Raw genomic sequence first — 70,282 nt, 5'->3', positions numbered from 1 at the left:
GGTAGTCCCGGCGCAGCAGCAGGCGATGACCGGCGGGGACGCCAGCCAGCCCGAACACGCGGTTCGGTGCGAAGCGCTGAAGCATAAGAAACGTCCGCACCCAAAGAGTACTCTCCACACTCTCTTTTATTTACACGTCGCATGGGTAAAAGAAATGCCAGAGCGGCGCCCCATGGCATTCGTACAGTGAAATACAGAACCGAAACCGAAACACAACAATGAGCTCGTGCAGAGGGCACGGAGTAAGTCAAGTTTAACGCGCAGTCGCATTTTCAGCGCAGCTTAAGAAACTAGTGTCTTTAGAATTTCGTATGTATGCATTTTCTATTAAAGGAACACACCACCTAATACTTGCCTAGTGATGTTGCGCCTCAGATATGCGTAATGTTTGCTTTTTGATCAACAATGTACACAAGTATGAACCTAGTCCGCCGTTCAAGATGGCTGGCCCTGGGGCAAGTGGTTCAACTTTGGCCGGATGGCTGAATCGACGGACGTGCCGACAAACAGAAAGACAGACAGACAGGCAGAAAGACAGACCAAAATTTCTCCGTTTAAGTATCCCAAGAAAGACTATCGTCTTTAAAAAACGAATGTAGATTACGACACGGTTTACGGTCGGTGTCTCTAAGCCCGGTTGTTTCTGAATAGAGCGACGACTTTTTTAACGCCTTCTGTGCTGAGGACGGACTCGACCGGTGTCCCAGCACCCTTTCTTCCATCAAACGGCGATTATCAAGTCTGTCTAACGTACTGGAAATTTCTTTTCTGGGCGTACTGAAACGGCGACACTCGCAGAGAATATGACCAATTGTTTCTTCGCAGCTGCAATTATCGCATGCAGGGTTGTTGGCCATTCAAATCCGAAAAAGGAATTCGTCAAAGCCATGGGCGTGCGCACGGGGGGGGGTGGCAGGGGGGAGCCCCCCCCCCTCTATTCACCTAAGAGGGGGGGGGGCGCGAAGTCAGCCCCACACATTGACATAATAAGGAGGGGGGCGCAATGTCAGCGCCATACATTGACATAGTTAGGAGGGGGGGCGCTGCGACGAACCTTCGACCCCCCCCCCCTGAAGGGGAACCCTGCGCACGCCTATGGTCAAAGCCACGCTAAGCCACAGGCGGCACAGAAGCCTCTCCTCAGGTCGAGATATTCGACGGCAGACCGAGCTGAAGATTGAGATCCAAGCTATGAGGAAGAGCGTTAGTGAATTTCGCCGAGTTCTACTGTGCAAGGTTGAGTTCACGTTCCCGCAAACAAACCCTTGTAGCTGCGCCGGTTCTGGAGAAAGGAATAGCTGTAAAGTGGACACCATTATGTGCAGATCGGGGGGGCGTCATCTGCGTGGTCGTTACGGTATTGTCCCGTGGCCGTGACAGCGAAGAAGACGGCAGTCGGGCTATTAAAGACTTCACTCTTTATCCTGTGCCCGGGAAACAAAAAGTCAAACGGCAAGCAATACGCGCTCTACACTGATAGCGGCGAACAGAGCGTCGGCCATCGATAATCTGATCTGCGGTAAGGCACGTCGGCTTTTATACATGCGGCATCGAACATTCGAGCCTTATCGCTGGTTGCCGCGTTAGTTCCAGAATAAACTCAACTGTTAGCGTTTGCGCGCTCAAGCCTAACGGAAGATTCTAAAATAATCTGGAATGTTCCGAGACATTCGGGCGTGGCTTGCGCAAGGCAGTAATGCACGTGTAGTGGGCCGGTAACATAAAACATAGCAATAAAGAAGTGCGTGCGGCAGGATATACCGCAATGGCCCGGAGTACTCCCGCTCTACACCTTCCTTTTATTTATTTGTCTTTCGCGCCATTGCTTTTCTCTCCGTTTTCTTTTCCATCTTTCTTTTCCTTTCCCCTCCCTTCAGGGTAGGGTAGCAAACCGGATGCTAGAATTCTGGTTGACGTCCCTGCCTTTCTCTCATTTTATTATCTCTCTCTATCCACTGATACGCTATGCTGTGTTTTTTCTCGATTGCATGGTGGTGAAGAAGTCTTATATCAGCAACTATTTGCTCATTAGGTCCCCAAGTAAATAGCAGCATAAGTCATCGAAGAGCTGCCTTGGAGTCGGAGACGCTACGCCATGCTTGCGAAGGTTCTTCAATAATGAACTCTAGAGCAGCGCGGAGGGCGGCGAGTACTATATCCGCCGATGATGCGGAATGTGATGTTATGGATTTTACGGTGACAGACTTAGCGGGAATGATCGTTGCTCCTGCTGGGCTTGCAGAGGAAACTGAGCCGTCCGTATAACCCCTTCATACACGCATGGCATGATTCGGAGGCACTCAGTATTACATTCCAAGAAAGAAAACGAAGGAATGTGTTGTTTTGTGTGAGTTTCAGTAATTAACGTTAAGTAGCGTGTAACTAATTATCTAATTATTCTGCCATCAGTCAGCTTCAATACTTGCATAAAAAGAATCAACTATCAGGCTCGAAAAGCATGCACAGCTTCTCTTTTGGTTGTATTCGTTTAGAGCGGAGAAAAAAATACTCTTGACATTGGTCCTGGAACGCGGCACGTCGAACGATCGTCTAACACGGTAGTGTCTCCAGCAAAGTGGTCCTCTGCAGCAATACGCCGGACAATGAAGTTAAATGACCACTAGTTGTCCAATCAGGAAGCGTGCACGAAAGTGCACACTGAATTTCAGCCCATTTGAAGAAACACGCGGCGTGGGACGCGCCTCCGAACTTCGCGTCACCAAACGAGGACGCCGTGTCGCAAAGGAATAAACCTGAATGCGTCCACTGCGTTTTTCATGCAGGAAATGTAGCGTCGCTTGTTGCAGGGCTAAATATGAAAACTGGGCCGGACTCTGCACCCAGCAGTATTATTGCTCCTCATAGTACAGTTCTACCATCCAAGTTCATGCTTGTGGCAAGACAATCGTTGCCGCTGCGGTGCTTACATCCCCTCGAAGTCATTTTATCCATTCCTGCAATAACAAGAAAACAGAAATAGAATACATTCCACATGGCACACTATGAGTGACAGAGGCTGCTTCTAGAAGTTCTTGGATCTCATGTTAAGGCAGGTAGCGCAAAGAGACACGGACACAAGCGAAGAATAAGTGCACAGGACAAGCGCCAACCTGTGCACTTATTTCGACAGGTGGCGCTTGTCCTGTGCACTTATTCTTCGCTTGTGTCCGTGTCTCTTTGCGCTACCTGCCTTAACATGAGTTCCCACAAACTAGCCCAGTTATCCGTTTTCTTGGATCTTTCATAAAGGGCTTGGCGAGCTTGACATTTAAATCTCTGTGGTTGATTCGACAGCCTCTATATGGCTTTCGTAGAAGACCAAAATACATTCGAGACAGTAGATATACCACTAACCTTCGAAGCCCTGTGCCGCGAAGAAATCATTGAAGCATATGTTAAAAAATTCGTAAGGAGGGTTTGTGTGCTGGAGCCGACGTTTCGACAAGCGGACTTGTCTACCGTTGCAGCCTTGAAGAAGACAAGTCCGATTGTCGAAACGTTAGCAAATGTTTCATCGCATCTTCCATCTTCTCCTGACTCCTGCCTTTTTTTTTACTTGAAGCACATGTGAATGTCTTAGCCAACTTCAGCAAAGACTCTACGCCTATCTGTATAGAAACGGCGTTGGAGGAAGGGGTAAGACAAATAGATACAACCTTTCCCATGGTGCTCTCTGCATACCTAGAAGAACTATTCAAAGAACAGATTTGGGAAGATATGTCCATAAAGAATAACAGGGAATATATCTTAGCAACTTATGGATTTCAAATGACATATTAGGGACGACTAAGCGCACACCGTGTCGCCTGAAAACCATAATCCGCATCTTTCAGCAGTACAGGTGATACCTTTCATATGGCCGGCATCGACTGCGCAGGTCTACACTGACATCATATAGTTTAATATAGCCATAAATAAGTGCCTCACCTACAGACACCACATCGTGCATTCTTTTCACACCCTTAGCTACTATAGATAAACAGCGCCCCGCCACGGTAGTCTAGTGGTTATGGCGCTCGACTGCTGACCCGAAGGTCGCGGGATCGAATCCCGGCCGCGGCGGCTGCATTTTCGGTGGAGGCGAAAATGTTCGAGGCCCGTGTACTTAGATTTAGGTGCACGTTAAAGAACCCCAGATGGTCGAAATTGCCGGAGCCCTCAACTACGGCGTCTTTTATAATTATATAGTGGTTTTGGGACGTTAAACCCCAGATATTATTATAGATAAACAACCTTTGTCGACGGTGGCACGAGAGAAAGCAGGTGTACCTACGAGTACATTGAACAGATATATTTTCAGAGAAGGTCAGAAGGAAGTGTGCAAAGAAGTGTATTGTGTTCTTCTGACTTCCTTAGCGAGAGGCCGTATTAAGAGACACACACATAAATACGTTACGTGGGAATTGCAAGTGAGAACAGCAATGAAAAAAAAGTCACAGTTTCGCCGCAAGGCCGAAGCAATGAATGCGATAGCAAGAAACTAATGCTATATGAAGTGAGGCTCGCCAATGGATACTCTCAGTTTGAACAGCGCTCCTGTTGCAAAGGCGGCCGAAGCAGCGAAGGAAACTAGCGTGCTTCAAGTGTCGAGCTGTGACACTTGATAGTTTGCGCTCATCTTCTGTTTGTTCGTTTAGCGGCGTCCCTTGAGCTGAGTGGCTTTCGTACGCTCCGTAACATGAGCGCGGACATCACGGTGAAAGCGTGAAACATCCCTCTTCCCCTCAGCACAAGAAAACCGCGCGAGCAGACAGCGGAAGGGCAAGGTTCTCCCTGCGCAAGTATAAGAAGATACGAGCGAGCTCGCCGACGACTTTTAAATGCGCCTGTCGCGCTCCTAACGCCATCTCGCTGGTAATGAAGAAACGCTTATAAGCGCAGCCGTCTCTGAGTCCGTCCAGCGGTAAAGGGTGTGATATAACGCTCGCCGTTACCTAGGTGGAGGATCTGCGTTTCGTGGCGTAGTGGCTAACGCCACTCGCTGCGGAGGAAGAGGTCCCTGGTTCGATTCTGCACTTCGGAAACATTTTTCTGAACTATTTTTCTTTGGGGCTTATATATATATATATATACATACTTATACATATACGGTGCATGACGGTGGCGACGGCGACGGCAAAATCCAGCCGAGACTGTCCATAGAATTGCTATCGCAATAATAACGTGAACAAAGAAAACAAACAGAAGTGTAAGCGAAGTGCTGTTCTTTTTTTTCTTTTTTGCCTTACATAGCAGATTGGAAAGCGACCCGCCTCACTTTGTCTCTGTGAGTGCCTCTCAAGGCGTGTGTTCGATGTCATTTGTATTCGTTTAAAATATACCCCTACCATCGCGCACCAGTGATATTTCTGCACTTTTTTTGTCTACACTTGTTTTGCTGAGGTAAGCGTTCCTCAAACGAGCGCAGAGACCCCGACTTTCCCAATGAAAGGGGTGCGGGTGCATTTCACGGCAACCAACATCAGTACCACATGGCACTATAGGGCAACGCACAACGCCGAGCAGATAGTTGTGATCGTCGAGCGCACCAGCAAAATGTGCGCCTGATTACTTCTTCCATGAAGCCCCGCCACGGTGGTCTAGTGGTTATGGCGCTCTACTGCTGACCTGAAGGTCGTGGGATCGAATCCCGGCCGCGGCGGCTGCATTTTTGATGGAGGCGAATATGTTTGAGGCCCGTGCACTTAGATTTAGGTGCACGTTAAAAAAACCCCAGGTGGTCGAAATTTCCGGAGCCCTCCACTACGGCGTCCCTCATGATCATATCGTGGTTTTGGGACATTAAACCCCAGATATTATTATTGCTTCTTCCATGAAACGATATCGGTGTGCGGAAGTTGCTTCTTAGGCAGCGCAACACCGAAGATTCCCCAATAGTTGCCGGAATCAAGAGCGGTAATTAACCGATGTGCACGCTAGGTGAATATGAAGAGATATCGCACGTAACTCTAGGAAGACGCATGCACTCAAGCATAGGTGGGAGCGTGGGCTTCCGAGTATGCGTGCTTCGATGTGCGCGCCCTCTTCTAGGCTGGGTGGGGACAACCTCGTTGTCTGCTACGGCGATACACCATGTCGCGCCGCGCCACTCGCGGCTAAAGTCACTGGAACCTTGCGGCAATCGGCCAGGGAAGAAGAGTGCCGCGTGGCTGGCAGTGGCGCTAGCTGGACAGAACGCTCATGGTGCGCGGCCGAGCTGGACGTCGCTGCTGCCGCCGCTCGGCTTCAACTCTCGCCTTCGTTTGAAGTAAAACAGCGACGACGGCACGGCCCAGTAGGCCGCCGTCGCGTCGCCGCTGTAGAGTCATAGTTGAGCCCACTCCTTCCATCGCGTTTCGCTACCGCGTGTTGCGGCTTGGCAGGCTGGCTCGCAGAAATGGTGTTGATCTCGCCCGGCGCAACCTATGAATAAATATGAAGCACTCGCGATGATAAGGTCAATAAATTAAATGCCTTGCTCTAAGATAGCTAATTGGGCGTAATATGTAGGCTCTTCAAAGTGGTCGAACCCTTGGCACCACTGGTTTACTAACAGACTGACACGTTACGCATCCCCAAAGAGAGAGAGAGAGAGGGGGGGGGGGGCTGCGGTGTGGAATTTCCAACTGTGTTGTAAGTGCGTAGCCCTTTAGGGGCCCGGATTGTCGTCCATCCACTGGCTTATGTCGCATGGTCACGCAGTGGTCAATACAGACCTAAAACAAGGTTAACAATGCTCAAAACTAGTGCAAAATAAGCTAACAACACTGTAAATCACTTTGTACCGTTAAATGGAATTCAAGCAATCAAAAAACCCCATTGCCTAACCAGAATTTCCAAAAATGAGGGTCTAAGGTTGCTTTGCTTTTCGAAATGGCCTTTTGGTTTGCGTAAAGGTTAATGTTTTACTTAAAACACCCTTTAGGAGCTAAGAGTGGCGGCCTCAGTATCCAACGAGCGCGCCATGTTCAAATCGGCCAATGGCGTGGAACCTGACTGTGACGCAATAAGCACCATTTTTTGTCGAGAGAAGAGGAAGCACTTTTTAGCTGACTTTGACAACTTATGGAATATCCCAGGCCGCGTGCTGCGCTATATTGTTTGGCTGGCGTGTTCTTGGGAGCCTCGATTACCGATCGGCAGCGTTTTCTGACCATGCTGAAAAAGTGTTGCAGGCCCCCTTTAAAACTGCTACAAATTTTACCGATGTGACCATGATTTCCGGTGCGGTGGTGGCGTTCTTATGGTGGGTGCCGACAACCAGTGCTGGGCGGTATCGTAGATACATGTATCTTAGATACTATCTTAGATACTGATGTGATTGGGGGTCTGCCCATAGGACCGGGAAGCAGCCAGAACTCAGGGAGAAGCAGAGTTCAGGAGCCGGAGCTGATAACAGGAACGTTTCTTTACATGACGATTTGGTAGCGTGTGGTAGCATCGTAGCGCGGTTGGAGCGTCTCCACGCTCGCGTTATACAGCCTGGGCCTTCCCAGGATTCCCTGATGGAGAAAACGATCAAGTCCAGGGCAGTCCAATCAACACGTTGTCTTCATCTCCACCCACTAAAAGAAAAGACTTGACGGCGAGTGGGGAACACTCTTTTTCTGCCTGTTGGCGTCACGTAGCACGTGAACTTATTACGAGCTGGCAGCTGACCCATAATCCCTCGCATACTACCTGAAAGCATCAAGTCTGCCAGAACGAGACCCTCGCTATGAATGAAGGAAAGAAGTGTTACTTTTTTTTAAGGGCTCGTTTTTCTTTGTTATACACAATATCAATGAGTACTAACAGACAATAATGCCAAGGAAAGTATAGGGGGTGTTATTAGTAGTAAATGTAACGTAAATGTGAAGAAAGAAAAGTGGACGAAAAGATGACTTGCCGCGGGCAGGGACCGAACCTGCGACCTTCGAATAACGCGTCCGATGCTCTACCAACTGAGCTAATGTACATATATACCCTATAAAATGGGCGGGGGGATGGCCGCCGCGGTAGCTCAGTTGGTAGAGCATCGGACGCGTTATTCGAAGGTCGCAGGTTCGGCCGAATGTATCGAAGTATCTTAAGATACAAATCGAATGTATCGTATCGGATACAATCAGTGTTGTGGAATCTTGTATCTGTATCTCAAATAATTTTTGCCTGATTATCTTGTATCGTATCTCGATACAATTTCAAAGTATATTTGCCCAGCCCTGCCGTCAACTCTTGCTTCTCATGTTAGTCCAGTTCTTGCCTGACATCAGCTTGTTTGTGTACGCGTGCTCATTTATTCTGGCGAAGTAATTTATTGTGTCTGCTATAGCTCACCAACTACATCACTGTGCTTCTGTAATCACCTGCACGATGTTGTCGATCAGCTTTTCGTCGGATACCCTAAATCGCCTCTCCCCATTCTCATTGTGTCGGAAGGAGACACGGTTTTTCTAAAGCACAGCTTAGCTGAAAGCCAAGAATTTTTAGCTTGCAGCTTCCTCAGCTTAAGTAAGCTTGTTCACTACTCCTAATGCGTAATCCCCACTTTCGCTGACATTTTAGACTTAATACGACGCCGGTCCTAGTTTTCTCCTTAACACAATTACCAGCAATAAGCGACCACTCTGTAATTCGCTTCACTTTAAGGGCACGAGTTTCTGCCCATACAAAAAAAAAAAAAAAACTGGATTATTCGAAATCGCAGTGATATACAGGATTCCGCTGTCTTGTGGTCGTTGTTATGTCGGTCAAAGTGGCCGGTGCATAAACATGAGGTTGCGCGAGCATCGAGCGGTAGCGCAGGCGCTAGCAGAAGGTGGACACCTTGCGGACCATTGTCGCAGATGCCGCCTCAGCTGAAAGGAACTTTATATGCCACACCAGTCAGTCTGTAAAATTGGCGTGTTTTAAGAAACAAACATCTGTCCTTCTTTTGTCCTTCACCTGCCCATTATTTCTCTGCACGGTGGTGCATATCTTAGCTAACTTATTGGTAGTCGTAAAAACGACATCAAAACCACATCTACTTCCCACTTTCTTTAGCGTGTGCAATAAGGAACTAAGCTAAGGTATGCATACAAAATATATAATGATTGCCGGAGAGGTTTATCAAGAAAGAGTACTTTCGCCTGCACGAGACAAAAATCTGATGTCCAGTTTACGGGCGAACTGGGATAATTAACGAACGTATAACCAATGTCAGGTTTTCAACCACAACTGGCATGCAATGCTTGCACTATAGCAAATGAACGAAGTGGTTTTTCGCAACCGAAATTGTTTCCCGTGTGTCGCGCCCCATTCGCATCTAATATTTCTCACCGGCGTCGTTCGGTTGCACATGCATTCATAGTCTACGTTTGGCTAAGCGAGGTCGCGATGGTGGTAATTGGACGTGCTTCCACGTCACGTAAGTGAAAGTGCTTTTGAAGGCCGCTTTTAAGCCCACGAATGAGCATCACTAGGCCATTAGAGTCGCCCCGCTGGTTTCTGACGAGTGAAGTTATCGTCGACGGAGCGAACGGCGCCGCTTCGATCGTTCCAGCATTTCGGAATATACAGGCTTGACCATAGGGAGGGAAAACAAGAGGCATACTTGCAAATTGTAAAATTTGCGTGAGGCTCACTCACACTTAAACCCACCAGAATTTCACCGAGTCGTGTTTCCTCGGACTGAGACAAACCATAATTCCACTCATCCTGGCTCCCTCGGATTCAAGCTCACCAAAAATTTGTTGAGCTGGGAATCAGACTGCATCTTTGTGAGTGTGAGTGAGTGGATTTAAGAGTGAGTTTTCTGCTTGATAAGATTGACTGGGTGTGGTGTATAATCCCACTAGAAAATGTGGTACGTTGTTAGCTATGATGATCTAGTGGAGGCAAAAAAAGAGCACTTCACGTTTCACGAACTGATATCTCAAAGCAGTTTTCGATTTATTAACGACTTGCGGAATAAAGTGCATTCAGGCAACATGACCGGTCAACATATGCGGGGTAACATGTCTGGTTCTGTGAGAGTAGGCCTAAATCAGTTCACAGGCAAGAGAGGCGCTCATGAAAGAAGGGCCGACTGAATAACAAAGTGAACGTACCATCAAAGAAGGTGACTGGCCAATGGCGACCACAGCAGTTGTGAACTATGTTGTGAAAGTATGAAGTCATCATAAGCAAGATGAACTATAATTCAGTTGTCCGAGTCATTCTCCGACCACTTTGACGTCACGTTATTTACAGGAATATGATATTAGCTGCTGAAAATTTGCCATACATTGCAAATAACTCGCACAAGGGCTAGTCCGTCAGAGTAGAAGGGGCGCATTGAAATTTACATTAAAAAACCTGCGCGATAAGAAGCGATTGATAGGCGCTCAAATTAAGATTTCAGAGGCCATGCGGTGGGTAGGTCACCAACAATAATAGCAGCTATTTAATGGATGTGTAGCGGAAACAAAGTGAATTTCATGAATTTCCCGAAATTCATGACACCGACCTTCCTTTTTTTAACCTTGGGATACGTCAACGTAAAGAGCTTGTCCGATGATGCGTCATCAGAAGAAATGTCCACGTTAGTAAGCTCGTATGCAAGTAGGAATACGGATACCGAGCCATCCAACCCATCTAACATCATATAGCGGAACATTAATTGACATCTGCTGAACGAATGTACACCTCCCCTCCACCCCTCTTACTTTTAGATATACCCGAAGTTTCGGGACCCATTGGGCCTATTCCTCAGGCGTTGACTGCCTCATTTTTGGAAGCGGCATAGTTTCTTCGCCTCTGCCAAGGCCGACAGACCGACCTTCTAAAGAAAAAAATAGGAGGGGGTCGTTTGCAAAGTGTCATGCTCTGAGTGTCCAGCCAGTTACGTAGGTGAACAAGAGCTTCGATGACGGAATACGCCAACACAGAAACGACGTGCGGGGAATGGAAGCGCAGCACAGAGCTAGCTCTTGACGAGCGCTGTGTGTGACCGTGTAACCCATTTTGGCGGTGCTTTTGTATAGACGCTGAAATGAACGCGGGAAGGAGGCTTCTACTCGAGTATTTTCACATTCAGAACAACCCCGGCAAAATTAGTCGGTCGTTGGGAACTTCGCCTTATTTATAAGTATACGGCCTTCGCGACGCCATGGAAGAGAGGATTCGAAATGAGGAGAGATGGAAGCACGCCGCTTCCACAACCGATATAGTTAACCCCTGAGGAAGGAACCGAACGGGTCCCCAAATTTTAGGTCCATCCAGAAACTGTGGCTGACACCATTTTGGCATCTACAATTTTTTTCACCCAGCTGTCAAAATAACTGCATTTAATCCCCCAAATAGTATTGCCGGCATCTGTACAGTCGATATCAGCGGCCACCTTCCTTTATTCTGCTTTATTTTTATTCATATGGTCACCCGAATTACTAACGAGCAGTCATTAGAGTCATTCCTTTCACTTGTATGCAACACGAACTGGGAGTGCCCAATTAATGGCGATGACCCGAATAAGGTCTACGGCGCCTTCTTGAAAACTCTTATGTTGCGCTATGACCAGGTATTTCCACTGAGGCAAGTGCAATGAGAAAACAGAAAACTAATAAAGCCTTGGAATACCAAAACGCTTTTTAAGAGGGTCAGAGAGAAGAATAGCGTTCAGTTTTGAAAATGCGAGCATATTCACTGGACTCAGTCAATTCAGGAATCAGCTGAATGGCAAAATAAGGAGTGCGAAAGTTCGATGTGGTGATGACACCGGGCTATTTCTGGTCTCCCTGTTGTGTCTAAAGTATCCGACATACCAATGAACAATATATTAGAGAAGTTTAATGGCAACCATGCAATAACGTGAGGAAATGAGTATGTCTTTCGAAGGGCGAATGAACGAGGCATGCTTTAGTCAACGTATTACATGATGCTTTATGCAGTTTTCAACTTAGCTCATAAACGCTATTTTGTCAATCTCCGGAAAGCCATTTGATTTTGTTCGTCATAATTCAATACTGACGAAACCAGATAAATGTGGGGTACGTGACGTTGTTCTAAAGTTGTTAAGAAGATATATTAAAAATAGATGTCTATAAGTCCATAAATCATGAAAATAACACAGAGGTACAAGTATAACAGAGATCTAGCCCTATAAGTACTACATACACTGAGTACACAGTCGTTTATACTTTACATAAATGACTTCAAAGATATTACGCAGCCTTCACAATTAGTTATGTATGCGGACGACACCAACATGTCGTTCACAGGTACCACGCTCAAGGTTTACATGCAGTTAATACCAACTCAGAACTGTCGCATTCGTTTTGTTATACAGGGTGTTTCAAGAAATGTGTCCAACCTTCTCAAAAAATCAGGAAAATGCGATATTTGCTCGGGGATTTCAGAATTGCTTTTTCTGTAGCGGCAGGAATCTTAAGGTAGTTAAGGACATCATTTGGGACAGTAATTAGGAAAGTTACATTAATTAACCTTTTAATTAGTGGAGTTAGGTTATTGTGTCAAATGGGAGAATTGAAGTTCATGCGAAGAACCCATCCGAGCTTTGAGATTTCGAAAACGCGTCCTCTAGGAATTGTTGTGGTGCAATGAAATTCCATCAAATGCAACGGCTTTCAATAGCGAAAGCTATCGAATTCGGTTGAATTTCATTACTTCGTAATTATTACTAGAGGCCGCTTTTTCGAAATCTAAATGTTGGGATGGGTTTCTGGCGCGAAGAAATTCAATTCCCCAATTTGACACAGTCACCTAACTCCACTAATTAAAACGTTAATTAATTTAACTTTCTTAATTACTGTCTCAAGTCATGTCTCTAACCATCTTAAGATGTGTAGCGCTACGGAAAAAGTCATTCACTCATTTTGGACGTCTCAGAAGATAATGGCAGTTACGTTCTTTCATGTTTCTGTTTAGGTTTCGCCATTGAATTTGGTTGAACTTCATTAATTCGTAATTATTACTAGATGCAACTTCTTCGAAATCTCAAAGTCGGGTTGGGTTTCTGGCATGAAGAACTTCAATTCTTCCATTTGACACAACCACCTAACTCCTCTAATAAAAAAGTTAATTAATTTAACTTTTTTAATTACAGTCACAAATAATTTCTTTAACCATCTTAAAATCCATGCCACTACAGAAAAACCAATTCTGAAAGCGGCAATCAAATATTGCAATTTCCTGATTTTTTGAGAAGGTTGGACACATTTCTTGAAATACCCTGTATATCAGAAAATTGCAAATTAACGCGAAGAAAACAAAATATGTGGTCGTTGCGAAAAAAAAAATAAACAAAGGAATGAATTTTGACGTACTTACATTTTTTTGCGGAATTACTTTGGGCAAGAGGAAAGAATGAAAACAAACGTTCTCGGGAGCTTAGTTCCAAGAGAAATATCTCGAAATGTGCACATTGACAAGTTTACACAAGATGAAAGCATTGTGGTTGGGTTCTTGCGCAAATTCATTCAAACAGGCACCTTGCAATTAAAAAAAAAGCAATGCTTTATCGCACGCTGTTTTATTTTAGATTATGCTACTCATAGGTCGGCAAGAAAATTGGAACTCACTGACTCATTCAAGAAATATATTTTGCTGTGAGGCCTCACCAACATATTACTGAGCCGGACTCACTCAAATTCAGACTCACGGCTTGACCTGAGTCTGAGTGAGTCGACTCATGAGTCCGTTAGCGTAAAATTAGCCTTTTAGATCATGGTGCCAATGCTTTTCAACGCCAATAACTCACATAATCGGTGCTCTGCGATACGCCTTTTGATCTTGTACCTTCAAATACGTGTTATTAGTGGTTTGAAACCAGTAAGGACATTTTTATGAAATACATGACTTACACGACATCTTTTATCAAGAACTTCCCGCGAAAGAGTTTGCGAGGTGATGTTATTGCAACCCCCCCCCCCGCCCCCACCCTCATCTCACGCCTCTGATCAATTAATATTGAGGTGGCGCATGAACGCTCGTGCGTTGACACATGCGTGAATAGACTTGAGTATAAACGTAAACCGGTATAAGACTGACAATAAGGCTGAAGATCAGTAGATAGGACAATAGGTAGGCAATAGAAGGTGGAGCTCGCTCAGACTCACTCAAGAAATATATTTTGTGCTTAGGGCTAATTCAGACTCAGACTCAAGAATATTTTCTTCAACCGGACTCCCTCGTACTCAGACTCACTAAAATTTTCTTTAGACGGACTCACTCGGACTCAGACCCACGACCCAATCGGGGTCTGAGTGAGTCTGAGTGAGTCGACTCATGAGTGAGTTTGCCGACCCATGATGCTGCTACATTTTAGTTTCGGGAACATATTCACGAAATAAACTATCAAAGGCTAATAAAAACGCAAAATAAAGTCATTTGCATACTTGAAAGATACACACTGGACACCTACAAAATTTACCCCTTATCCCTTTGTACAAGAAATATTAATTTCTTAAAACCAATGAGGCTTGTCGTTTTAATTTATTAGAGAGCACGCAAAGTATAAGCTATATTTTACCTTACTTTCTAGCAAATAAGGTATGTTTATTTTTCTAAGGAGTGTTTGCACCGTAATTTCAACAAGAAACAGCGGCAATCAATAGATCGACTTCAATAAAACCCACAGGGTCCTTCATGCATTCATCTGTGATGACTGGAAAAGTGAAAGCTATCTTCTTTTTTTTTCTTCCCAGTCGAGGTATTGAACATCCCCCGCCCCCCTCCTATTTATTTCTGCACCGAACGTGGTTTACTTACTGCCTCAAGAACAGGTGGCACGGCAAGCTTTCGGCAGCTCAGCTGCCATGACCGGCCCACCTTTGAGCAAGCGAAGATGTCATCTGATGACGTCATTGTGTGACGTCACGTTACGTAACGTCGTAGTGTCGTCACGATGAGGTAAAAAATTTGGGCTATCTGTGATATCATATGCTGACGTCATCACGTGATGATTTTTTGCATCACTCGGACGCCGCGATGTGGGACGCCGCCGGACGCCGCCTACGCCGAAGGTAAATTTTGTCGTTTGATGAGGCATCTATGACTTTCGCCTTAAAAAGAAAAAAGAATACGGAAAAAGTGTCTAGAAGTTGGCTAATTGAAAATAAAAACTGTTGTAGTTGATTATGTTTTGTTGCGTAAATATTTCGTGTTTAGTGTCCTTTGCGCTAAGGTACTAATTTTCGTTACTGCTTGTCATCTTATAGTCATCACAACACCGTCCCTTATTCATTTGCCTCAGACCATTCGAAGCGAAAGTTATCTTCTCTTGCTTCTCAGTCGATTGTATTGATTGTCCCGCCTGCCCCGGAATGCTTTACGCAGGCAACGTGGTTTTACAGTACCTCCGGGATCTGAGCCATTGGAAGCTTTCTGTACCTCACGTGGTTTTGTAGTGCCTCCGGGATCGGCCCACTTTTCATCAAGCGACGATGTCGCAAATTCCTTTTACACGCTTGCAATGCACGACAGGAGTGTGCTACTGAGGCTTAGCAAGCGTGATATTTAAAAGCTAGAGAGGCCCACACTGAGAGTAAGCGTATAAAAAAATATGCGTCACCCGCGCTTGCTAAGCGTGACATTTTATTGAAGTAAAGGATGAAGAGGAGCAGCTGTGTTCGAGTAGCTACTGATACAAGCGTCACATAGCATCGCGCCCAATTTCTTGACCCTCGTAGCTGATCCGACGTCATTCTTCATCTGCACCACGCGCAGCACGACAGAAGTCCAATGAAAGCCTGGAGATGTGCCTGTCCAAGATTATTCGTACTAGGCGAGCTGTCTTACCCCAAAGCTCCATTATATAGCTTTCAGTGGCGTCAGTCATATCACCAAATTTCTCAATAAGTTGTGCGTCTACGTATACTTCTTTAGCAGCACTTTCGGATCAGGGACATAGATGCGGCGTTGTCACGCTTCGACTGTACCAGGCTTTCTTCAACGGGGAAACGCCTTAAATACGCGCTTAACGACAAAAGTGACACGCTTTGCTGCTTCCATTTCTTCTTTACTTCATGAAAAAACCCACGGAGACACGCACGTCAAATAATGACTTGGGAGAACATTATCGACAGCTCAAGCGGCAAGTCACGCAATGTTGCACTTCCCTTGACGCCTTACCGTCGAGGGGCGCAACAAACGTTACGGCACTTGCAAAATATTCATTGCTGCGAGAAGGGGTTCCAGGGATCGCGATCAAGTATAGGCGCACCTCCACAGTCACTCGCCTCTGTTCCTGACCCGATGAAGCACTCGTCCTTAGGATGACTGGTATCGGCAAAGGTCGTTCCTCTCTTTTCTAATCAATCTATATAACATCCTCGCAAAATATCTATCCAAAGCTTTCTTGATAGGTCGTTTCTCACTATTAAGCGAGCTTTAGTGCGCACGAAAGACTCTGACGCTGCTTAAAAGCAGGCGGTCACGACTTCGTGTCGTCTTACGCTTCCCTTTCGGTTTCTGGCAGCCAATGCCTTCTGATCCCTTTAAGTCCAGCTGACCTCTTCATGAATGCCCGCGTACCATTAGTAAAGACAGCGGTAACGGTGAGAAACTAGTGCACTAGAACGCACTTATTGTTCAGCTCGTCGCCATTTGTGGCAAACTTCTGAGTTCGGGAATGTTCCTGAGAAAAGGTTATCGTGCGTCGGTTTCACCAGCGGTCGTTCTGGCCGTGGCAACATCCCTCTGTGGAGTGCAAATGTCGCGCTGCCTCGCGGTAAATGAAGATGGCGTCACCACGGACAAAGCAGTACCGATCCCGCAGAAGAACTTCATGGACCAACTGCGTGAGATGGTTGCCAACGCTTTTGACAGTTCATGGTCGGCTGCTTCGCGGAGACTAGTGCAAGCTGAAGTGTCGCCCACTTGCAGCGCTGGTCTATTGAATATGGCTCGTGGCATGAGAAATTTGGAGCCTTGGGCATTTCGTTGTAAGTATACTGAACTCTTTTACTTTTTTTATTTGTTCTCCTTGTCTCATTTACACACTGCTTAACGAGAAAGTAAGAAACCTGTGCAGCTGCCGCATAGTTTTCTTTCTCTCTCTCTCTCTGCTGTTGCTGCTAAGCTCCAGACTGAGCCAACGTTGAATGCTACGCAAGCCTGAATGCGTGCTTGCAAGCAAAACTTGTTTTCGAAACTTTTAAAGTAGCGGACTTACAGGGATAAACCTTAGCGAAAACCTGTTTTCCCTGCATATCAGTTGTTAAGACATGACCGAGACGCGAACGACACGTTGAGCTTGACATGGCTAATGCGACTTACATGTAGGGGCGCGCACTTCAGACTGACGTTATAAGCCGGACGGCCGGTGACCCCACCCTTGGAGAACATTGACAAGTGCATGAGCGGGACTATTGCTGTAGTCGCGGAGGCGATCGGTTGTCGCGCTTCGGTCGTCTGGGCAGGGCCCCCCCGGTCTTGTTAAGTTGTATCCAGCTAAAGCTAAGAGTTAGGTCTCAGGCTCATTATGCTCCTGTCCTGTTTAGTTAAGACCGCCTACCATGGAATAAAAACAATGAGGCTGCTCTAAATCGTGCTGCTCAAAACTCCATTACTGACTCTTCACGATACTCTAGAGTAACAGAAAGACGTTAGCTAGATAATAATCATAGTAATTACTGTGATCTTACGTGCCAGAACGAGATATGATTCTGAGGCATGCCGTAGTGGGAGACTTTGAATTAAAGTCGACCACCTGGGATTCTTTAACGCGTACCTAAATCCAAGTACACGGGTGTTCAGTGCATTTCGCCCCCACCGAAATGCGGCCGCTTGGGCCAGAAATCGAACCCCCGCCCTCGAGCTTAGCAGGTCGACACTTAACTTGCGAAGCTGCCATGACGGGTATGTGAACTAGAGAACATTTCATAAAGCCGTGCCGGAATCTGTAGCCTATAGTTATTTCATAAATTTTACCATCGCACTTCATGATTAGTGCCTAAAGAAACAGTTGTAGGTAATGTTTTTTTTTGCATGGTTGTACGTACGAAGTAAGGCCTTTTATACGTCAGTTATGCCATTTAGCTTCTCTTTTATTCCACGACGGAAAGGTTGTAGCAGCTGAAGAGAACAAAGTGGCGTCAGACATTGATTAACAGTGGTCCTGGCGATTTCATATCGCTCGTGAAGCAGCTGCAAACCGTAATACTGTTTAAGAGATTTCTTTCCATGCACGATTATTTGCAGGAGAATGGTCATAAGGATTCTTTTTCGAGGCTGGCTGCAGTTTTTTTTTAATTAGGGCTGTCTATTATTTCTGTTCTTTTACCTGAATTAGTAACTGCGGGCCCTGTTGGATAGCGATACCAAACATTTAGGAATGTAGTTTCAAGCTAAGAAGCTTTTAGAGAGGATTTGGAATAAGTAAAAAAAACAATGCCGACCGAGATGGAATGCATACGCACACCTGGTTTCTTTGTTATTCTTGTAACCGTCTTTTCTTTCTACTTTGTGATGCTAGCAATAGACGGCATAACCTAAAGAACGGCGCTGCACTTCGGTCAAGCCCTATGAGGTGTTTCAATGCGTTATGGTCATCACAAGCCTTTCTACAGATATATCAGGACCTGGTCTGTGGACAGGAGGGAGAAAATAGAGATGTAGTTGGACTACGTTCACACGAACACAACAAATTGAGTTGATGACATTCCTGGTTTCTTTTTCAATTATGTCCTGTCTTCAGTAGAGGTTATGACATCTCTAAAATTAATACCGTCTTTAAACAGCGCAGCTGTTCATGCTTGGCGCAGTTTAAACAGCAGCGCCGAGCATAAACAGATGCGCAGTTTAAACAGCTCAGCTGTTTACACTAGGATGATAGCTTAGCGTTCGCAAAAACTATCATGGAATGCAATAACTGAAATGGGCGGGAGAACGAGTACAGAGAGAGAGAGAAATAAAGAGATAGAAAGAAATCGAAAGAGAGAAATAGAGTGAGAGAGAGAAAGACATTAAAAGAAAGAGGAAGCGAGAGAAGGAAGTAAAAAGGAAGAGCAAGGGAACGTGACGTAAAATCACGTAACACTAGTAAGTAACATGTTCCCGCCAAAATCACGTAACACTAGTCGCGTGACATGTTCCCGCCAAAGAAATCACGTAACATTTGTCACGTGACATGTTCCCGGCAAACCAATGTCGTTTAAGCGGAGTAGGGACACGGGCTTGGGAGGGCAGCTTCTTGCTTGGGAGTCCGAACACTAGCTCCGCTGTTGGTTCTAGCCTTGCACCAGTACTGCAAACTGCAGCAACTTTTTTGCTTATGTATTTATTGCGCGCACCTTTGAGTGCAATACATGTAAATAGAGCACAATGACTATACACATAGCCATAGGCTAGCAGAGTGTCTAAACTAAGATATGTAAGTGCAAGAAGAAATCGTGTTTCAGAATGCAAGCATGGTACGGCAGATAAGTTCCGATGAGAAAGACAACGAAACAATATAAGAGAGTGTTAATAATTAAAAAGTAATACATGAAGGTAAAGAACATATTAGTGATTACACAATGATAGAGTACAGCATCTAGCATAATATTACACACACTGCAACTGCCCTACACTAAAAAGCTAATATATAATAGTATGAAATACATGTCAATGATGCCTCTACTGGGCTTATAAGATGTGAAAAGCAAAGGCAGAACAAAGCAAAGAATGTGTGTGAGCGTTTTGTTTAACTGCTTTTTTTATTATTATATAGGGTCCAGGAGACTTCGGCACTATTGTCTAGCGCCGGCTACTCCTTTTCACAGGTTATAGTACACGTGAAAGTCACAGCAACGAAAAGAAAAAAAGATACGCAAAAGATTAGCTAGGCGCAGTTCATATATAGTCCATTCGCATAAAAAGGAAAAAAACACTCACACAAGATACAAGAACCGTCCGTATAAACTTGTATATAACCAGGATACCTGAAGGTTATCTGGTATAATGCCATTTGATGTGCTGCTAGCATAAACATGTCTCGCTGGCGAATGATTCCTTCAATAGAAAGTTCAATATTAGGGGCTACAAATCGGCATGGTGGATAAGACACATCTGAGATCCAAAATTCATGTCGTGGTAAGAGGTTTTTCTGCTCCTCAGTGATCGTATTTATGAAAGCTTGGTTTCTCTCAGTTAGTGCCACTGCTAGGGTGTGGTTTTTATGGTTTACTGGGACACGGAAGTAGTGTCGGCAGAATTCTACTGCTCTCATCACAGCAAACGGGGGGTGTCGTGCCTCTGCAATTACCAAGGCGCTCTAGGTTGCTCGAGGAACTCCTAAGCACAGTCTGAGACTTTCGGCTATTAATCGCTGAAGCCGCTCTTCAGGTGAACGAGAGAGTACATGCATAACTGGTGAGCAATATGCGATATTTTGTTTTATCAGTGCGTTATGTACTCTCAGTAGTGAGGACGCTGACCCAGCCCATGTTGTGCCTGCAACACGTCGAAGAACAGTAATTACTGCGTGTACTTGTTCTTCAAAGGATTTTACATGACCATTCCAAGAGAGTTGTCTGTCGAGAGTAATACCCAGAAACGTGTGTTGCTTTACCATATTCAAAGGTTGTCCCTAAAGATACAGCTGAAAGTCCTTTAGATGTTTTCTATTGAAAGGTAGCACAGCCGTCTTTATTAGGCAGGTATCTTTTAAGCACATTTGAAAACCTTTTTTTTTTTCGTGGTATCTGGTTCCATACTTTCACTTCAGTAAACTGCAGTCGTCGTTAAAAAGAAAAAGTGATGGGTCTAGTTAGGCGCGCCAATAAAAAAAATGCGAATATACAGATGAAATGGTAGTGTTAAACGACCTCGTGTACGGCAACCGGAGTGTTTTATTGTCCTAACATATCAAAAGGTAGTATTTCCATTTAAGAAACAATTTTTTTAGCATTTTCTCTCGTATTAGTTCAGCTCAGTTCAGTTTATCTTCCTTGAAGGCCCCGTTTATAGGGTTGTTACATAAAGGGTGGGGAACATCATGCAATGTGTAATTCAAAATATAAACCACTGTAACTTTAGAAAAAAGGCTGACACACTGTGCGAACAAAAATACGTGTTAACTAAGGAATTTGTAGAAGAAAGGTTCATTAATATGGAAAATTAGAAGAAACAACAGCATGTGTCAACTGAACGCAAGGAAAACTCGGAACAAAAATAAGACTGTACAATTAAATACAACACTAACAAACATTAAATACTGTACAAATAAATACACGCGTTAAGTGATGAGTTTCTGCGATTAATGACAATTATTTGGCAAAACAGAAGACAAATCAGCAATGAACATATGGTGATTATTTGTAGGTACAACATGTGGGGGAAAGGTCATTCCAATCTGACGCTTTTGGAGAGAAAAATGAAGCATAGAAGTCATAGTTGTGTGCGAGCGTGGCTTTAAAACTTGGAGTGGATGACCAGTGCGTTCTGATATTCTTTCGGGTGGGGGGATGTACGGCATGCAGTTAAGTGAACTGTAGAAAAAGGCCAAGGCTGGCTATGGTACAGCGGTGCAAGAGCGACTGTAACTTAGACTTTTCTTTTAGGGCAGATATGCTTTCGCCATATGAGTAGGATGAATGAATGCATTTTGCAGAGCAGTTTTGAAAATACTCAAGCGTGTTGATGAGACATTTTTGATATGGGTCCCAGACTGGTGAAGCATATTCAAATTTAGGCCTAATTAGTGACCTGTACGCCAGAAGTCACATGTCCTGGGGAGCATGACGCTAAAGCTATTGAATCGAGACTTTAAAATCCTTTTGTGACATGGTGGATCATTGAGTTTGTTACCGTGGAAGATAGCCCACATTTTGAACGAAAACTCAAACCTTTCATCGTATTTCTCCTAAAGCATTTTTTCGCTCGGCTGCTAACCCGGAAGTCGTGGGTTCGATGAAAATTTTGATGATGGCGAAATACTACAGGTCCGTGTGCTTAGATTTAGGCGAACGTTAAAGAACATATTCATTCATTTGCGCAGTGTTCGACGCTTCCGGCAAGTACCCTAACGGGCTCTTGCAAGCTACGACCTCCGATCCGGGAGCGTTCGATGAGTGCATCGAGACTGTTCTACATGACCCAGTGTCCGGTCACGAGACCCTGCGCGCACAGTACTGCAACCTCCGGCTGCGGCTCACGAAGGATCCTGAATTGACGCGCGAGCTGGTTTCTTCTTTTCGGATAGGCCACCCAAGGGTGAGTTTTGTGAGCATTGTGCACTTACGCCTCGTCATTGTAGAATGACTCGTTCAATTTTTCTGGTCACAAGAACGTAAGCTTAGATTTTTTTGAACCTCTAAAGCGTCGAGCCGGAAAAGATACGTGTTCGGGCTCAACGTTATCCATTTTGATCCGGTCTAGTTCTTGTTCGCAGAAATAAAAATATACAATGGTACAGTAAATTTATTATATACACGTAGCACAGTCATCAAAAACTGCGCTAACAGCTTTTTTTTTTTTTTGCTTTTTTCGTCGGAAAAACAAATGAAATCTTTGATGAGTCAACCTGGGGCCGCATTTTCTCTCCTTTTCAAGACCTGATAAAGCTGCGCAGCCGCTCTCACTGAGATCGGCCACTCCTTTAGATCCCCAATAAAAAAGTAAAAATGGAAAAATAAAATTAGAGGTCATTATTGCGAGCCCCGCTTGAATGATTTCAAATCATGCAGCAGCTAAAACCGGGCTAAACCGCTACCGCAAAGTAGGCTCCTCCTGGTGCCATAAACTTGTGGCTGCAGCTGACGTAGTTGAAATTCTACTCGATAGGCGGCGCTAGTAGGTAATTCGCTGCGAGCAAATTGGTTTTCAGAATAAAGTTGTTTCCTCCCTAATCAAGTTGTTTCCTCCAAATTGTTTTTCAGCCTGATTAGTTTTGAAGAAAGACGCTGGAATGTGGATAAAAAGAAATGGCTTGCTAGGGGGCACGAACGCCTGTACCTAAAACGCGGGCACACGGGATGGAGAAAAAGATCAAGGAACTTGACGACCACATACAGGATATTTGAAAATAAAAAAGGTGTATATAAATAACGAGGGGTCATAAAAAATAATGTTACATGAACTGTGAACTACAAAGTGGGTGCGAAAGATGGAAACAAGAAAAACCATGGAGATTTACAAGGATACGCAAGCAAAGAAATTGAAAATGAAAGGGAAAATATCTATGATAACACGAGGGACAGCGTCTTGCTATTCGAAGCATTGAACTGGCTGTCTAAGTACGAAAATATGCCGGTGTAAATATTCACAACAGGAGGAGGCAGTGTGTCTGTTGCCAGAAAAATCCGAAAACTACTCAAGTTGCGGTAAGGGAATGCCAGTATGCTCGCCCAACATGACCCGTGGAAGGCATGCATCTTTCAGAGGCACTGGGTTTCAAAGTGGATGAAAGTAATAAATGGTGAGCGTTTGATACAAGCAAAACACTTCCGGAATATTGGTCGAAAAAAAGCAGGGATGTGATTGGTGCAACATAAGTCGTTACAAGTGAAGGCAAGACTGCAATGTAGAGAAAGAGTCGTTAACGCCGAAATAAACTATCAGAAGGAGAGAGCCGAAACTCATGACTGCAACAGATGCAGTAAAACTTCATAGAACAAAACGGCTATAAGACAGCTTGTTTCAATAGGGATTCCAGTCATCATATTTAAACTCCTGGATTTAGAGTGTTCGAATATCCTAATTCTGAAATTTAAATATGATTAGAAGTGTTCGTAGCATTCGATCCGTATTAGAATCGAAAAGTTACGCGTTAAAGTGGTCGAATATTCATTCCTTTTAATACGCAAGGAAAAACAACACTTACTATACACTGTAGTTCTACTACAGACACCAGAAAATCTGTGCCGAAAGAGCGCCAACCACAACAGCCCAACAGTTAGTATGGACTCTAGAGGAAAAGCTCGCTATGAATTAAAATTACCGACCGCAAGGGTACCGCCATTAGCCGCCATGAAGACACGCTACGAAAATTCCCAGCTCCTGAGGCGCTTGCTAAACTTTACGGTAGTATTAAGTTTTAATCGGCCAACCTAAGCTACCTGTGTGCGCGGTGCTTTGCTGCGAGCATCGGTGTTTGTGTAGTGTTGTCCATGCAGATAAAGGACTATGTATAATAGGGCTTCACTTCTCGCTATCACAATTGCCACTCTACGCAATCAGAGTTTGACGCAAGGAGAATAGGCAGAGGTTGTGCGGTGAATCGACTCGTCCTGTCGAGTCGTGTCGAGGACCGCGTTCTTGCGAGTCGACGAGACTCGTAACAACAGTTCTTGCGACCTCTAGGACATAGCGGTGTTTAGTGGTGTATGCCGCGGCGTCAACATAGTAGACTCCTTCTGCTTGCTCATAGCTGCGTTCTAGCTTCTTGGCTCGGACTTTCCGTCGTTCGATATGAAATGCGGGGTGCATGTTTCTCGGTAATGGTTGGATGTTGTACTGATCGTGTATGTTCGGAGGATGTTGATGTCGTTTGTTCTCGTTGAACGGCGTAGCGTAGTGGAGCTGTCTCAGGATGTCACGGCCAGTTTCAGTGGTGGTAAGTCTGTGGTACTGGGATGATAAATGAGTCTCAGTTAATTCTTGAAGGGTATTGATTGTGCTTGTGGCCATAATTCCTTAGGTGGATGCTCTAATTGGAACACCAAGAGCGGCTTTGTATATCTTGCGGATCAAACAATTTACAGTTTCCTCTTCCTTCCTAGAGAGCGACAGATATTGTAGCGCAAAGGTGATTTTGCTTAAGACAAAAGCCTGGATGAGCTGAATCAGCTCCTTCTCTCGAAGCCCTCCGTGTTTGTTGGAGATTCGCCCTATGAGGCGGAGCGTATTATCCACTGTTGTTTGTAGTGTTTTTAGAGCATGGTGATTTGCTCGGTTGCGTTGAAGGTACAGCCCTAGGACTCTAATTATATCTACCTGGGGTATAGGGTGTCCTTCAACTGTGAATTGAACATTCGGGGGCGACGTCTTCAAGCGTCTAGTAGGAGGCAGAAGGAGAAGCTCTGATTTCGTAGGGGAGCACCGGAGATTCAACTCGTGGCCTAATTGCTCAATCTCGTCAATTGCCGTTTGCAGGGTGTCTTGAATGTGCCCATCAGACCCACCAGTCATCCACAGCGCAATATCGTCCGCGTACAATGCAAATCTGAGGTCCGGGATCTTCTTTAATGTAAGAACTAAAGGGTGCATAGCCAAATTGAAAAGGATAGGGGAAAGCACTGCACCATGGGGTGTACCAGTGCTTCCTAAGCTTATTTGGCCAGACTGTTCGCTGCCTAACTGGAGCGTCGCAGTGCGATTCGTGAGGAAGCTGCGTATATAGTGACAGATTTGCTCTCCGCAGTTTATACTGTTAAGTTCGCGCAGAATGGCTCAGTGGGACACATTGTTGAAAGCTCCCTTGAGGTCTAGGCCGAGCAGTGCTTGTGTGTCACGTGCGTCGCTCGGTTGAACAATGTCTTGTTTGATTCTTAGCATGACATCCTGACAAGAAAGAGAATTGCGAAAGCCAGTCATCTCCGAAGGGAAGAAGTGATTATTTTCGATGTATTTGGTGAGACGCAGGTGGATGACGTGCTCCGTGGTCTTCCCTATGCATGAAGTAAGCGACATCGGACGGAAGTTAGCAATATGAATAGGTTTATTGGCTTAAGGATGAAGATTACCTTGGCTACTTTCAATTGTTGGGGTATCTCGCCCTTCTGAAGACAGTGGTTGTATCGAGGCCACCTACGACGGAGGGACGAAGTTTCGCGAATGGAGGCGAGAATTTGGCTAGCATTCTGCTGACGCTGCCGGCCATCGGCGCTGCCAGACGAGGGAGGGAGGGGGGGGCTGGTGCGTTCAACTTTTCCCACCCGAAATGTCTTTATTTCGCGTGCGTGTATATATAATATGTGTATATAGCGACCCCCCTCCCTCTAACATGGTTCTTTAACGTGCCCCTAAATTTAAGTACAAGGGGCTCAAGCATTTCGCCTCCATCAAAATGCGACTACCGCGGCCGGGATCGAACGCGCGGCTTTGGGCTCAGCAGCCGAGATCCCTAACCACTGTACCGCCTCGGCGGCGATTTGTCCTATTTTAGGTGGAAACAATATCCATAACACCGTGTCGGTGGCTCGCATCTAGTGACGGAGAACTATCGATGGTGCTATCAGTACTATCGATAGCTGAATCACTATCGATGGTAAGGAAAAATATGGATAGCGTTATCGATAGTGCGATCGATATAGTATAATATCACTCACGCGAACCCATTGCAGCTGCAACAAGCGTGTTATCCTACAGATACTTATTGTTACACTTGACAAAAGCGTGGATTAGGCCAGCTGGCTGAGGCAGAAAACCGGCAATCACGAACCACACGACTGTTAGCGTCTTCTTTCGCGCTGCACAGAGCTGGCACCGCCGTGCTCCGGTACAGAGCGTAATCTTGGTCTCTCAACCCCTGCGTGGTGTACGGTGAAGCCGGAGGAGCAAGCTAAAGGGTAATAAAGTTGACTTGATTGTATTCCTTTACCAGAATGCTTGGCTGACACATGATAATTAAGATGAAGTGCTCCTCTGTAGCGGAAAGGAAGCCGTTACATGTGGCGGAACTGCGAGGCTTCAAATTTGTATTGCAATTTGTGATTTCAAGATAAAGGTATTAAGAACTAAGCTTGTTAATTGTACGGTGTAACTGGTTAATTTTGAATCTGAATTCATTGATGGATATATGACGGCAGTTTCACAGCGGAAATAATTTATTTATTTCGCAAAAATTAGCGCAGCTCGCACTAAGTCGTGCAAGGCTGGGTCACTGCAGAGCTGGTGCGCGAGTTTCAGCTTCTCTTGTTAAACATCTGTACAGAATGCTTGGGCGGTCATTAAGCGCGTGCCGGTTCATGATGGCGATAATTTTCTATCTAAGACTGTTATGCAGGTTTTGTGGGTTGCGGTTTCTTTCAATTGAGCCAAGGCCTCTGACCGGGAAAGGAAGGAGCCATTTTAAATACGCACACAAAAAAAACTTTATCACACACGAAAAAGAGAAGGAAAAAAATACAAGTAACTGAAACAAATAGACTAAAGCTCAGTCTAGGTTAACGATATAGCGACCGGTGCACTAAGACTTATCAAAGCTCCGCAGAACGTTCCAAAAACGAAAACAGTCACCAGTTGTAGTGATGCTTGAGTGGACGTGAGCGGCGGTCTCGTTGTTGGTAGGCGCTTGCGTTGGCGGCGACCACACGTCCCATGCCCCGCCGATGTCTTCCTTTTTGATGTGTCGCACGTGTCCGTTGCGCGGTGCTTCTATAGCGTCACCCACCGCGTTTGGAGCCCTTGCGCCACCATCACCAAGACACAGCACTGAATACACCACGCTCACATTGTTCGCGCACTCACTCATCACAAAGACACACAGTAAACATCTACCATAACAGCTCTGCTGTAAAAAAAATGCACACAAATTAAGCGAACTGATTATTGCTGATAATAGGTTATTGCGAATGTTGTGGCAATATCTGGTCAACAACAGCATAATTATTCACAGCCCTATCGATAATATTATTGTTACTACTGATCATATTATCCACTGTACTATCGATAATACTATAGATAGTTTATTGATAGAAGTACTATCGATAGTTTCAAAAAAGCTATCGATGCTATCGATAGTCAATTTACCGATAGTTCTGCATCCCTACTCGCATCATGTTTCTTGACTGCTGAATCGTATAAGCGAATAAATTTTAATTAACCAGTTCATTTCTCATTCGTCAAAGGGGATGTTTCTTTGATGAAATAATCCTACCAGCAAAAACGTCCCTGCTATCAGCAACTTAACAGCCATTATAATTTGTGTACCTGTGCTACTGCCACGATCGAACGACCAGGACTGCAATTTCTTGGCCTGCAATCTTAAAGCGGCCCTGCAACACTCTTCTGAGTAATCATCAAATGACTTCACTAAAGGAGTGTATTGCCTCACGAATCGACTGCTGCAAAAATTTCCGGAATCCGTCAAGTACGAGCGGAGTTACAGGGATATGTCGCACGCTGCAAGCGCTTTCTCTCTCTTTTCGTATCAGCGAGCGCGCTCAAAGCTACGCAGGGGGTGGGGGTAATACGACAAGGGGGCAAGATTATCCGTCAGCGCGGATAATGAGCTTGAGCACTTTCTTTTCTTTTTTTTTTTCTTCGAACGCGTGGCTTACTTTCAGTGTCATCGCGAGCACACCCGCGGACACGTGGCGGCACTCCACGGCAGCCGCAGTGACTATGCAGCTCACGATGCTCAAATCAGCCAATGACCGTGGACTTTTGGTTTATGACACGGTCATTTGGGTTTATGGCGTCATTTGTCGAGAGAAGAGGGAACGATTTTTAGCTGAGCTTGAGAATGAATTGTAAATACCAGGCCGCGTGCTGCGCTATATTGTTTGGCTCGCGTGTTCTCAGGAGCCTCGACTATACCAATGGGCAGCGTTTTCTTACCTGCTAAAAAGTGTTGCAGGGCCCCTTTAAGAGAAAGGCTGTAAAATTGACTAGCGAAACAAAAGTAACTCTAGCACTGATAAGCAATGTATAAGCTTTAAGAACCAGTTAATGATCATTGGTATTTGATCACTCTGCAACATTATCTACCTTGTTTTATCTGTCTATTCTATATTACAGCTAGCCGAGTTCAAGGACTACTTCACGGACGAGATGCTGTCCGGTGTTCGCATAGGTATATGTGTGTTAAACGACTGCAATGAGACTGAACTTCAAGCGCTCGTCAACACAGGTAAACAAAATAGAAAAACTCTCTGGTACGTGAGAACCATATTATTTTGAGTATCCTTAATAAAACCTTCCGTATGCAATTGCAATAATTCCATATGTTTCCGTAAGATTCTTACGGAAATATAGGCAAATATATAGAGAACTAATGGACCCTATATCGATTGCATACGAAAACATACGAAAACACTGGAATGTCATATGGAATGTTTCAATAGGGATGCACCACTTTATCTTCTTAGACAAAACTTGGCGCACAGAATAATTGTCTCGGTGACCAACCTAAACCATCAAGAAAGATCAAGGTCCGTTGACTGCTGACGGGTAAATTTCTGCTTGTGACTTTTATGCATTAATGGTTAGGTCACGAAATTGGATCGTAAATGATCTAGCGTGACGTGTAATTAATGCTAGCATCGTTAATCAGTTTCAATTTTGACGTTATACCTCGAAACGCCTACCCTATGTCATAAGGAACGGGAGCCCTACCGTATTGTAGGGCCGTAGGATTATTTGCGCTCAAACTTTGGTGACGTTATGAGAGTGATTTTTGAACTAGAGCATCGCATGCCCTAATGGAAAGAAAGGATATGACTGCTGCGATAATAATATTAATGAGAACTAACAGACAATAATGACAAGGAAAGTATAGGGGGTGTTATTTCCAGTAATTACGATATAAATGTGAAGAAAGTAAAGTGGACGAAAAGATAACTTGCCGCCGGCAGGGACCGAACCTGCGACCTTCGACCTTAAAGGTCACCTTCTTTTCTTCATTGCTGCGATAACAGTAAGTCAGTGGCACCACCCAGGCACATGCCCCTCCCCAAATTTCGGTCTCTCACAAAACGACACGTGACACATCCACCTGCCCAGCCCCAACTTCACATTCAAGAGCGCGTTCCTTTCGAAATAAAAAAAAAACAATTCCTCGCTACGCCACTTAAAACACCACTGGCGTAGGCAGTCAGAATCGAGAGAGCTATGGAGGAGGTGAACGAAGGGCTCCGTCGTGCTCCAGTCTATATTCGGGTACAACTAGGATATGCTGCTGCGTTAAAGAATCCCAGTTGAGCAGGTCTAATAAATGCACCTAAATTAATCCAAAATAATTCTGCTCGCTTCATTCTTCATAACTACAGCCGACACGCAAACATTACCGCCATGAAGGACTCACTCGAAATGCCGTCTCCTGCTTGTAATCTTAAGCTTTTCCGCTATTGTTATTTTATAAAATATATTATTACATTCCTACTCTTCATGACACACTCGCGTTTTTCCCTTCTCACGTATCGGCTAGGATGGAACATTCTAATAAAGTTGCTGCTATGTCATGTCTAACCAAAACATGCAGTGATTCATTTATTAACGCGATAGCGTTAAAGAGCTCGTTTGGCAGAAATGCCGATGTCGGCGTCGTTGGTTGTGACAGAAAAATCAGCGTTGTCCGTGACCGAAAAATGAAGAAAGATGCAAATCAAATAAATAAGAAAAATCGTAGGTTCGAGTGACAATCGAACCCAAGCCTTCCGTGCGACAAGCAGGTGTTCCGCCACAGAGCCACGCCATTTCTTGATACTGCTTCGGAAAAAAACATTATATCATGACACAAATGTCATGTAGTGGGATGAATCTGCTTAACGCGTGTAATATTGCGTGGCAGAAGCGTAGAATCACGCCAGGCGTCAAAACATGCGAATTGCGCAACGAAGGGGTGTTTTAATGGCCCACTCATTACAGCGCGCCCAGACATATCATCATGAGCAGCAAAAGCATCAACAAAGTGAGCAGCTGCGTACGTTCGCGTGTTGCCAGACGGACGTGTAGTGGGCCCTTTGCTGATTCGAAAAAGGATTAATTATGGTGTAGTGGGCTGCTCGCAACTCTACCTGCAGTAGGCATATTAGAGTAGTTTGGAATGAGGCATCCACCGAGAACCGAAGCCAGACCAGCAATTGAGAAGGCGATGCGCACGGGGCGCGATTACGCTATCGCGTTCTGCTCTTGAAGGCGAAGCTCAAGCACCTCCAAGTTTTTCCCAGAACATCTCACTGGAACCTGCTTCGCGGATCTGTGGTCACTATAGCAGATCATGAGCAGTTTCGCTCCGCACTAGCTAGCACTGCACACCGAATCAAGCCAACCTCCCTGTTCTCATTGCAAATAACGTTTTCATTATTAGCTAACATTATATGAGCAATGAAAATCACGTATCTACGCCCGCCCCCTCCTAATGCCTTTGGCTCAGAGGGCATTACTAAATAAATAAATAATAAATAAAATTGAAAAAGCTGGGCCATTTTCTTTTCAAAGGCCGATGCACAAATATATAGACGGCGTAACACCGGGTGTTTTTTTATACAATACAGATTTTTATAAAAAATTCTGACAGTCAGGCTCCTGTTATTTTCGCACATGAACACTATGTCGAGGCGTAAATACTTTTCCGCAGCTAAAATGACGTTGGCACAACTAAATAACAAAAACTCGTTGATTAACTTCTTAATTATTTACTTGCGTGCAGTTGTTTACATTAGGAAGTTGTATTGCATGATAATTTATATTATGGCATACCCATTTTTGAGAAATCACGAAACTAGCACGTAGTTCGAGATAATCATCATCGAATTTCAAGGGCGAAATCGAAACTGAACGCACCCGGCGCGCACAAAGCGCGGCGGAACACCGGAACGACACGTGACAGGGCAGTGAGTAAATTTGAATGAAGGCGCGCCGAAGCAGAATCTGGTCAGAAAAATCGGCAAGCATTCTGAAATACGCAAGTAAACAGCTTAATGTTCCCGTGCGATGGGTGGTGCTTATCTGTTTCTTTCTGAAACTATAAAGAGACGCGAAAAACTGTTTTGCCTGTCTGGAAGAAGAAGCGCCGCACTGGCTGCACCTGAGTTTTATGCTTCCCAGACGTAGAAAAGGTTGATGTTGCGGTTTTCTTTCGCACACTTCAAAAGAAACGGATAAGCACCAAACACTACACGCAAAAGTAAAACGACGCCCGGGAACAAGAGATATGTCTTGCAGGTTTTTACGAAAACGTAAGGCCGTGGCGCGCCTTCATTCAAATTTCGTCACTCCCTTGTTACGGGTAGTTCCGGTCTGATGTAGCAGAACGGTCGCGCTTCGTGCGCGCCTTGCGCGATCGGTTTCGATTTCGTCTTTGAAATTAGATGACAAATATCTCGATCTAATAATAATAATAATATCTGGGGTTTAACGTCCCAAAACCACCATATGATTATGAGAGACGCCGTAGTGGAGGGCTCCGGAAATTTCGACCACCTGGGGTTCTGTAACGTGCACCTAAATCTAAGTACACGGGCCTCAAACATTTTCGCCTCCATCGAAAATGCAGCCGCCGCGGCCGGGATTCGATCCCGCGACCTTCGGGTCAGCAGTCGAGCGCCATAACCACTAGACCACCGTGGCGGGGCAAATATCTCGATCTACGTGCAACATTTCAGCTTTATGAAAAATAGTTATGCGATAAATTCGCACGTACTACAACTTTGCAATATAAACACCTGCCCTAAAGGCAATAATTAAAAAGATAATAACAAATTTTATTTTTGTAATTAATCGCAACAGTGTCACTTATTGCGGCAAAGTATTTCCACCTCGTATGCGAAAACGACCGGTGCCTTAATGCCATAGGATTTTGATTTAAAAATCTATATTGTCTAAAAAAAAAAACACCCAGTAGAAGGAAAATGATAGGTGACCTTAAGGGACAAGAATAGAACGGAGTGGGTCAGGCAACAAACGGCTTTTAAGGATATCTTAGTCGAAATCAAGAAGAAATGGGCATGGGCAGGCATGTACTGCGTAGACAAGATAACCGCTCGTCATTAAGGCTAACTTACTGGATTCCAAGAGAACGCGAACGCGCGAGGGGCAGACAGAAAGTTCGGTGGGCAGATGAGATTAAGAAGTTCGCGGGTATAACGTGGCAGCAGCAAGCACAGGACCGGGTTGATTGACGGAACAAGAGAAAGGCCTTTGCCCTGCAGTGGGAATGTCAGGCTGATAATGATAATGATGATGATGATAGATGGCGATGCCACGAGGCGCTACCAACTACTCAAATGAACACTCTAGCTTACTTTAAAACCATATTAAATTAGGCTCAAGGACACCTTTGGCACCAATACTGGTTCAGAGGCACTTATGTGTACAGGAGAATCGAACAACAGAAGCATCGCGAGTTCGAAATCTTGGTGTACCTGATCCTTTAAGCTCAGGCAACATCAGATATTTTACCTATAGCAGAAATGCTACCACAGGCAACAACGGCATGAGTGGAAGGCAGATAATCACTCTAATTCGAAATCCCAAGTGATCTCGGTGACACATTAGATCATGAAACTTACAATACACTAGGCTAGCTTATCATTCCGTCTTAAGAAGAAAGTCATATTTCATCAAAATTCAAAACACATGCTGGAGACCCTTAATCTCCTACATAATAACCATCTGCAGAGCATTCATAAAAATTTATAACGTGTTAAGTGTGTTTAGTTAGGTGTAAAATGTATCTTATCTTTTATCCCCACCTGTCACCTCCATTTGTCTCCAATCATGAATACCATTCACGCCTTCGTTTTCATGGCATTGCTGCATAGAGATCTCACACAGTGTATCCAGGTAAATTTTTGTACAAATTTCAGCATAGCCTCTGAACCCTGTCTGCAAGAAACTACATGATATTAAAGTTGTGACTTTTTGTAGCGTTAGCTACACTTGCCGAGCCGGAGCAGTTTCGCGTGCCCGTACAAGAGCCGTGCTGCGCATGCGCGAGGAGCAGTGACGTCCCACAGCTGGCGCACCGGAACGCTGGAACACTCTAACGCGATGAGCCCGTGGCTGCGGGCGGGCTGATCGCGTCCCTGTCGCGTGTGCAGTGTCGACTGACTGAGTTGGTCCACTGCTGCCACTGCATGAACGTGCAAACTGCGCCACGGGTGTTAGCGTCCCTCTCCGTCGGGCAAGGTCTGTGGCGTCACGGAGGCTGTGCGCAGGCCTTCTTTTGTCTAGGCGGTGTTGACCGGGCACGAGACGCTGCCATAGAGACACTGCCGTCTCTATGGCCCCAACTCCGGCGCTGCGCCGGGCGTTGGGGCCACAGGGACGGCATCGTGTTACTACACTGACCACCGAGCCGTTTTTGTGGCAATAGAGAAATGGCGTTGAGCAAAAAATAATTATGCATGTGTCACATAATGCGTACATCATATCTGTGTCCTTGAAGCAGCGGTAAGCATGATAATCAAGCTAATCCTAGACAACCAAGAGAGCTAAGAATAATCAGCTGAACCTTAGCTCACGCTACGTATATCCTGGCATAGCCGAGGTAAGCCACTACGATTCTTTTTACAACATAGACGGTGCATGAGGTTATACGTCACGTGATAGAAAAATAAGTAGACTTTTAAGCATTGCCGCTACCTGCATGGTACCCCACTGAAGTTTCGCTTCACATTTATTCGAACGTAGGCGACGGGCCTGCATTTTTTGTTTTTTCATGTGTGTCGGTGAAGAAAGTATGTCGGCATGTAAAAAAAACTCGAATTTTGCCATGCCACGCAGGAGCCACACTTGCAATTTGGTTAGGCTCAACATTAGTCAGCGAACGTCCTAGTTATGTAGAAAAACAAGAAAAAACGTCGAAGAAGCTATGAAGGCGCAATAAGCTTGAAAGTAGCCTATTGTCTTTAGGGTCTTTTCGAGTACGAAGAGTGAGTAGCCTGGTGTCCTTTGCCCTTAACTGACTGTGGTGCAACGTGCCGCTAAAATTAATCATCTTACAACACACGTGGTCTTGTCGAATATCAATTACAGTTATCAATTACAACACCCTTGTGACGCATCGGCTTGTATATAGCCGTCGCTGTTAAATATGCGTTGGTTACTGCCTCCGTTCTTTATGAAAACAAATGTTACTTCGCTGTGCTCAGCGCTACAAATGAAAGCCTTCAAGCACACCACTCAGGCAAAATGACGCGTTCTGTGGCTTCTTTTCCTGAATCTCCATATCTGTGCTCGCTTATCTTTTTGACGAGATATTACAGTACTGCACTAGCTCTAGAAATGAAATTGAAAAAAGGCAACTCGAGCTGGCTGGTCGATCCTCATCTCACAAGGCAAAAACAGCGCGCACTTCACGAGGACATAGGAAGGGAAAACGTCCGCTCCTGTGCCTCGCCTTCCCTTTTACAGCGAAAGCTGTTATGAGATCATTTCACCGGCCGTTTTTGGCGCCGTAGTTGTCCGCCGCCGCCGCCGCCGCCGCCGCTGCCGCCGCCGCTGCCGCCGCCGCCTGCCGCCGCCGCCGCCGCCGCCGGTGTCCGTAACCAGTATCGCTCGAAATAAGAAAAAAAACTAAATAAGAAAAAAATTCCAGGTTGGAATGAGGTTCGAACCTGGGTCCTCTGCGTGGGAGCCCAGTATTCAACCTCTGAGCCATGCCAGTGCTTGAAACTGCTTTGCTAAAAGGTCCTATGCAGGCTTCATGTAGGGACGGAACCACATTAGCATATGCAATATAGCGTGGTAGAAGAGTAAAATAAGCACCAAGCGTAGCACAACGCGAATTCTGTAACCAGGCGTCACACAATGCGAATTGCGCAACGAGCAGGTTGTTGAATGCTTCCAACCCATTACAAAGGACCCTGCCATAATTCTTCATCATCAGGCACAGCATCAACAAAGTGCGCATAATGCCTTACATGGGTTTAGCAGGTACCAACGCTCTCCGTAGAATGACAAAAAATGGCAGAGTGCCTGCTGGCCTACTTCTCAAAAATTACAATTATTTATAGCGTAGTGGGTTCCTCGCAAGTGCACTTGGATTGGTTGCCAAGGAAGCCCATAAACGCATGATACACTTCCTCTGGGTCTCAGTAAAATTACAATGATTTATAGCGTAGTGGGTTCCTCGCAAGGACACTTGTATTGGTTGCCAAGGAAGCCCATAAGCGTATGATCCATTTCCTCGGGGTCTCAGTAAAGTTCTTCGCTCCCCCCCCCCCCCCGTCTCTTTCCCACGTCAACGTATGTTATACAGCATGACGGGAGAGGGAAATAGCGACCGGGCGTCACCCAATGCAAATTACATAACTGGTGGGCCGTTTAAAGATTCCAACCCATTACAAAGGGCTGAGCCATAATTCTTCATCGTCATCAGTCGTTGCGTGAACAAAGTGCACATAATGCCTTACAGACGTGTAGCTCTTGCCTCGCTTCTCCGCAGTATGACGAATAATGGCTTAGTAGGTGCTTCCAAACTTCACAAAAATTGTGATTTATGGCGTAGTGGGTACCTTTCTAGTGTACTTGTATTGTAGCCCCAAGAGAGCTTAACGGGCTCTAGAAACGCCGCTCTTCCAGCTTTCGCTGTGACTGTGCTGCGGTTTTAGCGCAGGCCTGGCGTTTTTGTGTCCTCGTGAAGTGTGCGCAGTTTTTTTGTTGTTTTTTTAACTATCTTTACAGGATAGATTCACTTAAGACAGATGAAAAGTACATGGGCCCATATTAAGCACCATGTAGTCTAAAGTCGCCTGATTCGATCACGTCACGCGTTGTGGCCTGCAGCGTCATGCTGAGTCGTCGGCTGCTGCTAATAATGCTTCAAAACTTGTTGCAGACTGTTAACAGTTTGCTAACATTTAATGAACCGCTTCCTTAGATTAAAAAATGTGCATTGGGTCTGCGGGGGTTCGTCATTTATTAGACTCTTAATTCCAAATTGAAAAGCAGTATAATCTCCCTCTCTTGCTCTCGTATTTTAAATGGTTACTCAAGGAATATATTAAGTTTGGTTTGATTGAGTCTTTGCCTGCGTTGGAGTATATCATCGCTTTCTGCGTGCCACTATTTTTTGCTTCGAAAACAGCCAGCGAAAATCCCCGGTGCCGCTGCTCAATTTGAATCGACCGCGCAGAATAGAAGACTTGACGTCACCTCCTCGGTTGTCGATTTCTGTCAATCAGAGGGCGTCCGTGAGATCCGCGGCCGTAATATATAGCAACAAGTCTGGCTTACTGCACGTTTGTTTATTGTCAGCATTTATGTAAGTCACTTTTCATGTGTAAGCTGTCCCGTAATCAAAATAGATGATCTGCGTCACTTACTGAGGTACCCACAGAGTATGACAAAGGGCACCACTCCAATTTCTCAATTTCCTCCTTACAAATGCTCTATGCCCACTAAGAATGGTGAATTGGTCATTATACCAGTCAGATCGTTCAATGTAGCTCAACTTAATATTTCCCTTTAATGTCCTTTTAATCACTTCTAATATTTTTAGTTGGTTTTCTAATCACATATTGTATTTTAATGTCCATATGATTCATTTTCTCCTTGCCCTGTCAACTCGTTCATAACTCAGTGAAGCCTCCGGGCATGAACATCGAGATCAACAACTGCGTCACAAGTCTACCGGTACCATTGAGCAGTGGACAAAAAGGAATTATGTAAGTCTCAGAGCACTGAATTCTTTGCGTCTTTTTGGTGGGAAAGGGCGAGACGCATTGCCTTAAAGGCGGTGGTGGTGAGAAACATGATTTGTGAATCACTAGAGTGAAATGGCTGCAAGGAAGAGACTTGCTGCGATTTATTAGCAGATATTTCATTTGAACGGCATGTATGTACTATAAAATCAGAAATTTTTGTATTTCGTTTCGCGTAAGTACAAGCGAGGAGGAGGGGATCATAGAAAGAGCTTTTACATGTATTTGAACGATAGTTTATCAAAGACAGTTCAGGGTTGTCATTAAGATATGATTATGTTAAGGAGTGGCGATAACTTGCTGCAAAAAAAAAAGTACTGTGAGATAGTCTTAAATATGCAGAACTTAAGGCACAATTTACGTATTAGTTGATTATTTACATCTGATTAATAACCTTAGTGCCCATGCATCAGGGCGCTTACTCTGGCGGTTATGCTAAGACCACGTCTATCGGAGAAGGCGGCGAAGTCACTGGTCCAAGTTTTTAAGGACAACCAATCTGCCCAAACAGATATAGCCTGGAATGACGTTCGTACAGTGCTAAACTTGATCCGGTGCTGCGATAGTGCCCAGTGGTCGTTACAGGCTGGGGTCACGTGTCTGTTTTCAATCTCTCTCTTGATAATGTCCCTCGTTTTCACTGTGTAGGGTTGAAAACCACAGTTTCCTATCTGACGCTCTCCCTGCCCTTCCTTTGCAATCTCTCTCTCTGTCGAAGGCCCCAATCTCCGGCAGCGAGCGTGTACCGTACCGTTTCAAGTGTCATTTCCCCACAGTCTGTTCTCTGCGCATTGTAGGTCAGTACTGCATATCTGCCGCAATTCTCGTACATCGCGCCACTTTAGTTGACGAACGTATTCCCTTATGAGTGCTAGGACAAAACAAAAAAGAAAGGTAGCCAAAATACATATTGAATATTTGTGTTTCAGGCCTGTGAAGGCCTGAAACACAAGTATTCAATGTGTCTTTCACAGCAATCTTCATAGGAGTTAGTGGAGCATTGCCTTTTTGCTTAACCATGCAGGCATTATTGTTTTCCATGCAAGCAACGACTACTAGCTACTCTATATTTTACTTTTGAGGAAAATGCGTAGATCTTTTTTTTCCGCTGGCGCAAGGTGAGATATTTTTATCCGAAGACAGCAGCTTTGAAATTATGGATTGCAATGGTAAATTTAGTGTAGGAAACATGTGTTCTTGTTTGATTCCAAGCCTTATTTAAGGTATGCGTAACACATATCTTAAAAACAACTTGACGCCGGTATAGAGACCGGCGGCAAGTTGTTTTTTTTTCTTGCACTTTCCTTTCTTCTTACTTCATAATTACCACAAATCAATTAAATACAACAAATAACACCTCGTATGCCTTCTTCGCTTCATTATGCGTTGCCTCAAAATTGGTTGTGTATAATAAAAAGAAAAGAAAACGAGCCCCGCAATGTATTCCGTTAGTTCCGCTAGTATACCGCTCAACAAATTTTCTTGCCACCAGGCTTGCTAAGAGCTGAGTTAATTCACGTACGTAGAATATGACCAGCAAGCACTTCCACGGTTGAGTGTCACGTCCTTTAATGACAGCTGAATGATAAAACTAAAGAACGGAAAGCTAAAGTACCGAAAGACGAGAGAACAGTAACGAGAGATAGTTTTGAAGAGAGCCAGTAAAGTCATACATTATTCCGAAAATCAAACTTTCCCACTCATGACTCCGTTTATGTGGGGTGAGCCCTTTCAAAGCACGCATAAGTTAGCGCGTCACCAAATTTGGCGCATCGCGAGTTCTCAGTGAACTTGAAAAGAGCTGGTACGTTCTACACAGCGCATTCCTGACAATACTGGGTACCATTATTGTGGCGGCCACCATTGGGGACCTATACCTGGCGCGCAAGAAACGAGAAAAAGACAACGCTGGTAAGTTTATCATTTTGTATTTTTTGAGGGAATCCGTTAAATAGTGAGTGTTTTCAATTGAACCGAGAGAATTAAATATCTAGGTGTAGGCAGAATATTGTTCTTCTTTAGAAAGTAACTGGGGAGAACAAATGCGAAGTAAACACGGAAAGCACAACTGCTACAAAAATTAAAAAAAGCCTCCCTCTTGTACAACACATGGATACTTCGAGGTCTGTTGGCCTTATCAGCTCGAGAAAGTGCAAAGCTGAAATGTGACTGCCTAAATTATTGGCTTACAAGAGGCACTTGATTCGGTTGTTGGGCCGTACAAAATTAATGCTTTTTTCCATGCGGTTGAAGGGTGCAGTAATCGTTGTAATGGCGCCTGTGGTGGACGTTTAGAAAGAAAAAAAAGGTGTACTAAATACTAGGCTTCGAAGATTGTAGCTCATCAGTTAGAATTAATAATTGCTGGCGTTTCACGTGCCATAACCACGATATGATTATGAGGCGCGCCGTCTAGGGCTGTGGAAATTTCGACCACCAGGCCTTGTTTGACATGCACCTAAATAACAGTACACGGGCCTCTAGCATTTCGCCGCCATTGAAGTGGCACCGCCGTGGTCGGGATCGAACCCATCAATTAGACTTCGTATGGCACTTGAAGCTTTCGTCAGCTACGCCCGCATTGCTCTGCCGTCTAGCCAACCACAAATACACGTCTGATTAGCTTTTTTTTGCCCTTTTATATGCATCCGTTCTCTCTCTCTCTCTCTTTTTTTTGTAAACAGAAAATATATTTTAAAAAAATCCACCGCTGCCGAATGAATTGTTTACTAGTGAATTGTTTTTATTTTAAACTATAAAACACCGCAACGAATGCACTGCAATATTCTTGACTGCCTTAGACGAGCTTCGACAAGCTGGCAAAGGTGAAGAAGCACACATATCATATATGATGTGAAGCGGAAAGTTGCCACGCAGCGGTTTGCAGCAAAGAGCTATAAGGAAATTGGAGCGGATTTCTCAGAAAGGAAAGCTTGTTAACTGACGAAAAGTAGCTCTAGTCGGAGGATTTCCCTCTAGCTCTGTGCTGCGAACCCTTCCTCTACCATGCGGGATTCCGCAGAACTGATCTGCCAAATTGCGTATTCAGATTACTGATAAAATCTGGGTTTTTACGCGCTGAAACCACGATATAATTAAGAGGCGCGCCGTATACTGGAGGGCGCTGGAGATTTTGACCACCTGGGGTCCTTTACCGTGCACTGACATCGTACAAATAGGCGGGCCTCTAGCACTTCGGCTCCATCGAAATGCGACCGCCCCATTTCGATGTGGCCCGATATCGAATCCGCGAGAAAACAATTCTGAATATCCTAATCACCACAAGAATTATTATACATAAACACTAACCACGAGAAAAGAAAAAAAACAAGGCGTTACAAAAAAAAAAAGAGGTGTTGCTAAAACAAGTTCAAAATATGAAACGGCAACGAATGTGAAATATGCAGAAGAACGAATTAGCAAATATAAACGCAAGCTAAATCCGGCATGCCTACTTAATTGTCTCAATAACTCGTCACCTCTTCTTCCATGCCTGCACCCGCCATCCCAAGCACAACGTTAAAATCTTCGAAATTTTGTTACATATCGGTTCACCTTTCGTTAATCGTTTTATAGCTTGTATGATCGGGTTTCAGTTTCCATTTGCCAAAGAACAAACCGGCCCCATTTCATCAGGCGAATATTCCTTACAGTAACAATAACAACAGCAACAACCACGACAACAATAACAACAGCCGTAATGGTAATGTGCGTCGAATGCCACGCTCGCCCTGTATTTCTTCGAAATGCGTGCGTGTACGGGATACAAATTTGTTAGCGCTCCGTAAGAAAGCCAGAAAAAGAACAAAAGCTAGCAGTGGCGCATACGGTATAAATAGAAAATAAGACAAGTGTAGACGAAAGCAAACAAAAAGATGTAAAAAGAATACAAAGCACTGCCATCTGTTTCTGAAAATTAGACCATATAGCCACGCTTGCTATGTTGATAGGAATGGTAGCCTTGCTGCAATATAACCTCTTCAGTATGTTTTAAATTTTCTGAGAGCTTCATGAAGTAGGGTCGATAATCTTTTTGTCGGCATAAATTATAAAAAAAGTAGAATAGAGCTTAACATTAAGGGGTACAGGCTAATTCTCATGCTTACGTTTTCTTCTGTGTTCCATTTGGTCAGGCTCTCTTATAAGATTCATTATACAGGGCGCTTCAAAAAATGTGTCCGAAAATTTAAAAAAAAATCAGGAAAACGCGATATTTGCTGGCTGCCTTCACAACTGCTTTTTCTGTCGCGGCAGGCGTCTTACGGTCGTTAAAAACGTCATTTGAGACGGTTATTACGAAACTTAAATTAATTAACTTTTTACTTAGTGGAGCTATAGGAGGTTATGTCAAAAGCGAGATGTGAAGTTCTTCATGCGAAGACTCCATCGCAGCTTTGATAAATAGAAAAAGCGGCCTCTAGTAGTTATTGTGGCGTAATGAAATTAAACCATATTGCTAAAACACGTTGGTATACGCTAGTTGGTTTGCATCCATGAAGAGTGAGTAAGCGCGAGAGACAAGGACGTAGAAAGAAGAGCGACAAGGACACAGCGCTACATTCAACTGATATTTATTCTCGTACGAACCGATAAATATATATACCGAGCGAGCGGAAACAACAGAAACAAAAGGACATTCAGTGGGTTATATCGTTGAACCAGGCTTGCTCTCTCCCTCTTTTCTCTGTGTCCTTGTGCTTGTATGTATGCAAATCAAATAAATAAATAAATAAATTCTCAAAAAGAGTTACAATATCTTGCTTCGTCGCGGTAACATAATTTTTGCTATGTCGTGATAGTACTGTGTAGGTAACCCTAACACGTGCTCGGTTCAACGATATGACCCACTGAATGTTCTTTTGTCTCTGTTGTTTCCGCTCGCTCGGTGTATATATACCGGTTCATGCGAGAATAAATATCATTTGAATGTAGCGCAGTGTCCTTATCGCTCTTCTTTCTACGTCCTAGTCTGTCGCGTTTACTCACTCTTCAACCAATATCAATGGCGAAACCGAAACCGATGAACCGCTGAGCGCAACAAGCAGACGACCAGAATGACGTAACTGTTCAAGACAGCGATCAATTACAGAGGTGTAGTCCTTCCGCGTCCGCTAACGCATGTGCGTCGTGCGTGCTAAAATTGCAAACGCAGCCCGCACACCCACACAACGAAGTCGGTTGATGATTGATATAACGAGGCTCACTCATTCTGGACGTCTTAGGAGAATGTGGTAGTTGCAGTTTCGGTTTCGGTTTCGCTTCTGAATTTGGTTGAATTTCATTATGCCACAATAATTACAAGAGGCCGTTTTTTTTCTATATCTAAAAGCTGCGATGGATTCATCGCATGAAGAACTTCAATTCCCGTTTGACATAACCGCCTAACTCCACTAATTAAAAAAGTTAATTAATTTAACTGTCTTAATTGCTGCCCCAAGTGATGTTTTTAACCATCTTAAGATGCCTGCCGCTGCGGAAAAAGCAGTTGTGAAAGCAGCGAGCAAATACGCATTTTCCTGATTTTTGAGGATTTTCGGACACCTTTTTTGAAACACCCTGTACGCATTATCAACGCTGTCTGACACTCTCTCTATATAACACAATCATTTATAACGAAAAAAGGGTGCTCTCCTATTATTTCTGTACACCGGGCTAATGCTCATCAGAGACGCCTTTGTAGTTAGCGTATAAGGCATTGCACTGCTGTGTGTGTAACCTTACGCTATATGAAAATTGCTACACACCTTCGACATAAATGGAGGATATCAGATGAAATTATATAGTCAGGAACCTTCCAACAGCAATTAGGCTGAAGTTCTAGAGATTCGTACAAAGTTCCATCACTAAATCTTTAAGAAGTACAAAATCTTTGTTCGCGAACTATGGCAATTATTGCATTGTTCGCCTGGATTTCCGTGACAAAAGCCCTGTCTAAAATTTCGGAGTATTGAGTAGTGACAACGTAACCCGTGTTACTTATTTTTTTGCAATGAAGCAGCGTTAGAGTATTCTATATTCCTATTGGTAACGTATGTTTTAAAACGTCCATTTAGTTGGCGACTACCTAGTAACGTATTTAGTGTTACTTTTCTTTCGATAACGTGGGCAACACTAGTTATATTTCGCCGGTTGGTAATTCTCCTCGGCGCCAAAAAAAAGAACTAATAATATTTTGTAACATTTGGGAGTTGTGTTGGCCATTTGAAGTACAGCACTGAATATTTATCTCCGAATGGGACGGTTAGAGGCCTATAAAAGCGAAGTTCTGGTATATTAAAGATGACTGCTTTGATTGGGACCCAACGTATTTGCTGTGTGTGCGTGTGCGTGTGCGTATGTGTGTGTGTGTGTCTGTGTGTGCGTGCGTGCGTGGCAATGTCACCGATACATGAAAGAAATTAAAGATTATGTGAAACGCTGCAAACAGCATTTCACGTATTAACTGCTGCAGCCTTAGAACAGTGAAACGCCACAAAAGAATTCCACCTGTACAGGATCCCGTATATACCACACATTAAAAGAAAGCCCCAATCTGTAAAATGTCAACACGGCATTGGCTAAATTATGCTCAAGCCCGCATGTATCAGCCTCGCCTTTCGGTTATCACTCAATACGGTCAGTCCGAAGAAGCTTGCATAGTGCGGCGGAGTGGCCTTCGTAGAGATCTTCGCATCTCCGAGCCGTGCGAAGAGAAGCAAGCTATTATCCTGTATGTTGGATCTGAGCCTTCGAAAATTCCATAATTATCCAAATCGAAGTTCAGCGCCGTTTTTGTCCAATAAACCCGCTCTTTATTCCACGCACTGCAGTGGTAGCGAAGAAAAACCTAATAATGCAATGCCTTGAAAAGACACTGTTCCGTCGCAAGGGTGAAGCAATGATTGTGATAGCAACAAATTGAAATGCTGTATGAAGTAAGGCGAGCATCTAACTTCTTTATCATCCGCCCTGGCGTAACTCAACGAAACTCTGGCATAAGGAAACGCGGGCGCTGCCGCAAGTGAAGCGAGCTTTGTGCATACTGAACGTTGAGAACACGGCACGTACAAAGGTATGGGCCATATGCTGATCCCTGTAAAGATAGGGCGCGTGCGATTGCGCCCAGCCGCACAAAGTACGCAGTTGCTACCGTAGCCACGCAGCCCTGCTTCGGGACTCCATGTGGGCCTTTCGCTAGGCGGAAGACAGCAGGCGCGTTTCCTCTCTGCTTGAGCAGCGATCGTCGGCTTCCCTCGCATGCTTTCACTCGCACACACAACATACGACGCGCGGGGCGACGTTATCGTCCTTGGACTTTGTACGGAACCTCACGGCGATGCCGACGGCAACAGCTACGGTAAAAATGCGCCTCGAGTGTTCATATAATTGTCATCGTAATAATAAATTGATTGTGTTATAATGATGTAGTGCTCAACGTATGTACCTTTATTGGGTATTCACATTGAGTAAATAAACAATGTTTTCTGCACCATATATAGGGATTCTTACTACGTACCTGATCGCATTTTCTGCGGCGGCAAACTCCGGCTTGATAACGAGGAAAACCAACAGCAAGTCAGATGCCTACGCCCTGCGGTTTCTACACGGCATTAGGTTTCTCAGCTTGATCTGGATCATGCTGGGGCACTCGTACGGCACCATTTCGGACACGCTATGTGAGTATTCACAACGTACTCACTCTTATCACCTTGAAGTTTGCTGTGCAACCCCAATAAAGCTCTTTAACACTATAAATAAACATAGTTGGGTCAGTGGGAGTTGATACTATGGCGGTAAGCGGGAATAACTATTTAAATACGTCTTTTAAAAGCGCCTGATATAGTAAATGACATGTAATTGTAATTAATTGCCATTAAAGAGGTTCGTTTGTTTCCGTTACTGGGACTACATAAGACCTGAACTCTTAAGTTTGCGCTACTTTCCCAAAGCAACGTTCAAAATGGACCCTGTGTACTTGAGACAAAAATGTAGTTTGAAAGCATTCGGCTATTTTTTAGCACCTGAAAACCGACGCTACAGCCTTCTCAGGCCTTAATAACCGAAGCAACGAAAAACCACCGATAAGGAGACGACAGAGCTTTGCTTTTTTCTAACACTTGTTATACCGTCTGGTGGACGACTTGTTTATTGAAACAATGCTCCTCTTCTCTTCTCGTGGTCCGACTGCAGCGGGCTTGGCCAACAACGTCGCGTATTTCGAGAGATGGGAAAACATGATCGTGACGGGTGGCTACCTCAGCGTTGACACATTCTTCTTCCTTAGGTATGTGCAATAATATATCAGCTAGGATGAGCTTTCACCCTACTACTGCGGCTAAATAAATAGCGTGATAGCCAGAGCAAAAGATGAAAAGTTGGTACATTTCTGTTTCATACTCATTTGTATTTAAAATTCGCAAAAAAAAAAAAACTCCAGATCAGATCGCACTGGAAAAAGAACTGGTTTCTCGAAACCAATTTTCCGTAAATTCACTTTAATTATTCGAAGATGAAGGACAACTTTTCATTTCCTTTTATTTCAAGCCAGAGCCCCAGGGTTAGTCTATCAATGTGACGTCGCGGAGTTCTCAGTAAATTTTTATTCGGGCTGTTGTGACTCCGCACAAGTTCACTAAGCTTGCTAATTTAATGTTCTGGTTTCTTTGAAACAACGGCGATGCATTCCATTTTCACCAACGCGTAATAGTATTTCGGCAGATCCCACACAATGTTGGAATCGATGTCATTCGAAGCAGGAAGCGAGGAGCTGACTATGTCACATTGTTTGGATTTGAGCCAAACGTTGCGAGGCAGATCGACTTCTTTGTGTAAACTGAGTAGTTGTGTGCATATCATGTGCTTACCAGGAACGCCAACTGCACTGCTATGCCTAAAGGGTATGTTATGGTCCAATGCAACGGCGGCGCAAAAATAAATGCACGCAACGTTGTCATATTCCTGCGGGGTCGATCAACGCCAGACTATAGCTTGCTGAGTCATAATATAGTACATATGTAATGTTTATTACATTATTATAGGAACGGATAGCCAGCATTGCAACCACAATTGACGTTATACAGTCACCCACAGAATGACTGATGTTTCACAGCCATCGCCAGAATTGGTGATGTAATAGATTTATTAACGATCTCCACTGCTTTGTTGATTCCTGAGGGTAGTTGCATCACTCCAATGTAGTATCGGCACCTCTGTTTCGCTTTTGCACCCTTTTTTGTTTATTAACACTCTTCAAAGATTTTACCTTATACATTCTGAAAGCGCTCGACTATATATAGAATGAAATATTTTTGTCTCAACGTCCCTAAACATAAACTCTAAACGAGTTAAAGTGGATTAAAAATCTTAGCAAGGTTCTAGGTTTTTCGTTTTACTTTTGCAGAAAGAGACTGATTGAAACAGGAAAAAAATAAAGCTCACAGTCAATTCATTTTCTTTCTCGCATAAGCCTTACAATTAGTTTCATAGATTTCATGGAGTTGCTTTGGCGCAGTAAACCTTCTAGAAGCTTATTCCAGTCAGTCTTCAAATCAATGCAGCTAATCCTTAAACACAAAAAAGCTACGCGCAGATCTGGTCAAAATGCATGACATATCATAGAGAGACAGTGCGGGAATTTTAAGCCCACGTCGCCATTTATCTTTCTTCTTGCATTTTTCATAAACATCTGCGCAAAATAAAAAAAGTTTCTTGTTTGATTTTATAGGACGTTATAGAGTAACGCCGATTCAATCACTTGTATATTTACGCTCCTTTAAGCATATACTGTTACCCGTGTATGTAAAGCTCCTTAAGCGCACCATTGAACTAATACATTCATAAGTATTTGTTCATTTTGACCTCCCCCATAGATAAGATTTTCACCACGCTATTCCAGCAAAATTACACAGCAGTTCCTTGTTTACGACAGCTTGCCTTCCTCAACAGCGTTTTCTGAGAGTGGAAGGGCGGACTATTGGGGTTGGCATTTTGATGGTCTTCCCACCACGCACTACTACTGATTTTAAGAGGTAAATAACTTTTCGTAACATGCATTATGTTACAGCGGTTTTCTGATGTGCTACACAGTCGCCAAGCAGAGAGCAAATGGATGGATAATATTTTTTCTCGCTGTGATCCGCAGATTCATCAGGTAAAGGATTTATTTTCGTCTTCCTACCAACAGTGCTCGGAATGTTGTTGCAAATACTTTACTGTCCTTGTTTGCGCATCTATGTTAGCGTCAATTTCGTGGCACCAAGTGCCACCTTGAGCAAGCGTTCTCTTTTAAAGAAGCAATTCTAGGGTTTAATGTACCACGCCAAGGATCTGATTATGACGCACGCAGTGCTGTACCACTTTTAAGGAATTTTTGCCACCACGGGGTTCTTTAATGTGCGCTTTTTCTTAGCCTTGGTCCTGAATATTATCCACATACAAATTCCGACGTAAATAAAATAGGCGAGAGTAAGTGCTCTTTCCAAACCAGCAGTCTTATTAAGGATCAATTTTGCTCTAGCTTTGATTTCGCGATTTACTATGATTCATACAAAGTGGGGAAGCTGTGCATCCCTGCTTCGTCTACGTTTACAAACTATCAGTGATGGAAGGAAATGTACAATTTTCTTTCCTGACTTGCGACATTAAAATAAAGGGATATGTGAAAGACTTGCTGTAATGGCTCAAATTTGGGAATTCATATTGCTATTTTGTTGCTCGGTGCTACGCATTTTCTGAATGTCCAGCTTGAATCAACATGATTGTTTTATAGCCGCCTTCTTTTGTGCTAAGCATGCCGAGTTCCGTATGACCTCGGGTCACAGAAAAAAATAGAGAGAGAAGGACAAGGAGCAAGGACAGGAAGGTCGACCAAAAAATCACAGCATATCCACGGGGTGAATGATGATGAGTGGGGCGAAGCTCCGGAGGGAATCATCGGTAAACCGTGAAACTCTTCCGTGAAATCCGCCCAGTACATCATATAAAGAGTGTGAAACACCGTGTATATATTAAACATCAAACTTTTATTGTACTGTTGGTTTACGTGGTCCCTTCATTATCACCGCTTTGTGGTCGGTGAAATGCAAGGAAAGTGTCCGCTCTCGAGCGAAAGAGAAAGCGCGCCAAGAGCGACCGCGTTCCCCGCTCGCCCTGTGAGAATTAACGGTAAGGCTAGAGGGAAGACAAGACGCGCGTAGCGTTTTTCTTAGCGTTCCACGACGCGAGGTCGGTAGCATGCCCAACGAAAGCCAACGAAACGCGATCGTGCAAGTGCTCCGGCTTCGCATCGCCTCATGGTCCCATTTAGCGTCCCAAAACCAAACATCTTGCTCAAGGTGTGCTTTGCATTTTTCGTAGAAATAATTTCTTTATCATGTACATTAAGACGAAAAGTTGAAAGCTCACTAGAGTATATCGCCCGCAAAGTATGCCTTTTCGTGTGATTTAACTCTTGTAAGGCAGGGTACTCGCGCCGTTGCCGATCGGCTCTCGGCCGTTGCCGATCCACCTCACCCGTTGCCGATCGGGCGAGGTGGCTACATACTACTACATAGGAAGGAACGACCCAAACCCTAAGGAGCTTCGCCCCTAAAAAAACGTGGCACGCTACCCTACTCCGCATAACAAGAAATGGGGAAATGGAAAGCTACTAGAGTGCAGAAATAGACAAACCGGTAGCACAGGCTCACGTCCACGGCTGGTGACCATTGCTGCAAGTTACCGCAGCGCAAATTCGTTAGATTACCGCAGCGAAGGCCGTTAAGGCCGCAGCCGTTTGTACAGATTTGTTGTCCATAAATATGCAACATTGCCTTCATCGCTCTCGATTGCAATGTTATTTGAGGTCTACATTCCATAAATGATGTGTTCTGGCACTCGTTACTGATTTTAAATAAACATTCCTGAGAAATGTAAATTGCCTTAATCTGCATTGCTTCGCTAGACACTGCCACTTCGCCATTTAAGACATGCTCACTACGACAACCTTCTCCGGTTCACGCTCACTTTAAACTTATGAACACCTTTATCTAGTGGTCGGTGGAATATCTGGATGAATTTATTTGTTAACATAATTGACTGCGGGTCCTAAACGCGTAGTCTACGAATACAAGCGTCCGTCTTATTGCACTGCAATGAAGTATTGGTGCATTTGCTTGTGTCTGCAGCTGGTGGTCGACTGCGGCATGTTCTTGAGCATGTTAAACTGAATTGTTCTACAATGCTTACCCTTAAGAATAGAAATCAATTACAGGTCAACGACGCCGCTCTTCTTCATGATAATGTGCATGTACATGCTTCCAGCATTAACGTCTGGACCGGACGCAAAAACTTTCTTCAACAAGTTTTACTACGAAATCAACAACCATTGGTGGGACCTACTGCTTCAAGTACGGAATTTCCGCGGGGAAATTACTTTCGTGAGTACACTTGATCTTTACCATTTTGAATTCGCCTTTGAATGCCCAGGTTAATTATGAGGACAAAGACAGTGCATAATGGAACAAACTGTCTTGCGGCAAGGTTGACATAAAGTCGCTATTTCGGCATAAATGAGGTCATTTGTCATTACAGAAAGGGTCGACTGCGGCAGGGTAGATGGGAGATTGTCTATCCGACATTGAGAAAGCGTGACCGACTAGGAATTACGGACGGCGAACACAACACCACGGTAGCATTTGACATTGACTGCCAGGGAGCAGTTTAGGAAAACTAGGGCCATAGATCATATGGCTGCAGAATTTCTTTTTTTTGTGGCATTGTTAGCATTAATTTTTGTATCTGTTGAACTGGACGGGGAAAAATCGTTTTACTTAACGCAACGTAACTGGAGGCACTTACCCCCTGCGGAGAAACCCGTTAGCACAGACTTTAGCAACATTTCAATCTTTGCAAAGTTGAAGTAACTGCCAAGCCAGCGTGAATTATTTGCCAATTTTCGGCGCTCATACGACGCAACTTACACAGCCTTGGAAACCATTGGCTTACGAAATTTCACGTAAATAATATTAATTAATAATATTAAGGTCATTAATGTCTCATTTTCTTGACGCACGTTTGTGGTGCATATAGTTCAAACGGGTGTAACTGATCGAAGTTTTATGTGAAAATTGGCGAACAATTAACGCTCACTGGAAATAGACCACCTGCGCGCAAATTGTGCAAGTATTAAAAAAATTTCTAAGCATGCGCTAAGTCGCGCAAGGCTTGAAACAGCGAAACTGGACGATTCTGAAGTCGAATCCGGTTGCTTTTAGGTTGTTGCTAGGCTTTATCTAGGTGATGCTAGGTTGTTTCTAGGTTGCTTCTAGGTGATTGTAGGTTGATTCTAGGTTGTTGCTAGGTGAGCTAGGCGGCGCTAGGTTGTTTCTAGGTTGATTCTCAGCGCAGACAGGTTCGAGTTAGATCGCAGACAGTCACAGACACGACACGGATGTTCAAACTCCAGAGACAGAAAGTCGCCCTGAAACCGAGCGTTCGCACCTCTCATAGATCTACAGACACGTCGTCGTTGGCGTAGGGCTTCCATCGCTTCGGGCTCTTCCCGCAGCCGCCTTTGCCTTTCCCGTTCGCTATAGTAGTCGCTCGTTGTACGTACTCGGGGTCTTCGGCTCACCGCCGTCGCTTCGCAGCCATTTGTTGGGCTAACTGTTCTTCATTTTTAGTGAACCAGTAGTGAGTAGGGTTTTCCCAAATCTCCGGCACATACCCGTGATTATACATATTTATTGGGCTAACTCTTGTCTTCTTCATTTTTAGTTGGCCAGTGATGAGTAGTGGGATCTACCCAATTTCTTTGGCACATACCAGTTTATGATGATAATAGTTTTCTCCGGTCATACATTTTACCTCCAGCTTTAACAGTTTCGCTGTTAAAAATCCTGCACAGGCGTTCCATGAATTGTCCGGCAATATTTTTCTTTCAGGCAGGCAGCGGGCTGCGAAAAGACCAAAGAGAATTGCGTTAGGATTCGTACGGACTTATTGCTGTCATTAGCATGTATGCCACTTTTCGCTGTAAATACTGACGTTCATTTCACAAAAAGACAGTCTAACTTATGTATACGTATAGTCCTAATACGACGAAATAAATTTACATACATAGTAAAAAAGTGTGTTTGCTCCCACAAGGCTGTAAAAGAAGGCACATTTGCTTTAAAATTATGGAGACACCACAGGGAGCTCCGCGGAACACTCCGTACTGATTGGGTGCGCACATTCAGAAACTGATGGTGGTTCATCCTAAATTTTGTCAACAATTTATATGATACGCACAAGAATATTGCGACGAATTTCCTTATAAAGATTCTTTTTTTCAAGTACATGAGCATTGAAGGGACTGACGTCACTGACGTCAATTTTTTTTTGTTTTCTTTAAAAAAAATGTTTTACGAAAGACACGTCTGGCGCACGTGGCATGCAAGAACTCGCGTAAAATATCGTTACTTAAATCGCGAATAAATTAAAGCCGTAATAATAGCAGTAATTCAGAGCATTAATATCATGTCTGCGCATTTTTGAAGCGAAAAGGTAACCGCGTAAATCGTTGTAAAAGTTAACATAGATTTTTTTACTAAGATTTTGTGTAAGTAAATGATAATGTTTTGTTTCTCAATACTTTGCAGTCTGTGATGCCACATGTCTGGTACCTCTCGGCCGATTTTCAACTTTTTGTTGTTTCCCTGCTGGTCGTCTTGATTTTGAAGAAGTGAGTAGTGAACTTTCTGAAAAAAAAAAAAGAAAGAATGCCAATTTGATTGTGTAAAATGCTGTGTCGCGTTGCGGATATAGTTTGTTTTTCTATAACTTGCGAAAACAATTTTCGGATACTGTTATTGTCAAAGGAAAAATGTTGCCGTGGCCATTCAACGAGAGGATCCTAAGCACCAAGTGCAGAAAATGTCAGTTAGGAAAAACAACGCGATACTAACGAGTGTTCATAACAAGTATTTATTAGATAAAATAAAGGCTTGTTACTCGCACAATGCACAAGATAGATACACCACACTCGCTTTTTATATCCAGTAAATTCGGTATGGGGTTTTTTTAGCGTACACAAGTATTCTTTCTTCTGCTGACCTGTTTCAGCTTAAACCAGACAGAGTCTCATTTCATCGCTGTACTGTTATTACCACCACTGTCAATGGAACGGTTGTCTCCCTTCCTTTGTACGCCGTTGGCGAGTCTATCGAAAGTCACTGCCTTCTCCCCTTCCGCCCTTTTTTTTTCTGCAAGACAGAAAATTTCAGGAATCCCGTATTCCTTCCCCACTTGTAGAGTTCCCTCTTGACTTTGGTTAACCTCGCTGTTTTTACTTCTTTCTATCGAGGGTCAGGCACCTTTAGGGGTACTCTTCCGCTAGCCAAGGTCGTCTCTTTATACAAATGCGATACGAATTCATACGCGAGGTTCCTTGAAAGGGGCATGAAACCAATTATTTGGCGGCACAAGAGCCCCAAATAGTTTGCCGAGTTTCTTGAGATAATGTTTTGCGTTTTATCAAGGAACAAACGGTACAACCCAAAGCGTGTACACTGAGAGAGATAAATTGGTCATGTCAGAGTGCTAATTCTGTCTTGCAAGCCTCAGTATTTTATGAGCAGCACGCGAAAGCCCGTATATCCTGTATGTCACAAAGAGCCTTCAAAACGCTTATTACTGTGTGTCGCATTTCGTTAGATACCAGATGAGCCCGCTACAGCCAAGACACACCTTGGCTGTGTAGTAGTATGAAATCTATATAGGTACGCTGCATCTGCAACACAATATGTGAGTTCAAGTACTCGTTTCACTGGAGATAAAGCATATACATACCGTTTATCTAAGCGAGCCGTCTCTTTTTTTTTTGGGGGGGGGGGGCGTATGGTTAGCACCAAAAGCGGTGAGGAAAGGGGGAGGGCAGGGCTGGCTTTTATGCACCCTCTAATGCGCTACCGTGCGTTCGCTAGAACCAAATACATATACACGCTAGTGCGCGAATTTCAAGCACTTGACAGCAGATGGAAATGCGTCCTTGAATGCAAGGACGAGACAGTGTCAGTATAGAACTAAGAAGGGTCGCAACAAAGGGAGCTGAGGCCCACCTTGAATGGCCAGTGACAATCAAGGGTCGCGAGTCAAATGAAAAGCTTCCTTGATCCCCATGGAAACAGATCTCGCACGCGTAATGTCGTAGTATCGAGAACGAGAAGAGACGAGAAGACATGACTGGCTCTGAAACGTTCGTTTTCCAAGACAACAACTATCCGCTGGTATACTCGCCTCATTCAATGTTTCACGTAAACACGAAAGAGTGATCCCCCAATGGTCTTTATCTTTCTGGACCATTAGTTTCTGGCACGAATGAAAAGAAAAAGAAAGCGCACCAATGTGTATCACAACATCACGGCGCCTGACCCTGCCACCGTAATCTCTCGATCGAGACTTTCTCACACGGCATTGGCAAACACCACGGCGTTCGGTCGGCTGGCCTCCGCATTTCCATTTACCGTCAGCATCGCTTCAGCGATAATGGTAGTGGCCGTTTGTTTGAAAGCCGCTACGAGTGTCTAATTGACCGCCCTCACGTAGAAATCGAAATAAAATGCGTAGTGAGCACATACGTTTTCAAGAATGCGGAATGGTCGCCGACAGTAAAATTATGGTATAATTATAAAATTACAAATATATTATATTTGTTATACGGATACCTAATCGATAGTCTGTACAACATCTAGTCTAGAGGGTACTCGTTGGCTAGGAAGGTCTAACGAATATTTTATCGTGATTGTGGCATAGAAGTGTTATGTTTTGACTGTTTGTTATAACTAATTTACACAGCCTAAGGGTTGATGGTTATCTTCCCAGTATACGTTTGCATAGCTTGGGCGCTCACACGGAAAGCATTATAGGCCAACGACGGCGAGACCATCGTTCTGAAATAAACTGGTCACTTCATTCATGGCATCCACAGAAATAGCATGCACTCTTCACATTGCTTGTGGTCGTAATGAACATTGCGAGTTCTAAAACTTAGGCATGTCAGCAAAAGTGTTATTGTCACGCTACCGTCATTTACTTTTAGCACGTATTTGTTTCCATCGGCTTCCGAGTTGTCAAATTTTGGCTCGACGCAAGATGTGCCTACAGTATCCGAAATCCGAAGTGCTTTCGAACGTTTTTGCCACACACACACACACACACACACACACACACACACACACACACACACACACACACACACACACACACACACACACACCACACACACACACACACACACACACACACACACACACACACACACACACACACGCACACACACACACACACACACACACACACACACGCACGCACGCACGCACGCACGCACACACACACACACACACACACAAACACCTGGCGCTGACTATAACGCTAACAACTGTTAGCGCCAGTGCTTGTCTCCTCTCTTCTTTGTGGTCTGTCCTGGTTTTCGCTGAAACTTCAGCAAGAAACTGGTCAAAAATTCGCAATAAATTTGTTTTGTCCTTCAACGCGGATTGCGAGGCATCAGCAGCGTTTGCAATGGATTCTAATCACGTATGCTGCTCCTTCTCGAAGAGTTCTTAAACGAATGTGTTTGTTAACACTTTCGTTTCGTTTTTAACCTTTCCTGTTGTTTCTTCCGTACAGTCGTCACAGATGGATCCTCGGAGTCTTCATCTTCCTCTCCATTCTGGGCTGTTCATTGGCTACGTGGCAAGTGGCCGGCACGCACATGAATCCCTTCATGGTGGCAATGACTGAGACCGTACCGTAAGGCTGTCATATATCGTATAAGATAGATACGCTCGAAATGCTACGATGAAAGAGATTCAGCGCGAATAAAGTTTTACGAGATTTGAATAGCAGCATGGGAGCAATATCGTGTACCTTATTTCCACCATATCGTAGGAAAATGCTTGATTTAAGCTCACCCGAATGTTTATTAATATTCGAGCCCATCCCAAATCCGTGAGACGTGGTAATGTTCAGTTCGGACCGGCGTGGCCAGCAAATATTTCTTACTGTACAAAGAATGAAATAGGAAGCCAACTCCGAAAACCTGCAAGTCCTCGACTAGGTCGTGGATCCACGGTGAGAATATGAAAAGGCGAAACAACAAAAATACCTTGCGGAATTTCGTCGTGTCGTTATAAAGCCGGAGCTGTCGTGAACCTCAGTAAAAAGCCTGCTAACATTAACGACTTTATCTCTGCGTTATTGACCATAATGCACATGTCTTGGGCGCAATCGTACACAAGAGAAAGTCAAGTCGTATGACGGCAAACGTAATTTAGCTAACTAACCAAACCGTTCGAACGAAATATAAGTGCCGATTGTAACGTTGCGCTGACCTAACGCACTGCCAACTAAGGCGAAACTTCGCGCTCCCGATATCATCAATTGCCGAGCCGTTAGCTGCCAGCCGTATAGACAGGCTACGTGGCGCCCCTGTGCAGACAGCAAGAGGCATTGACCTTTATGTTGTTGACAAACGGGCGTGCACGCGGTTTGGCTACGTGCTCGAGTCCATGCGCGGCCCGTTTTCATCCCCGCCAGCTGTGAGCGCGCAGCCTACGTCATTGTTGCGTCACACTTATCACGTTCTTCTTTTTGCGCAGTGCGTGCGAAATACGTGTGGATTACATCGCCTTCGGCCCGGTCGCTGCCTAACCGCGATCCGAGCGGGCAGACACGCGCAGACGCCGATACCATCGGCCGCATTCACGACCAGCGACTAGTTTTCTTGTTGCTGCAATTGCACAGATGGGGCACGAGGGGAGGCGGGGCGTTTCCGCACTGCAGCGTTGGCGACTGCGCACTGTATCGGCCACGGTCGGCCTTAACAGTCTCTCTTAAAAGGTGGTTATCCGGCGCTCATCTTGTAACGTTGCCGCGTTAGAGTTAACCTTGAGATACTTTTCCAATCCAATTGCAGCGCTTATGTTTACAAACTATCTCTGTGGCAGCGCAGACAACTTCACTGTAAGCGTGACAGCGCCGCTTTCATTATTTTATTCATTATCCGCGCGTATGCTTTTACTCATAGCAAAAAGGTTAGATGTTTATTTAGATAGCTTCGGCACGCGGAAATTAGAAAGTGTGTTAAAACGTTCCAACGTTATTAAGTTGCACCTCGAAGTGCAATTACGCCGCCAGAACGCATAATTCTGAAGTAAACTGAAATAAACGGTATGCCCCTTCGGTAACAGTGCAGGTGTTGCGAGTACGTGACTTGCTTTTGCAATTTGTATGCAGTGATTGTAAAGTAAACGAACAATACGGGCTTCACGTGAATTGTCTGTTATTTAAGCTATTCTATTATTTTTATTATATGATGTTTAGGAGATGTTGGCGCTTTTGTATAGCGCCGGCTACCCCTTTTCACAGATAATGGGACATGTGAAACTAACAGCCATGAAGAGAAAAAAGAAATACGCAAAAGAGCAGCGAGGCCGAGTTACTCCGTTCATCTTTTATACGCTCAGTATTGCTGCGCATTGCGAACGGTGCTGTCATCTCGATGGGGTGTTTGATGCACTACATTCTGTCAATTGTGGCGAAAGAACAGCTACATTTATTCCCCTTATAGCGCCTGTAGCTAACATTTAACTCCTGAATCTGCTTTCGAATCACGACGAATCGCCTTAGAAATACATAAACCATCATATTACCACTGTAACTCACTTTGAACATGAGTGTAATATTACGCAACTTTCGCACTTTTATCGAATTTTCATCATGATTCGAGATTGAATGCGATGTGGTGTTTGCTTTCGGCTTTTGTGCTATTCAGACGTCGATATTTCACGTGTTATCTACGCTAACTGTGTGTTGCTCTTGCGCCAATCAATAGATTTTTTAATGGAAGGCTTGCATTACTTTTAATAATATTGACATCTTTGAGATGTAGACGACTACATTTTTAGGCTACTGCTTTCAGCAACACTTCTCGTGAAATACAAGTGTCGAAAATGTTGTGCACGGTTAAATGGACATGTAAGGGCCTTTTTCTTTAATTGAATGACTCATTACCTCTTAAATAGCACAGCCTAAAAATTGGACATACTATAAAACAGTTACCGCTAACTTATTTGCACAGCAATGGCGGCTCGCAGACAGTGCAAGTTGACCACAATTTGCAAGTTGTAATCAACGGCGCTTCAGCGACCAAGTCCTAACTTTGTTAATTGCGCTAGGACAAAACATCAGTTTCTACGATGATTTAAAAGCAGCGTACGAAAAAGATTTTCAGAATACTTTGCCAAAGTTAACTCACTCGTTTATTCTTCTTTGTGCGTTTGTGTGTGCGTGTTTCTCACTTGCTTTAACACAATGTGCAGTTCTGAATTTTCCCACATACGCACGTATAAGTATTGTGTTATAGCCAGCGGCTGTCTAACTTACTGCTTTCATACATGCATATAATTTCGTGTTTACAATTACTGTTCAATATTCAACTTTTAATTTCATTTTAACGAGATTTATTCGCTAGTTTTACAGAGAGCACGTACATTTCGGTCACTTGAAATGCTGCCTGGAGCACGAACCCACTGTCAGGGTTTGTTGTTTCAGCCGTTTTTTTGCAATCTTTTGTAATGAATTGTATTGAAAGATGCACTGAATTAAATAAAGCATGTATAGCTGCATCAGTAAATTTCCGTTCAAATTAATAAAACAACCATTTCGTGCCGTCAAAAGAAGCTTGGTGCGCTTGGAAAGACACGCCCTCGCCTTAAAAAAAACAAAAAAACACGAGGCAGGTAGCAGCACCTCGTAAAAGTATCCGCGTGGAGCTTTAGCAACGTCACGCAACTTGACGGCGTTTCCTGAGGCTTAGTTCACTGATTTTTTTCGTCGCAGAATATCGCCTAGATTTTACTCTAAATGAGCTAAAGGCTAAACGCAGAACATTTCACAACGTTTTACTGGACCGAAACGCCCCGAAATGTAGAAAGTACTTCGCAATCCGGGCAACCTCACTGATGGGCAACCTTGGTTTTGACGCGAATTTCAAAAATTTAAACATTTGACCTTAATTTTTGTATTTCAATTATCTACTTGCTGCCGCAAAATCAACGAAAGTGAACGTTGTCAGAAATGAACAAGTGTTTTAATTAAGTGTTGTCCTTTAAAGACAAGATTAAGCGTTTAAATTTGTTAATTTAATTTGTGATGGCGCAAGGGCAGCGATACCTCGTGAGCCAAGGTAGGGCCCAACACAAGGAAAGAAACGATCACCTAAAGTAGCATTATTTTTATTTTCTAACTTTTTAAGTTGCCGCCTTCATGCAACCCAAGCGTCCTTCCCGCGGGATACTGAGTTACTATTTTAGTCTCCAGTAAGTACTGATCACACCCTTCACTTAGACGACGATTTTTTGCTGTTTTTTTTTCTTAGGCTGCTTCTATTATACTTAAAGCAAGGTCTTGTAATCGTCTTACAGCGTACAGGTTAAGGCACCCTTAACCAATTTTGATACTCGGCTTGACCTTACCTGGCGTCTAACTTGCTTTATCTTGGTTACATTTCGTCTTAGTGCACGCGACACTTCAGTGCATGCTAACGAACGATGCAGAAAGTACTGCAGGCGCCTTTGTAATTGCCCCGCTTTCCGTGCGGTATCGTTCAAGGCAGGATCGCGCTCTGGATGTCGATCCCAGCTGATAGAAAGAAAAGGAACGTAAATGCAGCATAACGTTGCGTATAAAAGATGCCTTCCGCAGATAACTGCATCTGCTTTTGCTCTCGCCTACTGCACAGAAAGTGCAGCGTGCTAACCTTGGTCCTTGGTCGCAAAGGAGTCCAGAAGGCTGCAGTGTAATAGGCAATGCTAGTCGCATACGAGTATTACGCACTGGCTTGTGCAGCATTCTTACGTACGCGATTGTCGCCTGGGGGCCATTGTTTTCTAACCGGTTGCATAACGGCACTTTTTCTAATTGATTATGTGTGTTCTTGGGTTTGTTTCTGGGTTGAGCTTTCAGCTCTCTACACGTAAGGTTATTACGAGTGCTGTTTTTTGTAGGGCATATTGCGAAATCTATGCGTTTTCATTACCTGGCTACACGATTCTTTTACCTTACAGAATGCTCGAGGACACTTTGGACAACTATTATGTGATGCCGTTCTACCACGCCGTTGCTTACTTTTCCGGATGTATCACATATTTCCTGATGATTAATTACAAAGAGCAACGTCTTTCAAAGGCAAGTGCATTACTAACGAGTCGTAAAGCCTCACTGATTGACACATCACCAAACAAGAAGCTGTGGCAAATAATGAAGATCCCCGTTAATGAACTTGATCTTAACTAAAAGTGACGTAGACTACCATTGTACTTTCTATGATAGATATTTAGCTACTGGTGCTACGTTCTAAATTTTAACGCAATTTTTAAATATCTGCGTGCGCCCAAAAGAACAATTATGATCGTTGAGCTCTGTTACTGCAGAAGTGGACCTCTCGTGCATGGCCAATCGGAATGCACATGTCAAACAATTAAGAGAGCTTTACTACTTATCTTTCTGAGTAACCACTTTATAGAGTAGGGGTGTTTAAATGCAAAACTTTTAACTTCGAAGAGATTTCGAATAATGAAAACCAAGTCTGAAACGAATCATTTTCAATATTTTGGAATAAGAATAGTACAATTACTGAATTTTACAAAAAAAAAATCTTTTTTTTTCACGAACCAGTCCCGAAAAAGTAGGTTTATTGTACAGCAAAATATTATGCAGGAAATTTATGCATTGTGCAACTCTATTAGCTGATAGTATCACATAGGCTGTTATTTAATGTTGCCATGAAGGATGGATAGTTGTTAGTTATGTTCTGCAATCAGTGACACTGTTTTGCATGTAACGATTCCTCCACACAACGAAATCAGCCGATCACTAGACACGCTAGTGCTGCTGTCTTAATCTTGTCGTCACAGCTTAATCCACTAAGCAGGCGTTCTCAATTGGAAAGAGCAGCGACAACTGATATCCATGATGTTCATTGCAGGTGCTTCATCTTGGAATAACCCAGAATAATGATGGGTTTCCTAGCTTTTAGACATTTCTTTGGCCACCATCGATTTCTTACCAGCTTTATTTTTTAAAACACGTTTTTCGAATATTTGGAAAACCGGAAGTAAATGCTGACCGGAACTGCTTACAAAAACATACAAATATACTGAGTAGTTTTATTGCAATAGCAATTATATGGACACTCTCAACGGGTTTTTGGCGTCGCCGTCGCCGTCGCCGTCATGTTCTGTACACATTACAAATCGATAACATCGCCCCGCGCATCGTATGTTTACCTGTGAGTAAAAGCGCCAGAGCGCTGGCGACGAACGTGGCTGAAGCAGAGATGAAACAAGCCGGCCCATCTCCGTCGCACAGAGGGCGCGTGCGATAACATCAGCCCGCGTGCGAGGCCTGCCGTCGACTGCTCCTCAAGCACAGAGGAAACGCCCCACCCGTCTTGAAAGAGCATGAAGGGACGCCGGGGAGAGGGGAAGAGCTGTGTCGCTTGAGCAGCAACTGTGAACTTTCATCATAAGGGCGCGATCGCGGTCGCTCTCGCGCGCGCTATCTCGGCAGGCATCAGCGAACGGCTCGTATACCCTTCTACGTCCTGTTCTCTCCATGCGAAGACTGCAAGAAAGCCGCTTCTCTCCCTGGAGCTGCCGTAGTCTCTTACACCAGCGTTTTGTAGAGTTACGCGAGATCGGATCCAAAAGCGTTAGCTGCTGGCCTTACTTCGTTTGACATTACAATTTATCGCTATCACATACATTGCTTCGCCCTTGTTGCGAAACCGTGATTTTTTTTTCATTAAGCACGTGGCACGGTTCCTCTCGACCAAGACATAAGAACACGGAATGGCTTTCCACAATGGAAACTATATGTGGCGTTACTTTTCTAAAAGAGCCAAATCTTTAAGTGAAACTCGGGAAAACGCAGTTGTTTGGTACTGACAATATGGTCGGGCCTGCTGAGCTGCTCCAACAATTTTTCGCCAGTGTGCTCCTGTCACGGAAATACTTCGGCCCTATATTGCGGCTGAAATCTATATAGATCATTGTCGTCAGTATTCAAAAGTAAATTTGGATTTGGCTCTTATAGGTGGCAACATTTCCTCTGGGCTTGAATTGGCTACGGAAAAGTAGTCTAAATGGCACCTAATTAACGAGACAGCAATATTTTCCGATAAAATTAACGCCATCTTGTGCTTTCGTCGGTGTCGTCCTTTGTTGCATGGGCGTAATGACGATGACTAGACCTGTAGAGCGAGTGGTCCTTCCAATTAACAGACGCATCAATCTGGCCTGTTGGCAGCGGTTTCTTGTACTTAACATCTTTTGAAGGCTTCCGGAATATGCTTCACCTCTACTCCTTCTTCTATTTAGCTTTTTAGCTCGTTTTGTGCGCACCCTTTAAGATAACTTCTTCTTCTTCTTCAAGGTGTTCCATAACCTCATTTCCGTTGTCTTCCTTTTCAAACATACCGCCTTCGAGCGAAAGAAGTATATGATACTGTAGCGTAAAAACTCGAAAAGAAACACTAACAGGCAGGCAGGAGCAGGAAAGTCGGCACCTTACTCTTTCAGTTCGAGTTTTGCCCTACAATATCATGTCGTTCATGAAGTACGAACTTGCGCAAGAAAAATCAAATTTGGAGCGAAAGCACGATAACAAAGCAACCAGGTCACAAATGAAACAGATTAGATGTGGCCACGTTGGTTGTTTTGGTCACAATAGTAGTTGCAGCGCTATTTAATGAATTTGGTTCAGTTTATAATTCAAACAGGTGCAAGATTTGGCTCGCTTTCGATTCGAAACTGATTATTTGAGGCCACGTTACAATACGGAATCGCCCCATTTTGTTTACAAACGTTTTAAACGTGAAAGACACTTAGGCGTGCTTTCCGTGCCCATGAAATTTATCCCAGTTTCGGTTTCTGGATTTGGATCGTTCAGAAAAAAAGAACGCCACATATGTTTGCATGCTCCATCAATCAACTTACAGCTGCGAGTGTACTCTAGTGTCGCCGTTCCTTCCTTTCTTGAGTCCGTGCCTGTTAGTGCACCTATTCACGCACGACGTTGCATGGCACAACCGCCTGGCGACCCGACACAGTACTATCTGACGTCACGCTCACTGTTGCCAGCGCGTTTTATCGCTGAAGCGGGGTTTTCAAAAAGTACTGAATTTGATATTATTCCATGAATAATTACGGGCCTGCCATATTCCTCCAAGCTGGCACGCGCTTTCTTCTAAGACCACTTGTTTTCCTTTTTGCAACGACTGGACAATGCCTTTAAATAATAATTGTTGAGGTTTTACGCCCAAGAACCCCGACATGATTATGAGGGGCGCCGTAGTGGAGGGCTACGGAAATTTTGACCACCTGGGTTTCTTTAACGTGCACCTAAATCTAAGTGCACGGGCCACTAACGTTTCGGACGATCCCTTTAAGTAGAAGAGAAGCTTTTAGTGGGCAAAACGCTTCAAAATACGGTGGTACGAGTCTATGTGATGTTCGATACCTGAAACAGATTAACAAGCACCACAATAGCGTGATAGCGAAGCGGCTATTATGTACAGCGTCAAACTGCACACTGCTGGATATCGGCAGTTTTCATTTTCTTCACCTGATGCTGCTCTGATGGGAACGCGGTCTAATGGAAATGTCACACGGGTTCAGCAAACTCAATTTTTTCTGTAGTTCGCAATAGCGACAGTATATTTCTTTCTCTTATCTCGACCACAGATTAAGCTGATGTGAAATCTTGCTTGAACAAATTTTCCGCACACGAGGCTTCAAGTTACTACGTGGTTATTTAAGAATCAACGAAGGCTTCACACTTCGTTTCGTTTTGGACAGCCTGCTTTTGAAAGAGGCAATTATGAAGCATCGTACGCTAGAAAAATTACGGGAAGAGCAGATATATTATTTTTTCTCCGCGTACTAAGTGCAGATTGAACGTAGGTTCCGTATCTCGCTTTAAAAATGACAGTAATGTTTTAGAGAGTAGAAGTAGGGGGGAAAAAGTGCACACAGTAATAACAGCTACGTCGCTTCATAGGCATTATAGCAACCGCGGGCCTTTACTGGCCGCTAATTTCTCCGTAGTGGCGGTCAAGGCATGTTACAATCGCTTTGCGATGGTCTCTTTGGGGCGAGATTCCACTAAGCGAAAGTTCCATTAAAGGACAAAAGAGAGGTATTAACACCAAGCAGGTCAGCCATGTTCGTAATAATCGAACTCCTTCGTGAACGTGTGCCACGCGACCTAGCTTACCACACCTCGACCGTTCAAATGTCATTTAGTAAGGGCCAGCGGGTACGCACGCAGTTGCAGTGCCGAGGAAGTGGCCGTATGTGTCATTTCCACAACCTTAACCTCGTTCTGGGACTAGCGTGTAGTTAGCAGTGCTTGTGTTAATACAGGCAAGCACAAGCAACGTCTCAATAAACTTTTCCGCGTACGTGCCTGCAAGCATGTACGCAACCTATGTATACTCGTGATGTGTCGGCCGCTGCCAGCTCCAAAGTAGAAACGTTGGTGGCGTGCCTTGAGCTAGGCTACGGAAGTTATTCATTATTATTAGTAGTAGTAGTATTATTAGTATTACTATTATTGTTACGTGCAAGTGTAATGGTGTGTGCAGGTAAATTGCTGATTAAGGTGCGGAATTATTTTCTGGGAAAGAACCAGGGATGCCAGGTTTAGCTATATTGTGCCAATTAAGCTACTTTTTTAGGCTAGTGGCGGCAGAAAAAAACACTTGCCTACTTCGATTATTTAGCTTATTTCAACTGAATGAGAAAGTAGCCAAGTAGCTAGGTCGTTTTTCCTGCAAATTTGCCTAATTAGCGCAGACTAACAAAACCTGGCAACCCTGATAAAAACAGTGGTACTCCACCGCATACTCCAACATTATTCGCATTTGCTTCTAACAATTACTTCACTTTTCTGCATCTGTACTATCTCAGGTATTGCAGGTAATTGCGTGGTGCTTGTCGCTGGCCTCCGGCCTGTGCTGCCTGTTCATGAAGATTGGTTGGTATCAGCAGCGGAACCCAACGACGGAGACGGGGAAGCTGTTCGCTGCGTTCTTCGACCGCATCCTGTGGTCCCTGTGCGTCTCGTGGGTTACATTTGCCTGCTCGACGGCGAGGGGAGGCAAGTAGATGGACAGCACACCTCGGGATCTTGCGGAGAGACAAATAAAAAAAAAACGCTTGTTCATATAAAGGCTCTTGGCCGTACTTGCAGTCAATCGTAGTACTGAGCGAGCTAAACAGCCCATCGGTGCAATTATATCGCAGTGTATGGATTAGATCATGAAGCCTCCGTAGAGCTTATGATGCGATGCTGTGCATTGAGACTATCAATGTGAATGGCACGGAGACGGTGCACTTTCCGCAGGTGACAATAACAAGCTGAGGCCAACCAGATAAATATCATATTGGGATGCTGGTGTGTTTCCACTAAATGTTTTGTTACGGTGAGAGCCCCTAAATTCTTAGTTAGGGAGGGAGTTTTAGGAAAAGTGACCAATGGGCTTCTTCTTGAAGTTGACTTTCTTGCGTGCCTTGATGGCTGCCTACTTTGCAAGGACTGTGCAGCATGTTGTGTGCGTCCGTGTTACGCCTTTCTTCCATGCTGTAGTTCGCGTTACGAAACACTCCGACGCGCGGTGTCATGCCGCGGCCGCGGTCGAGTGTTTTCGCGCGCGCAGTTTTCGAAAGTCTGTAAACACGGTGACCACCACTTAGCCCTCAACAAGTGCGCGCTGTCGCTTACATACCCGTACGTGCAGCTCACTCTCCTAGGATCAGTCAGAAGCAGCACCGCTTCGAAAATTTCCGACAAGTCCGAATTCTTCCGCACCGGACAGCTTTCTGCGGCCGTTGTAATCGTATAGGCATCTCGCAGCATGTGAAACAGGCTTGGTCATGTGTGTGTTACCTAAACAAAAAACACACAAGGCATGGATAATTAATACTTCTTCATGCCTACTCATTTCCAACAAGGATATTTAAGTATTATGAAGATATCCTATGTTCAACACATTTCTTAGAACTTCATGAGTTGTGAACTTCTCTTTAAATAACACAAGGTTTGCATCGCAAGGCAACTCCCTGTTGCCTTTATGCAGTACTTATTACATAATGATGACATCCTCTCTTGTCGCGCTTAAACTTTGAGGCAATCAGGCATACGACATTAAATCCTCCTCTAAATTGTACTTACGTATCAACTAAAAAATATTCACTATGCCATTAACATTGTAATTCTGCTTTTTGGTAGCCTGACTTGCGTTTGTAACTTTTTTCTTTTTTTGTGTGTGTGTTCTCACTCAGTTTATTATTGTTTGCTTATTCTGCTTACATATTGTCTGCCCTCTGTTACAATTTTTATTGTAAAAATTTTATCAAGGCTCTCGTTGCATTATATGACTGTTAAACAGCTGTCTATATAATTCATTGCAGCGAATTGTATGAACGAACGATAAACTTAAACTGAAACTGAAGTGACGTTTAAGGCCGTAAATTGTTTCTCTTGTTCGCTAAGGAGAAACGAAGAACACAGATAGTCTTCAATGATTATTGCATGCGCAGGCTGGCTGGACGCATTCCTGTCGTGGGGTGCCTTCGCACCTCTGAGTCGCCTGTCGTTCGGAGTCTACCTGGTGCATTCACCGTTTTTTCTTCTCACCTTCCACATCTCAAGAGAACGCATCTACTTCTCGCATTTCTTCATTGTAAGGCAAAAGGCATTGCACATGCTCCTGTTTTATTTTGCCTAAAGGGCTACCCCATCCTCTTATAATTTCCTTCACTGTTTCCTTTTACCTCGGATACTTGTTTTCAGCTGAATCGACAATACAGCTGTGCCTTCAACCGCAACAATGCCTCGGTCAGCAGAGCGTTCAAAATTTTAATACACTAGCATTTAACGCCTTTGTGCATTCATGATCGATATTGCGCATACGACGGGAGGGGAAAGCTTATTACACTCTGTAAGATATCCCATTCGACATGTACATTGACCGATGTTGATGTTCGGCCTTGTTGGTTTGACATAATGACTCCAAAGCTCTTGAAGGACGAGGCCGAGGTTGTGTTCTTCCTCGTATTCGGCCTTCAAGCGCTTCGCAGTCATTACGACATCTACAGCTTGCGCCGACTGAAAATGTTTCTTTTCTCAGACACAACGCCACGAGATGCTACGATCACAATATAGCGTAGTAAAATTCAGCGAGCGGCGCAAATATAACAGCAAGAAAAAGAAGAAATTTCTAATGAATGCCACAGTAGTTTGCTTGCTGGTAGGCTCACCATTCTGTATCTAGATTGGTATGATGAAAAGTTTAAATGCATGCACAGCGCCCGGTAGGTACACATAAAGCTCAACTCACCACAGGACAGTACAAAACTTAATAAACGTATACCAACGAATTCAGTGTATCTGAGGTAGTTTACTATTCTCTCTGTTAAGCGATATGCGCAGGCGTAGGCTTAATGAAGGCGTAGATAATATGAACGAAAGCAGCGAAGGTTTTGCATCTCATTGAACTTAGGTGCGCATGCCCTGTGAACTTGGCTCCGTACATGGGCTGTATTCACGAACATTTTCGTTCCTAAACGTTATTTGCAGTTGGCTGGGCGCCTTCTCTCATTGGGCGATCAGGTTCGGGATTTTCCGGAATACTGGGATTTTTCTTTTCCATTCTTTTGCGTAGTGATTCGGAATGGTTATTCCGCTGCGCAGGTGACGCTCTTCTTCTCGGCCCTGGTGTGGTGCTTTTCACTCAGCTACCTGCTATTCATCGCATGCGAGGCTCCCGTCGGGCGGATCGACAAGCTGCTATTCAGTCACCACTCGCTAAAGCCGGATGTCGCTAAAATTGCGAGCGGAAATTCTTCAAACAGCGCCGCCGCAACGTGTGTCATTCCGCACAAAGGCACCGACCTCGTCTGCTGCGATTCTGGCCCGCTGCAAGGCGAAGCGTCGGAAAAGAACAAGGTCTTCATCATAATCAACGGCGACACCGTCTGTTACCGTTTGTGAATAGCGAGCAAGAAATCATGTTTTAGATGAACCTGCTGATGAGCGTTTATAAAGCCGGATTGCATTGTGAGTTACAGTTAAGAGGACAGCTCAGGGTCCCTCTCAAAAGATTGTGAGCAACTGGAGTCATATAGAAATGTTTCCCGGACGCCTACGGAGACTTCTGCAGTACTTAGGTTGATGTACAGTTTTCAGGGATTGTAGCAACAGTGATGTCCTTCCTAGTAAGCTATTAATCACACGGGGTTCCAGCAGAAGCCCTTTTAAAAACACAGCGACAGTTCATGCTGATGATGTACTTACGTATATTTAATAGAATTTGCGACATCAATGTAGTGTTGGCTACCGCTGCTTCTTCCATGAATAGATGTTAAAGGTGAAACGCAGTTTTTTTTAACGTAGGCATAAAATTTATGCGGAAGTAAGAGCAAAGAAAAAAAAACGTTAACGCACACTTATCCAGACTGCGACACAACAGTAAGGACAATACAGCGATCTTAAGCAGAAACTATCGAACGAACTATGAGAAGAAAACGGACCTCTTACTGCATAAGCTGCAGTACAAATAAAGGACTCTGCAACGGAGCAAAATAAAGGTTTTATACACCAGATTAATGCACCCGACAAAACCGCAATCCTAATCGTTCATAATCGTATCAAAGCGTGCTTTCTCATGGCTCTTGTTTAGCACGCAACCAATATTGTATGAAAAATAAGTTCTACAACTGCTACGTTAAGAACAGGCTCGCAGGGTGACATGTGCAAGGCATCAATAAAAGTGCTCGGGAGACGAATCCTATGTCTGCCTATGGCATCGTGATTCGGAAGGCCATTGATCAAGCTCACCTGCAGCTGGATTCCACTGGTTTACTTCTGGCGATGTCTCTGCCTAAAGGACTAATCTTAGGGCAACTGACCTATAATGTTGCTCATTTCTTTGTGTAACCATGGTGATTTGCCACGCGGCAGTTTTTAATCCGTAATTTTCGTGCATCCTCAACGTTGGCCTACCGTCGGCGCTCTTCGGATTACTCGACCATGTTTCCGAAGCACATTAATTGGCGGCAGTGTTTTGCCTTCCACAGAGTTTCAGTTTTACTTGTGCGTTCATTCACTGGTGAGGAACACTGAGAAGGCACAGGTAGGAGTAGGATGTATACGTTTACAACTTGACAACTTTGGCACGCTATGCGTATAGCCCGAGCTCCGTCCACTACCGCCGTAACCGCCGCCGCCAAAAGCAGGCCTTTGGCGCTGAGGCAACATCAGCCGCAAAGCAGAGCGATGAAGGAAAACAAGCCATGTTTGTTTGCCTTCATTAACGACGTGAAGCAAAGGCGGGCGGCGGGGTTCCCAGTAGACAACACTCATGATTCTTTGACGACCTCAACTGTACGTCATTCGTGCGAAAGGGGCCCGTTTAGCAAAGACGACATTCCTGCACATAAATGACGGCCTACTTCCCTCATCGCAATCTCGTGATCCCGACAGGCGTTGCTTAATCGAACAAAAACGACGGGCATAAAGTTACAGTGGAACTTTTTTTCTTGTTTATTTGTGGCGCTCACAGCGCTGGGGATTTTCCTACCGAGAAACGACGATTGTCAAGTGATGAACGCACAAAAAAAAATGAATTCAGAATGACGCCGCGAATCAAGAGCTAGAGAGCAGATGACATAACCGCCAGAAGAAATAGGTCCACATTTCTATGAATTGAGTGTATTGAAAGCATCGGTCCATTTTGCACACCGATAAAGTATTAGAAGCCACACTTCCTGTTTTGTGATACACATAATCCTTATCACGGAGCTTGTCGCGCTCATCCAGACCGCATGCGCCATCGGGCGTCTGAATTTACACTTACTTGAAGACTCAATTTTGCATGGCTTTATAATTTCCTGACACGCTGATCAGTTTCTTCAGTGGAGGTGACAAGCCGTATCTGAACTTGTTATTGACCTACAACTAGTCCGGGTTCTCAAAATAAATTGTACGAAAGAGGATGACGAGAACTACGGCAGATTCCACGTATTTTGGGAATCGACTTCATCCGAATTGCTTGGCCAGTAGCAGCCTACGCCGGATTTTTCGCTTTGAGCCATGCGTTACGACCGACGCCTTTATGTAAATTTAGTAGTTGTTCGCATGTCGTTGGCTTGACGGGCGCATCGACTACGCGGGCGCCTAACGGATACCTCATGGTCCTAAGTAAGGTCAGCACTCACGTTATAGCAGAGTTGTAACTTTTATCGTAACGAAGTGCATGCTACGGTCCGATGAGGGGCGTATAAAATAAGCAGCGTTCGTCTGCGTATTCTAATAGCTTGCGTAGTGAATGTTTATTGCATTGTAAAAGCGGATAGCCAATACTGCAACCACATTTGGCGTTGCCTCGACATGAGGCTAGTGTGCGTCTTTTTTTCTCCTAAGAAGTTCGAAGCACTGGCGGGCCTCTGTGGTAGATTACCTGAGTGCCATGCAGAATGCCTGGGTTCGATTCCGGCTCGGGCTGTGATTATTACTCGTTCCTTCCATCGGGAATTTTCGCTTGTCGACAACGCGGGCACCGCATTGTTGGCAACAGGAGCTCCTAAGCACTTTCACGTTAAAGGGACACTAAGGGCAAAACGATTTCTCTCATATTAGTAAAGCACTCTTTCACGAAGACGCTTAGTAAGCGAGAAAACGCGCAAAAACGAAATGTGGGTGGCGACACCACCTTGAAGTTTCCGGCGCCTACTAGGGACTACGTAGTTCCTAACTCGTAAAAATGAACTGCATTGTCCTCTGAGGGTGCCATAGACAACATACCAAGTTTGGGGTAATTTTGTTGAGGCAATGGTGCCAAAATACGATAAATACACTTTGAAATCCCTGACGTCACGCGGGGAGATTTCGGCGCGAAATTTAAAAATTAAACTTCGAACTTTATTTTCTCCTCTTTTGTTAAACCTATGATGGTTAAATTAACGACATTAGAGTTGTCAGAGCAAAAT

The 70,282-nt window shown here is 44.3% G+C and overlaps 1 protein-coding gene across 1 annotated transcript; it reads left to right on the top strand.

Annotated features, from left to right (window-relative positions):
- Window positions 1-16,120: 16,120 nt before the first annotated feature.
- On the top strand, window positions 16,121-64,399 carry LOC119394226 (nose resistant to fluoxetine protein 6). The gene is made up of 13 exons (XM_037661516.2): window positions 16,121-16,880; window positions 21,917-22,131; window positions 28,600-28,711; window positions 37,109-37,193; window positions 39,049-39,140; window positions 44,708-44,884; window positions 45,399-45,492; window positions 47,272-47,358; window positions 49,459-49,624; window positions 51,830-51,912; window positions 54,858-54,980; window positions 59,297-59,417; window positions 64,202-64,399. Exons 1-13 carry the CDS (start codon window positions 16,568-16,570, stop codon window positions 64,397-64,399), a joined length of 1,866 nt encoding a protein of 621 aa, XP_037517444.2. The 5' UTR covers window positions 16,121-16,567.
- Window positions 64,400-70,282: the final 5,883 nt, after the last annotated feature.

This window comes from Rhipicephalus sanguineus, chromosome 1 (assembly GCF_013339695.2).
Source record: "Rhipicephalus sanguineus isolate Rsan-2018 chromosome 1, BIME_Rsan_1.4, whole genome shotgun sequence".
Lineage (NCBI taxonomy): Eukaryota > Metazoa > Arthropoda > Arachnida > Ixodida > Ixodidae > Rhipicephalus > Rhipicephalus sanguineus.
Note: the sequence above shows the minus strand (reverse complement) of the source record. Positions and strands in the feature narration are given on the sequence as shown.

Bases quoted from the DNA above. Each gene is read 5' to 3' on its own strand.
- LOC119394226 (XM_037661516.2), top strand. From the start codon at position 16,568: ATGTTCCTGAGAAAAGGTTATCGTGCGTCGGTTTCACCAGCGGTCGTT. The intron at 44,885-45,398 runs GTGAGTATTCAC...GTCCGACTGCAG, and splicing joins CACCATTTCGGACACGCTAT to CGGGCTTGGCCAACAACGTC. The intron at 45,493-47,271 runs GTATGTGCAATA...ATTATGTTACAG, and splicing joins GACACATTCTTCTTCCTTAG to CGGTTTTCTGATGTGCTACA.